Source organism: Ipomoea triloba, chromosome 10, assembly GCF_003576645.1.
Source record: "Ipomoea triloba cultivar NCNSP0323 chromosome 10, ASM357664v1".
Classification (NCBI taxonomy): Eukaryota; Viridiplantae; Streptophyta; class Magnoliopsida; order Solanales; family Convolvulaceae; genus Ipomoea; species Ipomoea triloba.
The window spans coordinates 20,529,712-20,601,800 of NC_044925.1; the positions used below are offsets into that span (position 1 = coordinate 20,529,712).

The 72,089-nt window shown below is 32.3% G+C and overlaps 4 protein-coding genes across 7 annotated transcripts in view; 2 read left to right on the plus strand and 2 right to left on the minus strand.

Annotated features, from left to right (window-relative positions):
* Positions 1–9,155: 9,155 nt before the first annotated feature.
* On the plus strand, positions 9,156–13,166 carry LOC116032724 (transcription factor ICE1). The gene is made up of 4 exons (XM_031275427.1): positions 9,156–10,434; positions 11,269–11,505; positions 11,870–12,040; positions 12,767–13,166. The coding sequence occupies exons 1-4, from the start codon at positions 9,283–9,285 to the stop codon at positions 12,848–12,850; spliced, it is 1,644 nt and encodes a 547-aa protein (XP_031131287.1). The 5' UTR covers positions 9,156–9,282; the 3' UTR covers positions 12,851–13,166.
* A 7,852-nt stretch (positions 13,167–21,018) lies between these two features.
* LOC116032135 (auxin response factor 2A-like) lies at positions 21,019–26,592 on the minus strand. Of its 3 annotated transcripts, none has more exons than XR_004100736.1 (16): positions 26,275–26,592; positions 26,042–26,154; positions 25,723–25,818; positions 25,499–25,555; positions 25,252–25,407; positions 25,041–25,125; positions 24,663–24,753; positions 24,412–24,576; positions 24,169–24,288; positions 23,960–24,035; positions 23,705–23,876; positions 22,655–23,607; positions 22,357–22,547; positions 22,031–22,222; positions 21,641–21,817; positions 21,019–21,395 (listed from the first exon to the last, which is right to left on the minus strand). XR_004100736.1 is itself a non-coding variant. In XM_031274558.1 (15 exons), the coding sequence occupies exons 1-14, from the start codon at positions 26,384–26,386 to the stop codon at positions 22,054–22,056; spliced, it is 2,556 nt and encodes an 851-aa protein (XP_031130418.1). In that variant the 5' UTR covers positions 26,387–26,592; the 3' UTR covers positions 21,432–21,817; positions 22,031–22,053. The 3 variants fall into 3 exon arrangements, 1 of the variants encoding a protein (XP_031130418.1); XR_004100735.1 differs by lacking the exon at positions 21,019–21,395 and adding an exon at positions 21,418–21,551; XM_031274558.1 differs by lacking the exon at positions 21,019–21,395 and having other exon boundaries at positions 21,432–21,817.
* Positions 26,593–65,591: 38,999 nt separating this feature from the next.
* Positions 65,592–70,059, plus strand: LOC116032424 (pentatricopeptide repeat-containing protein At5g61990, mitochondrial). Of its 2 annotated transcripts, none has more exons than XM_031274964.1 (3): positions 65,592–68,958; positions 69,073–69,158; positions 69,424–70,059. In XM_031274964.1, exon 1 carries the CDS (start codon positions 65,690–65,692, stop codon positions 68,780–68,782), a length of 3,093 nt encoding a protein of 1,030 aa, XP_031130824.1. In that variant the 5' UTR covers positions 65,592–65,689; the 3' UTR covers positions 68,783–68,958; positions 69,073–69,158; positions 69,424–70,059. The 2 variants fall into 2 exon arrangements, with proteins under 2 accessions (XP_031130824.1, XP_031130825.1); XM_031274965.1 differs by having other exon boundaries at positions 69,775–70,059.
* A 783-nt stretch (positions 70,060–70,842) lies between these two features.
* The window catches only part of LOC116033489 (signal recognition particle subunit SRP68), a 6,144-nt gene continuing 4,897 nt past the window's right edge, over positions 70,843–72,089 (minus strand). The window contains exons 12-14 of the mRNA XM_031276235.1: positions 71,987–72,089; positions 71,575–71,724; positions 70,843–71,322 (exon numbers count right to left, since the gene is read on the minus strand). The exon at positions 71,987–72,089 is cut by the window's right edge and continues 27 nt beyond it. Of these exons, the coding sequence (XP_031132095.1) occupies positions 71,098–71,322; positions 71,575–71,724; positions 71,987–72,089 (478 nt within the window). The 3' untranslated portion in view covers positions 70,843–71,097. The remainder of the gene's footprint in view (positions 71,323–71,574; positions 71,725–71,986) is intronic.

Below are 72,089 nucleotides of genomic sequence, written 5' to 3' on the forward strand. Positions count from 1 at the left end.
ACTCTTATATTTGTAAAATTTCATAAGATCTCAGAATCTAATTTAAACCCACACATAGAAATACTTCAATGGATGGATGCAAATGTAACCGTAAAAGATGATATTAAAACTTATGAAATGATTAAAATTTCAATGGAGTGTGATAACAAATGTGATCATTTTGATGGATTTTTTTTAAAAAAAATAAAGTTCAAAATAAGAAAATTTTATCTAAAAAGTTATAAATAAATATTGATAATCCTTAGAAATTTTCAAAGAAGTAGAAATATACATTTCGCCCGCAGAACGATATACAAAATGACCGCACACGGTATAAAACTGAAAATGACGTGTTGATACAAATAAAGTTTTCTAGAAGTGATATAAACTCATATATATAAAATTATTAAAATTGCACTAGAATAAGATAGTAAATTCGATTGTCTTGATATATTTTTGATTATAAAGAATTAAATACCATTCTAAATAACAAATTTTATTAAAATAAATTAATTGTGTTAGTATTTAGTGATAGTATAAAATTATTAATATCCACCAAGAACACTAATTTAAGATGATGATTTGCAATCGTTATATCGTGGACCAGGGTCTATACCATGGACCCTAATCCATGATATAAATTGCCGATGATTTGTTTACTATGTAGAATTGTCAAAAAAAATTTGAAATCTACTTCGTATCCCCGACAAAAAGATTACGTTGAGTCCACTGTAATAGTACAAATCTAACAGATGCATTTAAATTACGTGTTTTGAAAATAATACAGAATATTATAAGAAAATGAGTAAATCTATAAATAATAATAAATGTGATTATCTTAACAAATTTATGATTTAAATATTAAAATATGGTTCCAAATTGAAAAAAAAAAATATACAAAATCTTATCATCAACAAACAATTGTAGAGCTTCTTTTTGGATGAAAGCGTGCAATTATCGTGTCTTAGATAAATTTAGCTCTAGAATTATTCTTAAAAAATCTCATTATATTGAAGATAGAGTTGATCACAATGTATAACAAATTGCACATGTTTAATGCATGAAAACACAAAATAATATTTGAAACTTGTCCAGAAAAAATAATTCAAGATGACAACTCTTATATTTGTAAAATTTCATAAGATCTCAGAATCTAATTTAAACCCACACATAGAAATACTTCAATGGATGGATGCAAATGTAACCGTAAAAGATGATATTAAAACTTATGAAATGATTAAAATTTCAATGGAGTGTGATAACAAATGTGATCATTTTGATGGATTTTTTTTAAAAAAAATAAAGTTCAAAATAAGAAAATTTTATCTAAAAAGTTATAAATAAATATTGATAATCCTTAGAAATTTTCAAAGAAGTAGAAATATACATTTCGCCCGCAGAACGATATACAAAATGACCGCACACGGTATAAAACTGAAAATGACGTGTTGATACAAATAAAGTTTTCTAGAAGTGATATAAACTCATATATATAAAATTATTAAAATTGCACTAGAATAAGATAGTAAATTCGATTGTCTTGATATATTTGTGATTATAAAGAATTAAATACCATTCTAAATAACAAATTTAATTAAAATAAATTAATTGTGTTAGTATTTAGTGATAGTATAAAATTATTAATATCCACCAAGAACACTAATTTAAGATGATGATTTGCAATCGTTATATCGTGGACCAGGGTCTATACCATGGACCCTAATCCATGATATAAATTGCCGATGATTTGTTTACTATGTAGAATTGTCAAAAAAAATTTGAAATCTACTTCGTATCCCCGACAAAAAGATTACGTTGAGTCCACTGTAATAGTACAAATCTAACAGATGCATTTAAATTACGTGTTTTGAAAATAATACAGAATATTATAAGAAAATGAGTAAATCTATAAATAATAATAAATGTGATTATCTTAACAAATTTATGATTTAAATATTAAAATATGGTTCCAAATTGAAAAAAAAAAATATACAAAATCTTATCATCAACAAACAATTGTAGAGCTTCTTTTTGGATGAAAGCGTGCAATTATCGTGTCTTAGATAAATTTAGCTCTAGAATTATTCTTAAAAAATCTCATTATATTGAAGATAGAGTTGATCACAATGTATAACAAATTGCACATGTTTAATGCATGAAAACACAAAATAATATTTGAAACTTGTCCAGAAAAAATAATTCAAGATGACAACTCTTATATTTGTAAAATTTCATAAGATCTCAGAATCTAATTTAAACCCACACATAGAAATACTTCAATGGATGGATGCAAATGTAACCGTAAAAGATGATATTAAAACTTATGAAATGATTAAAATTTCAATGGAGTGTGATAACAAATGTGATCATTTTGATGGATTTTTTTTAAAAAAAATAAAGTTCAAAATAAGAAAATTTTATCTAAAAAGTTATAAATAAATATTGATAATCCTTAGAAATTTTCAAAGAAGTAGAAATATACATTTCGCCCGCAGAACGATATACAAAATGACCGCACACGGTATAAAACTGAAAATGACGTGTTGATACAAATAAAGTTTTCTAGAAGTGATATAAACTCATATATATAAAATTATTAAAATTGCACTAGAATAAGATAGTAAATTCGATTGTCTTGATATATTTGTGATTATAAAGAATTAAATACCATTCTAAATAACAAATTTAATTAAAATAAATTAATTGTGTTAGTATTTAGTGATAGTATAAAATTATTAATATCCACCAAGAACACTAATTTAAGATGATGATTTGCAATCGTTATATCGTGGACCAGGGTCTATACCATGGACCCTAATCCATGATATAAATTGCCGATGATTTGTTTACTATGTAGAATTGTCAAAAAAAATTTGAAATCTACTTCGTATCCCCGACAAAAAGATTACGTTGAGTCCACTGTAATAGTACAAATCTAACAGATGCATTTAAATTACGTGTTTTGAAAATAATACAGAATATTATAAGAAAATGAGTAAATCTATAAATAATAATAAATGTGATTATCTTAACAAATTTATGATTTAAATATTAAAATATGGTTCCAAATTGAAAAAAAAAAATATACAAAATCTTATCATCAACAAACAATTGTAGAGCTTCTTTTTGGATGAAAGCGTGCAATTATCGTGTCTTAGATAAATTTAGCTCTAGAATTATTCTTAAAAAATCTCATTATATTGAAGATAGAGTTGATCACAATGTATAACAAATTGCACATGTTTAATGCATGAAAACACAAAATAATATTTGAAACTTGTCCAGAAAAAATAATTCAAGATGACAACTCTTATATTTGTAAAATTTCATAAGATCTCAGAATCTAATTTAAACCCACACATAGAAATACTTCAATGGATGGATGCAAATGTAACCGTAAAAGATGATATTAAAATTTATGAAATGATTAAAATTTCAATGGAGTGTGATAACAAATGTGATCATTTTGATGGATTTTTTTTAAAAAAAATAAAGTTCAAAATAAGAAAATTTTATCTAAAAAGTTATAAATAAATATTGATAATCCTTAGAAATTTTCAAAGAAGTAGAAATATACATTTCGCCCGCAGAACGATATACAAAATGACCGCACACGGTATAAAACTGAAAATGACGTGTTGATACAAATAAAGTTTTCTAGAAGTGATATAAACTCATATATATAAAATTATTAAAATTGCACTAGAATAAGATAGTAAATTCGATTGTCTTGATATATTTGTGATTATAAAGAATTAAATACCATTCTAAATAACAAATTTAATTAAAATAAATTAATTGTGTTAGTATTTAGTGATAGTATAAAATTATTAATATCCACCAAGAACACTAATTTAAGATGATGATTTGCAATCGTTATATCGTGGACCAGGGTCTATACCATGGACCCTAATCCATGATATAAATTGCCGATGATTTGTTTACTATGTAGAATTGTCAAAAAAAATTTGAAATCTACTTCGTATCCCCGACAAAAAGATTACGTTGAGTCCACTGTAATAGTACAAATCTAACAGATGCATTTAAATTACGTGTTTTGAAAATAATACAGAATATTATAAGAAAATGAGTAAATCTATAAATAATAATAAATGTGATTATCTTAACAAATTTATGATTTAAATATTAAAATATGGTTCCAAATTGAAAAAAAAAAATATACAAAATCTTATCATCAACAAACAATTGTAGAGCTTCTTTTTGGATGAAAGCGTGCAATTATCGTGTCTTAGATAAATTTAGCTCTAGAATTATTCTTAAAAAATCTCATTATATTGAAGATAGAGTTGATCACAATGTATAACAAATTGCACATGTTTAATGCATGAAAACACAAAATAATATTTGAAACTTGTCCAGAAAAAATAATTCAAGATGACAACTCTTATATTTGTAAAATTTCATAAGATCTCAGAATCTAATTTAAACCCACACATAGAAATACTTCAATGGATGGATGCAAATGTAACCGTAAAAGATGATATTAAAATTTATGAAATGATTAAAATTTCAATGGAGTGTGATAACAAATGTGATCATTTTGATGGATTTTTTTTTTAAATAAAGTTCTAAATAAGAAAATTTTATCTAAAAAGTTATAAATAAATATTGATAATCCTTAAAAATTTTCAAGGAAGTAGAAAGATACATTTCGCCCAAAGAATGATATACTAAATGACCGCACACGGTATAAAACTGACTATGACGTGTTGATACAAATAAAGTTTTCTAGAAGTGATATAAACTCATATATATATATATAATTATTAAAATTGAACTAGAATACGATAGTAAATTCGATTGTCTTGATATATTTTTGATTATAAAGAATTAAATACCATTCTAAATAACAAATTCTATTAAAATAAATTAATGATGTTAGTATTTAGTGATAGTATAAAATTATTAATATCCACCAAGAAAAATAATTTAAGATGATGATTTGCAATCGTTATATCGTGGAACAGGGTCTATACCGTGGACCCTGGTCCAAGATATAAATTGCCGATGATTTGTGTACTATGTAGAATTGTCAAAAAAAAATTTAATATCTACTTCGTATCCCCGACAAAAAGATTACGTTGAGTCCACTATAATAGTACAAATCTAACAGATGCATTTAAATTATGTGTTTTGAAAATAATACAGAATATTATAAGAAAATGAGTAAATCTATAAATAATAATAAATGTGATTATCTTAACAAATCTATGATTTAAATATTAAAATATGGTTCCAAATTGAAAAAAAAAATATACAAAATCTTATCATCAACAAACAATTGAAGAGCTTCTTTTTGGATTAAAGCGTGCAATTATCGTGTCTTAGATAAATTTAGCTCTAGAATTATTCTTAAAAAATCTCATTATATTGAAGATAGAGTTGATCACAATGTATAACAATCTCATTATATTGAAGATAGAGTTGATCACAATGTATAACAAATTGCACATGTTTAATGCATGAAAACACAAAATAATATTTGAAACTTGTCCAGAAAAAGCTTGAAAACACAAAATAATATTTGAAACTTGTCCAGAAAAATAATTCAAGATGACAACTCTTATATTTGTAAAATTTCATAAGATCTCAGAATCTAATTTAAACTCACACATAGAAATACTTCAATGGATGGATGCAAATGTAACCGTAAAAGATGATATTAAAACTTATGAAATGATTAAATTTGCAATGGAGTGTGATAACAAATGTGATCATTTTGATGGATTTTTTTTTTAAAGAAATAAAGTTCTAAATAAGAAAATTTTATCTAAAATGTTATAAATAAATATTGATAATCCTTAGAAATTTTCAAGGAAGTAGAAAGATACATTTCGCCCAAAGAATGATATACTAAATGACCTCACACGGTATAAAACTGTCTATGACGTGTTGATACAAATAAAGTTTTCTAGAAGTGATATAAACTTATATATATAAAATTATTAAAATTGCACTAGAATAAGATTGTAAATTCGATTGTCTTGATATATTTGTGATTATAAAGAATTAAATACCATTCTAAATAACAAATTTTATTAAAATAAATTAATGATGTTGGTATTTTGGGATTGTATAAAATTATTAATATCTACCAAGAAAAATAATTTAAGATGATGATTTGAAATCGTTATATCGTATGGTCCACACTGTGGACCTTAGTCCACGATATATATAAATTGCCGATGATTTCTGTACTATGTAGGATTGCCAAAAAAATTTTAAATTCTACTTCGTATTGCCGGTAAAAAGATTACGTTGAATCCACAATGATAGTAGAAATTTAATAGATGCATTTAAATTAAGTTATTTTTTATAATAATACAAAATATTACTCCGTATAAGAAAATCAGTAAATCAATCTATAAATAATAATAATAATAATAATAATAATAATCATAATAAATGTGATTATCTTAATAAATTTATGATTTAAATAATAATATATGGATACAAATCCCAAAAAAAATCTAAAATCTTATCATCAACAAATAATTGTAGACCTTCATTTTGGATGAAAGCGTGCAATTATCGTGTTTTAGATCACTTTAGCTCTAGAATTATTCTGAAAAAATCTCATTGAATATAAAGTTGATCACAATATATAACAAATTACACATGTTTAATGCTTGAAAACACAAAATAATATTTGAAACTTGTCCATAAAAATAATTCAAGATGACAACTCTTATATTTGTAAAATTGCAGAAAATCTCAAAATCTAATTTAAACCCACACATAGAAATACTTCAATGGATGGATGCAAATGTAACCGTAAAAGATGATGTTAAAACTTATGAAATGATTAAAATTGCAATGGAGTGTGATAACAAATGTGATCATTTTGATGGATTTTTTTTTTAAAGAAATAAAGTTCTAAATAAGAAAATTTTATCTAAAATGTTATAAATAAATATTGATAATCCTTAGAAATTTTCAAGGAAGTAGAAAGATACATTTCGCCCATAGAATGATATACTAAATGATTGCACACGGTATAAAACTGGTCATGACGTGTTGATACAAATAAAGTTTTCTTGAAGTGATGTAAACTCATATAAATTTATTAAAATTGCACTAGAATAAGATAGTAAATTTGGTTGTCTAGATATATTTGTGATTATAAAGATTTAAATACCATTCTAAATAACAAATTTTATTTTATTAAAATAAATTAATGATGTTGGATGGTATTTAGGGATAGTTTAAAATTATTAATATCCACCCAAAAAATAATTTAAAATGGTGATATGCAATCGTTATATCGTGGACCAGGATCCACACTGTGGACCGTTGTCCACCATTTAAATTGCCGATAATTTCTGTACTATGTAGGATTGGCAAAACAAATTTAAATTCTACTTTGTATCGCCAGCAAAAAGATTACGTTGAATCCATAATAATAATACAAATTTAATAGATGCATTTAGATTAAGTGTTTTGAAAATAATACAAAATATTATAAGAAAATGAGTAAATCTAATAATAATAATAATAATAATAATAATAATAATAATAATAAATGTGATTATCTTAATAAATTATGATTTAAATATTAAAATATGGTTTCAAATCCCAAAAAAAAAAATCTAAAAACTTATCATCAACAAATAATTGTAGTGTATCTTTTTGGATAAAAGCGTGCAATTATCGTGCCTTAGATCACTTTAGCTCTAGAATTATTCTTAAAAAGTCTCATTGAAGATAGAGTTGATCACAATATATAACAAATTACACATGTGTAATGCTTAAAACACAAAATAATATTTGAAACTTGTCCATAAAAATAATTCAAGATGACAACTCTTATATTTGTAAAATTGCAGAAAATCTCAAAATCTAATTTAAACCCACACATAGAAATACTTCAATGGATGGATGCAAATGTAACCGTAAAAGATGATATTAGAACTTATGAAATGATTAAAATTGCAATTGAGTGATCATTTTGATTGATTTTTTTAAAATAAATAAATAAATAAAGTTCTAAATAAAGAAAATTTCATCTAAAAAGCTATAAATAAATATTGATAATCCTTAAAAATTTTCAAGGAAGTAGGAAGCTACTTTTTCGCCCACAGAATGATATACTAAATGACCGCGCACGGTATAAAACTGGCCATGACGTGTTGATACAAATAAAGTTTTCTAGAAGTGATATAAGCTCATATAAAATTATTAAAATTGCACTAGAATAAAATAGTAAATTTGATTGTCTTGATATATTTGTGATTATAAAGAATTAAATACCATTCTAAATAACAAATTTTATTAAAATAAATTAATGATGTTGGTATTTAGGGATAGTATAAAATTATTAATATCCACCCAAAAAGATAATTTAAGATGATGATTTGCAATCGTTATATTGTGGACCAGGTCCATACTGTGGACCTACCCTGGTCCATGATATAAATTGTAGATAATTTGTTTAATATGTAAGATTGTCAAAATAATTTTAAATTCTACTTCATATCGCCGGTAAAAAGATTATGTTGAATTTACAATGATAGTACAAATTTAATAGATGCATTTAAATTAAGTGTTTTAAAAATAATACAAAAGATTATAAGAAAATGAGTAAATCTATAAATAATAATAATAATAAATGTGATTATCTTAATAAATTTATAATTTAAATAATAAAATATAGTTCCAAATTCCAAAAAAAAAATCCTAAAAGCTTATCATCAACAAATAATTGTAGAGCTTCTTTTGGATGAAAACGTGCAATTATCGTGTATTATGTATTCTCAGCTATATAATTATGTGCATTATGAACATGAATTCTTTATTTTATGAAGTCAGATTCTGTATATTGGATCAGGGTCCACAATGCACTGTGGACCCTGATTCACGATATAAATTGCCGATGATTTGTGTATTAATAAATTTATGATTTTTTTTTTCAAAAAAATTTATGATTTAAAATAGTAAAATACTAAAGAAAAATACTTCAATCCAAAAAGTGAGCAACAGCATAGGATGACAGGGCTTCTGGAGTGAGAAAAAGATTATAATATATATATATTGGCAGTTTTTACTCTGATTATACAAATCCTTTTTCCAATATAAGCAGTAACATTTGAATGTTTTCACTTTTTGAGTGTAACATTGGCAAGTATAAAGCCATATGATAACACAAAAAGGCATTTCCCTTTGCACCCCCACCCCCTTCTCTCTTGCTTTCTGCACCCCTCTAGCCCCACTCTGCTCTTCTTCTCGTTGATTTCGCCATTACAGAGAGAAAAAAGAAAGAATCTTGGCGAAGAAAGAAAGGAAATGTTATCAAGAGTGACAAGCATGGTTTGGATGGATGGGAAAGAGGAAGACCAAACAGGTTCTTGGGCACACAACAACAATGGCGGCGCCGGCGCCGGCGGAGGAGGATTAGCGGCCAAGGAGGAAATGGAGATGGCAACAATCAAGTCCATGCTGGAAGCTGAGGAAGTGGAGTGGTACATGGCTAATAATCACCATGGCCACAACAATGGTGCACCCATGCAAGGCCATGGGGGCATCTCTTTCTCTACAAATTTCTCTGAGCCTGACAACAATCTGATCTTGCACCCTGTGGATTCCTCTTCCTCTTGCTCTCCTTCCTCTGCTTCTGTGTTCAATGCTCTTGACCCTTCTCAGGTGCACTATTTTTTGCCCCACAAGGCTGCCATGATGAGCCATCCCTTGGATCAGGGTGGGTTTGATTTGGGGTGTGAGAGTGGGTTTCTTGAAACTCAAGCCCTGAGTGGTTTGAGTAGAGGGGGAGGGGTTTTGGGTGGTGGGTTTGGTGATTTGAGCTGTCAGAACTTCTTGGGGGCTCCCAACTTGAGCTCTGTTCCTCAATTTGGTTCTACCCATTTGCTGCAACTTCCACACAATGGTGGAGGAGGGGGGTTTGGTCCACTAGGGTTTGGAGAGGGATGTGTTAACTTGAATGTGAATGAGAATGAGAATGAGAATGCTTTGTTTCTTAATAGGTCCAAGTTGTTAAAGCCACTTGATAATTTTGCTTCAATTGGGGCACAGCCTACTCTCTTTCAAAAGAGGGCTGCTCTTAGGAAGAATCTTGGAAATTCTAGTGGAAATTTAGCACTTTTGGGTGGTGAAATTGGCCACACTGATAGCAGCTTTGATAAGAAGAGTGAAGTGAATGAGAGGAAGAGGAAAGGGAGCAATGGGGGAGATGAATTGGAGGATGTGAGCATTGATGGCTCCAATTTGAACTATGACTCAGATGAGCTTGTTGAAAACAGTGGCAAAGTTGATGAAAGTGTTAAGAATGGTGTAATTAGCTCCTCCAATGCCACTGGGGGTGACCAAAAGGGGAAGAAGAAAGGGCTTCCAGCCAAGAACTTGATGGCCGAAAGGAGGCGTAGGAAGAAGCTCAACGACAGGCTTTACATGTTGAGGTCTGTTGTTCCAAAGATTAGTAAGGTAAACAAAATTCTTTGCAGCAAGTTCTCGTGAATTTTAACATGTTTTAGCACTTCACATTCATCAGTCCTTTTGCTTCCCTTTCGTTTTTGAATTTTTCTAAAACTTTTTTGCTTGCTTGCTTGTGTAATTTGATTTTATGAATTACTCGACTGTGCTATTCAAAAGATATGCTAATTAATTAAAAAACCATTGATAGCATTAAATACACTCACATGGAGTTTATGAAATTATGTTCAAAAGCATCTTTAAAATTCTGGACCACAGACAGGGAGATAGACACTGCTATGCTTTGAAAGCTACTACTACAACAGTGAGCCCCATTAGTTATCCTCTTCAGTCTTCAATGACATGCTGTAATGTCGAATTTGCTTCTTCTTTTTTTTTTTTTTTTTTTTTAAATAATCTTTTGCATTGCTTTTTTTACTTTATTACTACTCCGTATTATATATTGCTCAAGAAACGCCTAGTCTTTTGTGCAAAATTTAGTACCATAATTAGTCATTACTCTGAATTTTCATTAGAACAGAGTGATTAAAACTTCAAATCCTAGAAAGGCATTTTAAAATCTTTTGAATGGTTGGGTTTGTGAACTACCAATATCACTAGTGACTTGCATCTTGGTTCAAAACTATTGCTAAATTTCTAAAACCCAATGGCCTTGCTTTGAGAAAACATTAAAGAAAGATAATCTGGTTTGTTCTGTCATGAATTTTTCTTCATGAGGGCTTGATATTTGTGGTTTTTTTAATGCAATTCGAAGTGATGCAGATCAATTCGTGACTTTGGTACCATAATGGTTATGAGTTTAATTGTAATTCTTGCGTTTTGCAGATGGACAGAGCTTCGATTTTAGGGGATGCAATTGAATACTTGAAGGAACTTCTGCAGAAAATCAATGACCTCCACAATGAACTTGAGTCTACTCCTCCTTGCTCCGCATTAACCCCTAATTCAAGTTTCTACCCGTTGACACCAACTGCATCTGCCCTACCCTGCCGTATCAAAGAAGAAATCAGTCCAACTGCATTTGCAAGCCCGCTGTCTAGTCCAACTGGGCAGCCTGCAAGGGTAATATGATTCTTATACCTAAAAAGAATTTCTGATTTTGGCACTCATCATAAAAACAAAGAAGAATATATCTGGTCATCTGGTGTCATATTCACTTTCTATGGTATTAAGTATGATGAAATTGGGGGTAACCACAGCCAAGTTGGTTAAGGATAAAAACTTGTAATCACAAGATCACAAGTTCGAATCCCAACCTTTTTGGTTTGAACCAATGACAGCTATAGCCAACCTAGGCTGGTTTACCTCCTTGTGGTCCTTTGCTGACTAGGGTCACGAGGCGGGGTTTACCCAGCACACACCCTCGGGTAGTGGCTGCAAGTTTCCCTCGCCACCCCAAGTATGATGACATTATGTGTATTTGTAGGTTGAAGTAAGGGTTAGAGAAGGAAGAGCGGTGAATATCCATATGTTTTGTAGCCGCAAACCCGGCCTATTACTTTCAACAATGAAGGCTCTTGACAACCTTGGTATAGACATCCAACAGGCTGTTATCAGCTGCTTCAACGGGTTTGCCTTGGATATTTTCCGAGCAGAGGTAATTTATATTATTTCCACCCGAGAGAAAGAAACTGCTGCACACTAGCATGTGTATGAAAAGCTCACACACACTGAAATCAATCCCCTTGCCCTGCAAGCTTTCACATGCGTTCACATTTCACAATACATATACAACTGTCCACATGCACATATGTAGGAGAAAGCTAGGACTGAAATTTTCACTTTTCTTGTTTTAAGTGACCATCTTTTGTGAAACATTATTGTCGCCCCCACCTCCTCCCAAACTCCCTTTTTGAGTAAGAATGTTAGATGTCCTGTTTTGTCCTCTATTCAGAGACAGTGGTGCTGCTTGAATACTTTGTTGGAACAATCAAGTGTCACGATTTCTGAATGTGTGCCAGTTCTTTTTCTTCTTTTAAAACGTCGGGGGTAACCCCAGCCAAGATGGCTAAGGATACAAACTTGTAACCACAAGCTCATGAATTCAAATCCCAGCCCTCTTGGTTTGAGCTAGTCAGTCAGCCAAGATGACTAAGGATACAAACGTGTAACCACAAGCTCACAAGTTTGAATCCCAGCCCTCTTAGTTTGAGCCAATCAGTTATGGACAACCTACCATGGCTAGTGTCCTTTGCCTGCCAGGGTCACAAGGCGGGGTTTACCCAGAAATGACCATGTTCAGCCTTTTAAGATGTCTGTTATACTTTTCTGCATTCTGATTTCTGAAACTAATTTGGGATTTGGGATTCTATAATGCTCCCAGCAATGCAAGGAAGGCCAAGACATCCATCCAGATCAAATCAAAGCTGTACTTATGGATTCTGCTAGCTTCAACGGGATGATCTAAGCTTCTTATGAGTGGCCAACGGAATATGTCCTGCTTAAGGTCATGGAGTTCAATGTTGTTACTCGGATCAACTTTGCAGTCGTCTGCACTAGCTTAGCAGATAAATGTCGTCTCGTAAGTCATAAACTTTGGAATTTCAATATTTCAGCTTAGTTTAGCATTAAGCATGGCTTTGTTTTGTATTTTGCCCCCGGAAGAAACACCGTTATTTTGCTTTGTAGTTCTGCAAACTGAATGCAGAGATTTTACCATTCCAACCTGGTTTCAAGTTTGCTCTCTTATCATTCTATATATATATTATGGTTATTTGACTATAGAGAAGTTTAGAGTTCAATCACCCTCTCTCTTGTGTTCAAAGTTCATTTCGGCTGCTTTTTTAGATAAAAGTGTGTTTAGTTCATCCCAACAATAAAACATAACTAGCTTGGTTGGTGTGAATGGTTGTGAACTCTTGTCCCTTAAGAGAGGTCGAGAGTTGGAACCCCTTCTCGTATGGAAAAGCTAATATGGATATCCCTTTGTCCCTTGATTGGACCAAGCTTGATGCAAACGGAGCCTGTTTAGGACACTTCGTGGTCTGACAAAAAAAAATGTTTATCCCTTACTTTTGAAGAATGAAATAAAAACTGAAGAACAAAAAATAAACAAAAGGGAAAAGTGCAATTTTCTATAGGATTCGTCCCTAAGTTATGGCCTAATTGTAGGATTCGTCCCTAAGTTTTGTACGCAACCACTTTTCGTCCTTAAGTTCTAAGTTATGTTCTAATTTTCGTCATTTTTCTAACAGAGGTGTTAAGTGACTTGTTTAATATAAGGGTAATTCTGTCCAAACACATTTAGTTCTCCCAGGTTCATTACTTTACCATTTTTTTCCCGTATTTCAAACATGCAAAATTTACATACTGTGATGATATTGCTTTTGTGGTTGAAAATGATGATAAAAATTGTCTTTGAGATGCTCTTGCTTGTAAGTACACAAAATTAAAATTTTAAAACAACATTCAGGACTTTCAATAACTAGAATATTGATTTCATTCAATATATTGAAATGTTGATATTTTTTAACACAAAAGACTTTCATAACAAAATTGATTCACAAAAATCATTTCAAAATGTACATATTAACTCCTTGTAGTAAACATTGGTTGCATTACGAAAAAAAGATTTTTCAAGATCTAAGCAGCAGTGGATTGGTCTTCAACATTAGCACCAAAAAAATATTTTTCAACATTTTTCAATGACATTATCATATGGAACAAGTCATGCAACAGCAGTAGGGGATTGAAGTTCAACATTAGCAACTTCAGCAGTAAGTGGTTCACTTTCAGCAGCTATATCAGCAAGACAGCAACAAGGTGTTGAACTTCAACTTCAGTAGCAGTAGGGGGTTCAACATCATTTTGCCTCTATTGAGAAAGTGTAATAAATGAGAAAATGAAATAGCCGATATAGAAAACATAATGTAAAGACAAATACAAGTGTAATTACTTGGTTTTTGCAACTAAGCTTGTTATGGCCATATTGTCCATAAATTGAACACTTCTTTTTCTGACCCTTTCTTGATAACTTGCCAACTAGCTTATCACCGACAACAGATTCATTCTCAATAGGATATCTCTTCCTTAGTGTTTTTGGTATACTTGTTTGCACTTTATTCTTGGGTGGCAATAGAAGTTTTTTGCCGCTGATACAATCTGCTGCTAATCGCTAATTGTCAAACAAGACCATTACCATATTCGTTTGCTTACTTTTGTTATCTTACTATTATATCCAAATCATTTAGTAATTATAAACTTATTACCCTTTTTCATTCCTTACTTTTGAAGAATGAAATAAAAATTGAAAAACAAAAAATAAAAAATAAACAAAAGGGAAAAGTGCAATTTTCGTCCCTAAGTTATGGCCTAATTGTAGAATTTGTCCCTAAATTCTGTACGTAACCACTTTTCGTCCCTAAGTTCTAAGTTATGTTCCAATTTTTGTCCTTTTTCTAACAGAGGTGTTAAGTGACTGTTTAATATAAGGGCAATTCTGTCCAAACACATTTAGTTCTCCTAGGTTCATTACTTTATCATTTTTTTTTTCGTATTTCAAACATGCAAAATTTACATACTGTGATGATATTGCTTTTGTGGTTGAAATTGATGTTAAAAATTGTCTTTGAGATGCTCTTGCTTGTAAGTACACAAAATTAAAATTTTAAAATAACAACATTCAAGACTTTCAATAACTAGAATATTGATTTCATTCAATATATTGAAATGTTGATAGTTTTCAACACAAAATACTTTTAAAAAAAAACTGATTCACAAAAATCATTTCAAAACATCCATATTAACTCCTTGTATTAAACATTGGTTGCATTACCAAAAAAAAAAAAAAAGATTTTTCAAGATCTAAGCAGCAGTGGATTGGTCTTTCAACATTAGCACCAAAAAAATATTTTTCAGGACTTTTCAATGACATTATCATATGGAACAAGCTATGCAACAACAGTAGGGGATTGGAGTTCAACATTAGCAACTTCAGCAGCAAGTGGTTCACTTTCAGCAACTATATCAGCAACAGGGTGTTGAACTTCAACTTTAGTAGCAGTAGGGGGTTCAACATCATTTTGCCTCTATTGAGAAAGTGTAATAAATGAGAATGAAATAGTCGATATAGAAAACATAATGTAAAGACAAATACAAGTGTAATTACTCGGTTTTTGCAGGTAAGCTTGTTAAGGCCATTGACAACACTTGTGTGCATAGAGTGAATTGTCAAATTAATGTGAATGTGTGTAAGGATAAAACGAAGAGTCTATGACTCCCCGAGTGTCGGTCTCGAAGGAACGACGTGGAGGTGTGTCATGTGTTGGTATGTTCAATTGATTGATTCATGTGATGGATTGAGTGTGGTTGGTGTGGTGAATGATGATTCAAAAGGTGCAGAGGTTCATATAGTTGTGCAAAGTGAAAGATAAAACAAATATGAGTAAATAAATGTAGGAAAGTAAGGGATTGGATAGTGTTCATCTATGTTGCATCCTAGTGTGTCTAAAGCAATGAATAAACGAAGCAATGATGTTGACTATTCAGGAGTGTGTCTTCTTAGTCCTCTTCCACCTCTGTGTACTAGGACTTCTTAGATTTAAGAGTGCCTTTAAACAACCAAAGTCCTAAGAGACATTTTATCGAACACCTTAGCTATACACTTTCCTACTATTCTTAAGAATTCCATAGGATCTATGATTGTCACAAAGCTTTCAATCTCAACTCTAATCAAAGACGTGAAAGAGTCAAGAGCTCAATCTCTCATCTAGATTGACCAAATCCAAACAAGATATCATCAAAACAACAATCAATAGACAAGAATAGAAATTCCAACAAACAAAGCAACTTGATCCAAAATAAGACATAAGATCATCACACTAGCAACATTTCTTCACACAATCCAAACCCTAGAGTAAACTAGCCACACATATTCAAGAATTTAAGAACAATAGCTAATTTAATCCAAGAACAAGATAATAAAAATAGATTAAAGTGTAATAGAGATCACCTAGTAGGAGTGTTTCTTCAATCCAAGCTTTTGTCTTCCTTTACAAGGTGAAATTGCTAAGCTAAACTATTCTAAAAACTAAGAAATGAAAAAGGGAATTTTCTAAGATTAAAAGGAGAGAGGAACTCCCCAAAATTGGAAAAAGGAAGGAACTCCTCTGAAATTCTATCAAGGGACCTTAAATAGTCTCCGAAATTTTGCCCTAGAAACATTTCCGCGCATTGCTCCATCCACGCTAGCACCACGCGTGGTTGCGTGCGTGGTTGGCTACTGGAATGTTGCAATGCCACCAACCACGCGTGTAGGCCTCATTCCGGGTCCTTTGGGGCTCCAGACTTGCTTGGTTTGCTTGTTTAGCTCGTTACTTATTCCTAATAGCTCCCGGGACCTCTATACTGTCTCTATTCATGCCAAAGGTAGCTTTGTGTGCGGTTAACGAATTTAAACGCTATAAAGCACCCTAGTTATACTCAAATAATGGGTGTCTTAGGAGCTTATTAGCCATATTTTCCACAAATTGGACACTTCTTTTTCTGAACCTTTCTTGATAACTTGCCAACTAGCTTATCAGCGACAACAGATTCATTTTCAATAGGATATATCTTCCTTAGTGTTTTTGGTATACATGTTTGCACTTTATACTTGGGTGGCAATAGAGGTTTTTGGCCGCTGATACTATCTGCTGCTAACCACTAATTTTCAAATAAGACCATTATCATATTTGTTTGCTTACTTTTATTATCTAACTATTATATCCAAAGCATTTAGTAATTATAAACTTATTACCCTTTTCATCCCTTACTTTTGAAGAATGAAATAAAAACTAAAGAACAAAAAAATAAAAAATAAACAAAAGGGAAAAGTGCAATTTTCGTCCCTAAGTTATTGCGTAATTGTAGGATTCATCCTTAAGTTCTGTACGTAACCACTTTTCGTCCCTAAGTTCTAAGTTATGTTCTAATTTTGGTCTTTTTTCTAACACAGGTGTTAAGTGATTGTTTAATATAAGGGCAATTTTGTCCAAACACATTTAGTTCTCCTAGGTTCATTACTTTACCATTTTTCCCCGTATTTCAAACATGCAAAATTTACATACTGTGATGATATTGCTTTTGTGGTTGAAAATGATGTTAAAAATTGTCTTTGAGATGCTCTTGCTTGTAAGTACACAAAATTAAAATTTTAAAACAACAACATTCAAGACTTTCAATAACTAGAATATTGATTTCATTCAATATATTGAAATGTTGATAGTTTTCAACACAATAGACTTTCAAAACAATACTGATTCACAAAAATCATTCCAAAACTTACATATTAACTCCTTGTATTAAACATTGGTTGCATTACCAAAAAAAAAAGATTTTTCAAGATCTAAGCAGCAGTGGATTGGTCATTCAACATTAGCACCAAAAAAATATTTTTCAGCATTTTCTAATGACATTATCATATGGAACAAGCCATGCAATAACAGTAGGGGATTGGAGTTCAACATTAGCAACTTCAGCAGCAAGTGGTTCACTTTCAACAGCTATATCAGCAACAGGGTGTTGAACTTCAACTTCAGTAGCAGTAGGGGGTTCAACATCATTTTTCCTCTATTGAGAAAGTGTAATAAATGAGAATGAAATTGTTGATATAGAAAACATAATGTAAAGACAAATACAAGTGTAATTACTTGGTTTTTACAGCTAAGCTTGTTATGGCCATATTGTTCACAGATTGAACACTTCTTTTTCTGACCCTTTCTTGATAACTTGTCAAGTAGCTTATCACCCACAACAGATTCATTCTCAATAGGATATCTCTTCCGTAGTGTTTTTGGTATACCTGTTTGCACTTTATACTTGGGTGGCAATAGAGGTTTTTGGCCAGTTTTTGTATAAATCCGAGGGATGAATTGGCATTATTGCTGGTTTATAACTCCTCATATTTGCTTCCACACTATAGCAATGGTGAACATAATCTTCAGGTACTTCCCCTTTTATTCTAATTGCTGCAATGGCATGATTATAAGGGATTCTATTAAGATCTCACCTCCTACAACTGCAACGTCTTTGACTCAAATTTACCTTTTAAGTCTTAAAAAAAGCCAGAAATGTCTTCAGCTTGGTAGTTGTCATCATTTGCTTTGTACGCTATCAAATCACCAGTTTGCGCCTTGTTTTGTTCAAGAATTTTTATGATTTTAGGACATATTTTCATTACACTTCCCTTCATTTTATTCTTCTGCATTCTTGACATTAGGTCAATTCTCAAACTCTCACACATTGTTAGTATGTACTTATCCCTTGCATGGCGAATTGAGCTGTTAAATGACTCACACAAATTATTTAGCAACATGTCAGACTTGAGATAATCAGAAAAATAGGGAAAATTATTGTAATTTGTGGCCCTCCATAATATGTCAATTATCAATGTCACTCCTGAATTATTAGTGGTGTAAATGTTGCCTCTCAATTTTCAAAACAGTACATATATTGCCCCTTTCGTATCGTATGGGAAGGGCAATATATGTACCATTTTAAAAATTGAGGGGCAACATTTACACTACTAATAATTCAGGAGTGACATTAATAATTGACATATTATGGAGAAGCATAAATTACAAATTTCCCCAGAAAAATATGCCCTGTAAAAGTGGCTTGGTTCCCTATCTAACATCCATTCGGCAACCTTTGGATTTAATAATCTCAGACCTTCTAAGTGCTTTTGAAAATCACTTTATGTAGTTGATCTACAAGCAACCCAAAAAACATGCTTCATGACTTGACCACCATATCCATCCTTGTTGAAATTAGCATGTAGATGTCTCACACAATGCCTATGTTCTATATATGGAAATAACTCTTCAAAAGTAGGTACTAATCCCTTTTGTTTATCAAAAATAAAGGTTCATCCAGTGAGATTTTGATAAATATGAAGATCACCATCTAATAACTCAAGAAACCACTTTCAAGTTTCTTTAAACTCACATTCAACGACAACAAATGCAATTGGGTACATGTTATTAGCATCTACCCCAAATGCACTTAATAATTGTCTTCCCTTGTGATTTCATTTCAAATGGCATCCATCTACACCAATTAAGAGCCTACATCCATTTAAAACCCCTTTTTTACATGCACCATAACATATATACAGCCTTTTGAATCTACTCCTACCCTCAATTGAATAAGTTTTGTCCAAAATCAACTTCACAGTAGTGCCAGGGTTAGTTTTCATAAGTTCTTCACAGTAATTAGGCAGCAAAGTATACTGATGAATTTGAGAACCAGTTACTAGTAACTTTGTCTTTTGTTTGGCCCTAAATGATTGAAATTTTGAAATGTTACATTTAAACTTTTTCTTCACATGGTTTTGGAATTGAACACTACCCCATTCCTCATTTAATTTGAATTCATCCTTATAATATTTGGCAAGAAATCCAGATTTTATCAACCGGTTGTCATGTTGTTTACCACAACTATGATTTGACCTATATGTTTTAATGTTAAAAGGACAATTTTTATTGCTCCTAGAACCAAATATAACCCAGTCATAATTTGCATCCCTACACTTTGCTCTAACACTCCTAGGCTCATTCTTCACAAAGTACACATCTTTTTTTCTCAATGCTTCACACCTTTCAACTGCCCACTTAAACTCCTTGTTATCTTTAAAAACCATCCCTTCTTGAAATTTAAAATCATCCCAGTTGAATTTTGATTCACTGAAAACTAAACTAAAATTACACCCTTCCACATCAGAATTTGAACTAATACTCCTTAATTCATCTTCAGAATCAACACAATTTATTTCATTTAGTTGCAGCACCAACAACATTACTATGTTGATCTTCACTAGAAAACTGAGAATCATCAAATCACCATCTAATGATGTTGATTTTTCATTCTTAGAATTACAGTTATCCCCTTCACCACTATGTTCTTCATGTGAATCTAACAAACCAAAAGTCATTTTACATTAAATAAGTACACCACCACTAATCAACATTAAATAATGAAAGCAAACAAAGGATAACAAAAATACTGTATTGATTTTATTCATTTGTGATTTTGTGGATCCAATTTTTTTTTTTTATTACATAAACTAATTCATAAAAAATTTAGGACCCTATTTTCTCATGGAAGGCAAGTTTTGACAGTTTACCTAGGAACCACTGCCATTTAGACAAATACGGAGTAATAAGAACTGACATTTAACACAACAAGCAAACAAACAAAAATTAAGCCCTAAACAACAAAAGGAATTAACGAAAACTTTTGGAATTGCTTAAACCTTGGGTAATAAACAAGTGCTAAGAACTTACACGGTGGAGTTTCCCTCTAGCTAAGTAATCGCTGACTACTCATCGAGAAACTTTTGGAATGCTTCGTCAAGATAGAGCTTCAATTTTGTGTGTTTGAGATATGAAAAAGTGGTAGCGTGCAGGGGAAGGTTGTGTGAGTGGATTAATAGGAGGAAGATTACTTAACACCACTGTTAGGAAAAAAAAAAAAAACGAAAATTACAATATAACTTAGAACTTAGGGACGAAAAGTGATTACGTACAGAACTTAGGGACGAATCCTACAATTAGGGCAATTAGGCCATAACTTAGGAGCGAAAATTGCACTTTTCCCTAAACAAAAAACCATTGTCCATGCATTAAATATAAAACACACACAAAAATGATTTCAACACCACATCATCTATTGTCCTTTTGTTTCACTTTTTAAAATAAAGGACTAAATTGAACAAAGTTAAGGTAGAAAAACTAAATTGAACAAAACACTATTACAATTTAATATCTATTTATCGCCTCCATTAGGCTCGAACCCACTCCTTTCCATGTGGAGGTGCAATCAAGTACCACTATACCACAAAGTCTTTTGGCAACTCTTTGGTTACTTTGATCCTTTAAAAAAATGTATTTTGATACATTCTTCCACAAGAATCAGCATCCGTTCAATCAGTTAAGGAGCAATACAGTGTGAATGTAAATGGGACTTGTAAGGAACTGCGATTCCAATAGACATAAATCAAGACCAAAATACTCCCATAAATATTAAATTGCATCAATAACATGATGGATGTATAAACTATAATGCCGGTCCGTAACTGTTGACATTTCAACTCCCAAAAACACTTTGAACATGAACTCTACAAAAAACAACTGCAGAGGCATTCGAGTAATCGTATTAACTTTTCTTACTTACAGAACTACTATGTACAAAAATGTGAAACATTCAAAAGCAATGTTACCTCATTAATGGCAATATACATACATACTATGTATAGAATATGGAACCATAAGTTGGCTTCCAAGGGGTCCAAAATTGCAAAAATATAAGAAGCTGCAATGATACATGCATCTCACAGCATTCAAGCATCCCCAAAAAATCAAACAACCTGAAATCTTCTCCTGGCAGCATTATCAACCTGTCATGTATGATACACATTACACAGCCAATGAGATTCAGTAGCAACCAACACGTAGATAAAAGGTTCGGATTTAAACTCAAATTCCTTGAGTATGTTCATTAAGATGAAAGCCCACCGAGAGGAGGAAAAGACTTGTGAGCATGCAAATATATGTGAGCATACATATGTGTATAATTATTCCCTCTAGTGCTTTACAAACAAAATACCTACCTAGATCTGAGGAGAAATCAACATTACTCAGCACTGGACACTGGAGGAGGCAGCAAACCCTTCACTTCCATAGTGTCCAATCCTGCAATCAATGATGTATCCTCATCCTTTGAATTCAGAGTTCCTGGCTTCATATGCTGCACCTCCTCTTTTGTGTAGAGATGAATCTTATGAACCATAGCACAAAATTCTCTGTTTTTAGTGGGAAGGAGAGGCAACAGTAAGTAAATGACACAAAATGTGCTATTCAAATTACAATGACAACATATGGGAAAAGTAGATAATCTTTCTTTATATATTTAGTGAAGATATGAGAATGTCCTTACTGCCACGGATCATCTCCCACAAGCATCATGTCACCCTCACCATCAGTATACACAACCATCCAATTGCTGTTCCGTGCCTTAAGTTCACCATTAAAATCAAACAGATTGTCCAGTTCAGCAATCAATTCATCATAGTTGTTGTACTTGGCAAGATATACGGACCTACCAAGGGCAGTGCCCTGTTTATGAACCTGAATATAAAGATGCATGTGCAAAAGCAAAGTCATGCACAAGAAGTTCATAAAAGAAACACGGAAAAAATAAAAATAAAAAAGCTTTTAAAAATATTTTTTAGAACCTTGGTGCAACTCCTTGTTGAACCACTGCAGACCTTGCCCGCCCTTCCTCTACCATCAACATGAAAGGTTTGAAGTTCTTTTTCCTTCTCATTGCCTGTAACTCTATTTATCACTTTAGAGTCCTTTGATTGCTCAGACCTTTGTTCAGATTCAGTTGCAGGTGACTGATGAGAGGATATACCCAAATCACTATGGACTATTGACTCAGTCATTGGATTTTCACTTAACATAGGACCCATTGAAGAAGAATTGCTAATCAGAGGTATGCCAAATAGTTTGCAGTTCCCCTTTTTTGGTTCAAATGCCTCATGCTGTTGTACTGATACTGGTTTTGGCATCAGTTCTCTAGAATGAGCAGGTATTTGCAGATAAGAAGTTGGAGGCATAAACCAGTTCCCCTGCTGACTTTCAAGTCTATGACCAGGTAGCATTGAATACTCACTTAAGCCACCACGCCTAGAGTCTCCTGGTGCCTGATAAGGTGTATCAGAACCCTGTCCATGAGGTTTTCTGCTTGAATCCATCAAATTAAGTGATAGACCAGAGGCAGAGGGTACAGCAGGCCATGGTTTTCCAAGTAAGTTAAACTCCCCCTCCTGATATTTAGTTTGTTGCTTCACCAAACTAGCAGGAACTGGCATTTGATCCCCTGACTGTAAAGAAAGGCCATGGGACGAATTAATGTACATCCCAAAACCTGATGATAGAAGAGCTGTAAATGATGACTCTGGCCTCCCTAAAGACAAACGTTTATTTGAACTACAGCGGTGTGATGCATAAAGATCATCAAGCTTCTCATCATTCACAGATGGTGGACATGGTGTTGGCTTCTCAGATGATTCTGACTCCTTACTTTCTGCAAAGGCACCTCTCAAGGTCGATAATTCTTGACCTTGCAAGACCCTTGAAAACCCACTGGCAGGAGAGGGGTCTATAGATAGTTTGGATGAACCTACAGCAAAGAAAAAAGTATATGAGGCTCCAATAGCTTGAAACCAACAGAATGGAAATGGCAAAAATGAGAAATATAAATTAAAAGCACTAACAACCTTCTCTTGTAAGAACAGATGAATCAGGTGAAGATGGAAAAGCATTCAATCGAGGCCTTTTTGTTCTTGGTACAGGAAGTGGATTAAGTGCAGATGGACAAAGAGAGGGCTCTATTTGCCAAGGTGAAACTCGGTCCGGCCTAGGAATGGTGGAAGTTTCATCCCACCGCACCTTAAAGTAGCCATACAGAATGACCATTTTAGAAGCAGAAATAAAAAGCAGCTAGTAACTCACCAGAAGACGCAAGATATTACCTTGAGGCATCTCCATTTCGATTCCGGCCACCTTTGGTGATCACAATCTTCAATTCCAACGATAGTTCCAGTAAACCTAAAAAGATTGTAAAGTTATCCCCCATATAACACTCAGAAATGAATTAATGATACTCATATTAAATTCTTAGACACATTTGAACCTAATGTGTCTAATGTGTGCAATGCTAAGTTGCTAACATCATACGTACTTCTGCTCCGGAGCTTCTTCCCCTTCAAACCTCATTTTGAACCTCATTCCAATGGAATAGTTGTTTTTCACAGACTCCATATATTGGTCATGTGGAATAATAAATTCTGCGGGGCTTGTCCTGCATAAATAAAATCACCAGTAAGTGCACACATTGTTTCAATCTGAAAGGCAAGATGCTTCTCTTTTCAACTCCTTTTTTAAATCATTTTCTGGACACAAGAAAAAGACTTTTAGTCCCTACCTAGGTTTGTAATACACCGTAAACATGGTTTTAGTCTGAATGGCATGCCATGCTGTTGCCAGCACACCAAGATGCATACTGTGACTGGATATAACAGATGATGGAATGTTATTCTGATGCCTCATCGTGCGTCTAACCCCAACAAGAAGCTCCCCATTCTCACCTCTAGAAATCGAAAAGGATAAGAGTCATGAAAAAAATTCTAAAAATATCTTTAAAAATAAATAATAAAAATATTTAAAATAACCAACCTTAAAAATATGAAGGCATCACCAGCAACAAGCCTTTTTGAACTAACAAAGACACTCCAACCACTTTGAAGGAGGTGCCTCCGTGGTTGTCCTGAATTAGGATAGCAGCATAAGTATCATTTACAAGAAAAAGCAGCCCAAAAAAAAGGCCCTTCTAGTAGGTTTGGGGTTGACATGGACAAAAGTTCGATGGTGTGCTGATACTAGTATCTAAATCTTTTTAACCAATTTGATCAGAAATTATTGTCATATTGAATTAGCTGCAATTACAAATAGTTGCGTACTCATATAAAAGATTTTAAAGCAAGTGGCAACAATAACTACAACAAATTCCACAAAGTAGGCACAAGACTATTTAGACCATAGATGCAATCATACCCCGAAATATATGCCTGAAGCGCCACTCACTTCCATGCAGATCCCTGGCCACCAGCTCCTGGCTTGGAGGCTGCCGTGACATGTCCTGTCATATAGATCAAAGATCACTTACCATCAAGCACTAGTTTCTAATAGACATCTGACAACAAACATAATATAATACAGAAATCATACATATACAAAGATTGTGCAAGAAAGGAATCTTTCTAACCAATGGTGGGAGACACTCATCAGCATGCCGTCTCAGCACTGAAAATCCTCCATGGGTGCTGGTATCTGAGGCTGTAAGCGTCTTACAAAAGGAATGTACTTGAACATGTGGCGGTGAAGGTGGCACGGTTTCCTTCTTAATTGCATTCTCATCTTGCTGCCATTGAATAACACCAATTAATATAAATCTTTCCCAACATTCAAATTCACAAATTGAGCCATCTCCCCTTCACAGTTATAAAACTTACATTTTCTTCCGGCATCAATGTTACTTGTGCATAAACCTCATCAGTATCTGCTTCAGCCTAAGCATTCACATAGAGAAGAAAATCGCATATGATTTGACATAATAAAATGCAGTTCGGACTAGTGGTGTGTGTCAAAAGAAAAATCTCAAGAAACAATAATTTTTTTTAAGCCAAATATTTTTTAAAAAAAATGTTAAAAGAATACCAACAGATCAGTATCTAACCTTCAACAGGACATTAACCACGCGGCAAAGGATCTTCCAAGGAAGCTTATAGATTGGCATCTGCTGCTCTGCCACTTGATTAGTTGATGCTTCAACCTACCAAACAAACACATAGAAGTTTCCGCACTCGTGAGTCGTGTCTACTTACTTAAACCAGCGTCATTAAAAAAAATCATTTAACCCAAATTGGAAATCCCAAGTTGGAAGGCAACGAAACGGAGCCATAGAATTTACATGTATGAGTAGAAGCAAAATCAGGAAGAAATCCTTATCCCATCTTAGCTCGAAAACATGCTTAACGAGTTGTGTAGAAACAAACCTGCTCGATATGACCTTGCGGGAAATAGAACACCAGCTCCTGCTCACGTGGCACTGTCACCAGCGGCCCGGCACAAGCCCGCCATAGCTCCGTGTACAACGCTCTCTCAACATCTAAAACCCCCAAAAACAAAACACAAACACACAAATTTAACTCACCACCTACCAATCTACAAACAGTTAAACAAATGAAAAATTCTACTAGAGAAAAACAACAAAAGCTGCTAGGCTCACCTTTACCGGCTCCGGAGACACTCCGACCACCGTCAGGAGCCGGCGCACACGAGCCACAACTCGACTCAGCGTAACCCCTGCCCGCGGCCGCCGAAGCCTCTGTAGTAGCCATTTCCGAACCTTCGAGGAGCTTCGCAAGATACGGATCTCACATCCCCCACGCGATTCTCCAAAAACAGATGTTCAGTCAGACACAACACCAAAATCACCTCAATCAACTGGAAATTCTCTAGATTCCAAAGCTTTCTCACTCTAGTTTCTCTCTCTACATCAGCTCTGTGTGTGTGTGTGCGCAGAGGATGGGCTAGTAGCGTTATGACACAGAACAGAGGAGAGAAGGGTCAATATAGACAATTGGTATGCTGCCACATTGCACACTCCCACAGTCCCACTCCGGACTCACATTATCATACTTTTTTTATTTTATTTTTTTTTTATCCCACAATACTAAAATATTAAATTTTTTTTTGAGTACACTAAAATATTAATCTTATCATCAAAATTATTATTCTACGGAGTAATATTTAACTTTTTTTCATTTGAGTAATTTTATGAAAATTTTTAAGGTATATATGAATTTTGTTTAGTAAAATTAAAATAACTTTATATTAGTTTAGAAGGGGGTGAATTGGATCTCGTGAGTGCATATGACGACATTGTGCTACTCGTAATTTACTTTCGCAGTGAGTTTAGAAGCGGGATTTTGTGGGCTTAAGACCAGTTCGATGAAACTGACTGGGATCACTTTACTCGTGATTAATTTTGTGGGCTTAAGACCAGTTTGATGGAACTGACTGGGATCACTTTACTCGTGATTTTGTAAAGTGACTGGGATCACTTTACTCGTGATTTACTTTCACAGTAACTTACAATGTAGTATCTGTACGGGGTTTTGTGGGCTTAAAACTTTCTCAACCTACTAAAGAACAAAGAGTGAACAGTTGCCTCCACTGAGGCTCGAACCCACTCCCATCATCCATGTGGGAGTGTAAACCGGGACACCGGGTGCCACTAGACCACAAGGTCTTTAAAAAATTTAGAATGAGATTAATTGGTCCATTCGGAGCGTATCAAGATGACGAGGAGAAAACATTAGATTCATGCCCCTTAGTGAGCGATGAGGTGTACCTCAATGACATGGTGCACGTCACGAGTGTCCGACGAGTGGAGGAGGCAACATAGCTCTTGTCTCTCCTGGGGTCCCCCTCCCTTTCCGATTTAAAAAAAAAAAATGATACGTCCATATTATAATGTGGATTACTAATAAATGTTTATTTTTAGTATACTGAAAGCTTATACCTAAAAATAAACCTTTAAAAAATTAACATTTAATATACTATAAATTAAACATTATGTTAATGGTGTACCATATAATGATTCTCAATTGGTATGGTATCTAAAATTCAGATCTATTTACACTTATATCGAGTAATAATTGTTAATAGTAGCTACCAATCCATCCCCGTATGTTACCCAAAAGCATACAACCCATGTTGGTTAGATGGGAGTAGATATCATAGGACAAATAAAAATTTTCATACCTATATGTGTCACTATTCTAAGTCAAAAAGAAAAGAAGAGTACACAAATTAAACTTGTCTAAATATATCATATGGAAAATGAAAGTAATGTATAAGTAGTGCAAATTTGGAATAACTTCAACCTCTTTTATTATTGCAATTAAATTCTAATTCCTTTAAAAGTTTTTTTTAGTACTATTAACTCTGTTAGAATGTATATGGACGTAAATGTCCTCACTGGGGTTTAAACTTGTGATTTCATGTGTCCATACATACAACATAAATAAATGCCCCTATTGGAATACCTATGATCTTTCATTTGGGAGAGTCACAATTCTTTTAAAAGTTTATTTCACTTTTAATTTATCAACCACAGAGACATTGTTTCTTTTCACTCTCAACTTTGATTTGTTTCGATTTTAGTTTTCAACTTTAAAAATTATAAAAGTGAAATAAATCTTAATGGATGACTAACAAATGAAAGTGTAACTATAATCAAACATCTAAATAAATTTCATTATCTAATTAAGCTTCTTGCAAAGAGTGGTAGTATTAGAGCAATTGAAATGGTAAGAACTAAGAAGCATTATAATTACATTGCTCTCATATAATATTTATTTTTTAATTAATATTTATATGTATACGATGATGTTTGTACTAAATAATGTGAGGTCATATTCCTAAACCAAACGCCCCTTAGAGCATCCTTAATAGTAGGGTTCTTTTGTGACTTTTGAGAATTTTTGTAAGTGTGATTAGGAAAGAAAATATGGAGGAAGATAAAAAATAAAAATAAAAATAAAAAAACATTAAAGCTGATTTAAAAAATAAAAATAAAAGTTGTTAGGCGTCCGCCCCTGTGACACGCCTAGCGTGCACTTCTTGTGACTGTCGGACACGCCTAGCGTGCACTTCGAACATTAAAGATGTGGGTCCCACTTTCTAAAATCCGGTTTTCGCGACAAACATTAAAGATGTGGGTCCCACTTTCTAAAATCTTCTTGTGCCTGTCATGCACGGTTTTCGCAACGAACATTAAAGATGTGGGTCCCACTTTCTAAAATAAACACAGCTCTTGCATATGGAACTCTCCCAGAAACACAAAGAGTCAACAGTTGCCTCCACTAAAACTTAAACACACTCCCATCATCCATGTGGGAGTGTAAATCGAGATACCGGGTGCCACTAGACCACAAAGTCTTTGGTAATCCACAAATGTGGATGCTCTAGTACAAATGTAATGTATTTGCCATTCATTTTAAAATTGTACCGGGTACAAGAAATCATACTTTTAATTTATATATATATATATATATATATATATATATAGAAAATGCGACTTTTTTCATCTGAATTATATGTTTATAGTATTTTTTTTTTCAATTGAATTATTTACGTATTTACACTAACGCCTCAATTATGATAAAAGTGACGACTTTTTCCACTTTATGGTAAATGTACACTTTTACGTTTAAAACTAAGGGAAAAATAAATTTTTAATTTATTTTTCTTCTCCAACAAATTATTAATTATATGTAGAAATCAGAATAAATACAAAAAATAACAAATTTCATTTGCAAATATTATAATTATAATTTTATGTCAATACTAGTAACAAAATTAAGACTTAAACACAACTAATTTATTAAAGTATTAATGAATTCTTTGTGTTTAAGTCTTAATTTTGTTACTAGCTTTAGCTTGAAATTATAATTATAACATTTTCAAATAGAATATATTCATTTTCGCATTTATTATGAGAAAAGGAAAAATTAATGAAATACTTATTTTACTCTTATTTTAAGGGTAAAAATATACTTTTAACAGAAAAGAGAAAGTCACCTTTAAAATAATTAAAGAAATCAATATAATTAAAGAAATCAATATAGATGCATGAATAATTCAGTAGAAAAAAAATCATTATAAATATATAATTTAGAAGAAATTCCCTTCATATAATTTTGAAAGCGTTACGTTTTAATCAAGAATAGCCGGTGGCGGGGGCTATGTTTGGGGACAAGTGGATAACCACGAGTAATGACTAATAAATTGTTTTTGAAAATAAAAAATTGCGAAAAAAAAATAAATTGAAGATTGACTGCATCGTGCTGTCGGATTCTCATTCGCTTACTTTAATAACTGACGGCGTTAGCCTTTAACGTTAATTAAAGCTGTTCGGTTTTCACAGGAAACAAAGAAGTGGTCCTGTCGTGATATTTACCGGCATAGGTACGATTACGTATGCACACCTCACTCGCGGTAGCAGTGCCGTAAGCAACTTCCTCACATATCATGTACACTGTACAGTATAATTAAATGCTTATTGTGCATGAAATGAAACATGCTTGAATTATACATAAAGTATAAATAAAATTAATTTATTAGCTAATCTTGACTTATTTGATTAATATTAATTGTTTGACTTGATTAAACAGGCAATATTAATGTTTAATTAATTAATTTTTTGTAACAGTTTATTGCTCCAAAGCATTAAAATCAAAAAGCTGCTCAAAGCAGATTTTTTTGACCAGTTTTTTGAGAAAATAAATTACGGAGTATAACTTTAAAGGTCATTTTGCACGTAATCAGCTATCAATTAACAGTTAATTTACTAAAATATTTTTTTATAACCAGGCAACCAACTAATGTTATACGTTAGTCAAACCCTCTAACAACTATCAGCTAACAACTATTTGTCAAACACCTCATAATTAACACATTTATGAGTAAAGTACAAATATATTAGGTATAGTTTCGGATTATGATGAAAAATATTATAACTAATCGCATATCATCATTTGCTCTTAAAACACTTACATCTCGTTTGGTTCGCAAGAAATATTTGAAGATGAATGGAATTAAAATTCCATTAAAAAAAAATTACCAGGAAGATTGATTCCATGTAAAAACAAAATTACTATGAATATTGATTTCATTGTTTGATTGGGTTATTACTTGTAATAAATAATGAATATAAAGACCAATATACGCCTACACAACAACAACAACAACGAAAATGAAATTTCTATGATAGCATACATACCAAGTGAGTGAAGAATTATTTTTTTTTTTGAAAAACAAAATATCAATGTTTGACAGAGAAAACTTTCTCCTCAAATGTGAAGAATTTTATTTCCTTTAGAAGATTAATTCCATGAATCAAACAAGAAAACGAATAATTTTTTCTCAAATTTTATGAAATTGACTTCCTTAAAAAATATTTTCCATCCAATCAAATATGCTCATTGATTAATTTATGTTGATAAAAAATAATGTATCAACGTATCTTGCATGTTTCAAGGTGTCATAGAAGTAATTAATAATTTTCATAATTTAATTGTAATTACCCAAATATTTTATGAAATGCAAAGAGTCAGAATTTACCAACTTTTTGATAAACTCCCCCGCCAACGCACCATTACTCCATGTCAACATTTTCTAACCAAAACTAATTTGAGTGCATTGCTATTAAATACTTGGCAGGTAGCTCTAGTTACCTACATACTATTGACCATGTACTACTAAGAAATTCAATAAACATTACAAGTGGTGATTAACATCACTGTCATATTGTTTCAAAAAAAAAAAAAACATCACTGTCATATTGTGTTTTGTATAAATTAAACACGCAAGAGTAATATGGAGTAAATTATATTGAATATTATCAACACTAGTGGTAATAGTATTATGCCATACGCTATTATATTATATACAATACAATATGGTGACGGTATTGTTTAGTATAGTAAATGACAAATATATTAGACTTAGTTAAGGTATTTAAATTCAAGAGGCGTGGTGTGCATGGAAGCAATTCAAGTTGAAGATGTGGATTAAGAGCCGACCTTAGGGTTGGCCTAAGAAGATTGGCTACATTTGGAGGTTGGGTTGACTGGGCATGAGTTTGAAGGATGTACTTGGGAGACCCAAGGTCAACCAAAGGTTGCCCAAGGAGGTGAATGTCATGTATATTCTCAATCTCGAAGTTGGTTATGATATCTCAGGGTTAATCGGTAGGGTTGGCTATGACATAGGAAGCAACCATAGGACCTCAATGTCTAGAAGCACAGTTGTTTGACAATGTGTTAGTCTTACCTAAGGCACCTTGATATGCACGAAGGTTAGTAAAGGGCTTGTATAAATAATCATGTCCATAGTGTAGGACATGCTTTGTCTAGTTCTAGCACTTCCATTGTAATAGTCAAGCATTTCAATAGCAAAACGATATTCCTTTAAACATTGTCTTCTTCTTCTTCTGTTTTTTTTTTGGTGGTACGTCTGCGGCAGGAGCTCACGCCCTGCCTAAGTGATCCTCCGAGTCATCGCCCCACTAGCATCGTTCGCCTAGAGAAGTGTGCCAATGGCATCCGAGGGGTCCTCTAGAATCGTAGTGCCCATCCCAAATTTTGTTCAAGATTCGCCAATCTGTCTGCACATTTATTCCCTTCTCGAAAACACATGCAAAAGCATGCTTGTTCCAATTGAGTGACCAGCCGCCTGCACTCGCTAAGGAGTGGATCCTCCCCTTTAAAACTATCTGGATCGATAACCATGGATGAAATAGCAGCTTCCGAATGCATCCCGATGATTACACTATTGTTATTCCTCCCAATAAGGAGACAAGAGTCCCTTGCTGAGCCCCCAAAGTTCAGCCCGAAAGCTAGTAGTGGTACCAATCTTGACAACAAACCCCACCACACAGTCAATTTAGACCTCAATTCAATTTGTCTTTTCTTTCATATTCTATAGATCCTTAATCTTCTTATGGGTCAATCAATTTAGACCTCAAGTCAAATTTCTCTATTAATAAAAAAAAATTAATATCACACATAAAAATATTGTATACTAATTTTAAAAAATTGGCATGATATTTTACTAATATGTTGTATTTTATGTATATTTTAAAAATGTATTATATATTCACATGGTTTTCGATAAAATATTTTCATATATATATGTGTGTGTGTGTGGTGGGGGGGGGGAGTTATTAGGCTAAGGATTGCTGGGCAACAGGGGCGTCGAAAGGTGGTTGTCAAAGCGACTCTAACAATGTGGTTTACTAGATCAATCACCCTAATTTCAACTCTGATGGTGGTGGTCCCTTGATGAATCTCATTAACGAATGCAGGATATGGATGAAGAAGAGTTCAAATGTGGTGTGTTGCCAAGTTCTCCGCGAACAAAATCAAGTGGCTTGGGTTGCTAGGAACTATAACAATAAGCTGGAACCTTCGTTGTTGCACTCCTGCCCTCCCGGTGATCTAGCTATATGTCCTTAGAGATAAGTCTGGGGTGCTAAGTGCTCGGGGTGATTAATCTTCTTGCTGACTTGTGGGCTTTGACAATATATATATATATATATATATATATATATATATATATATATATATATATATATATATATATATATTTATTATGTATGCATTGTTATGAGTATGATGTTGGTTTTCTTATGAATTTTGACTAGTTATTGTGTTTGTGGGCATTGAACTTGTTATATACTAGTTATGACATTTTATGAATTTATAAGTATTAATGTACTAGTTAATAGATTTGGATGATTATAGGTTCATATGTAATTTTGGAAATTGTGGGTTGTGATTTGTGAACTTGATTATGCACTTAAGGTTGAGCAAAAAAAAAAGAAAAAAAAAAGCCATTTATAGGCTCAATTTCTAATCTCACGTAGTAAATTTAGGCATATTTACCACTCACCCGACTAACTCATCCCAGTGGGGGCGTTGGCTCATTGTGCTTCAGTAGGTTGAGAAAGTATGTATGAACAGATATTACATTGTAACAGAGTCAATAGTATTCAAAAAAAAAAAAAAAAACTCATTCCCACACCTACTGGACATTTATTAATTCTAAGAAAGAAAAAGAACTAAAAATTTATTTTAGAGTGAATTCCATTTTTTGTCCTAGTGTTATAGTCTTATCCATTTTTTATCCTAGTGTTATAGCCTTATAGTGGCGTTTCTAATTTTAGTCCACCTTAATTAATTTTGTCACATTGTGACCACTGCTATTTAAAGTGTTCCACTTTTAGTCCACCGTTAGTATTTATGTTAGTTGACCGTGTAATCCAGGGTCGTCTTTCTGTCAAGATTTCGATTTTGACCTCACCTCTTTTAAGATTTCGTTTTCGATCTCGATGTGTCGAAAAACCAACAAGAAAAACCACGTCAGCGCCGCCGACGCGGAGTCCCAAACCGAATTACGAAACATCTAAAAAAAACCAGTGTCGTTCTCCTTAGCTTGATGAGCAGACTCCCAGAGGGCGAGAGCATTGACAACATAAGCAGAGGCAGCCACGACGATCGGCGACACGACCAGGTCCATCTTCGACTTCTTGAACAGCTTCGCCAAGACCTTTTTATAATCTTCACTCAAATCGAATCAATATTGTGTCTGTATTTAGGGATCCGACTTGCACCTCACCAATCCTAGGAGAACCGAATTTCCTTGCCGATCTTAGATCAGATCGGAAGTTCTCATCAAGTCGGAGATTTCAATGGTGACGTGGAAGAGAGACTCGTCGGCGGGGGAGACGGTCGAGAGAGGAGCCAGAGTCCAGACGGTGGTGTCCTGACGAACAGCAGCGGCGGAGATGGCGAAGGAAGAGGGGTTTGAGGCGGGTCATGGATGAGGAGGTGCGACAGGGGAGGAATTGAGTGAGGCAGGGCGCATGGGAACGGAGGTGAGGAGGAGTAATTGGTGTAATAGAAGAATAGTAGCTTGCAAAGTCGCAAGTAGAGTGGATTACACGTAGAAAGACGAAAATGCCCCTGAATTACACTGTCAACTAACAGAAATATTAACGGTGGACTAAAACTGAAACACTTGAAATAACAGTGGTCGCATTGTAGCAAAATTAATTAAGGTGAACTAAATTAATTGAAAACGTCTCTATAACAATAGGACCAAAAATGAAATTCACTCTTTATTTTATCATCCTTAAAAATCCTACCCAACACAAATATAATTAATTGTAGTGTGTGAAATTTTAGTTTACCCATTAAACAATTTTACACGAGTTTTTATGTACTACTTAATATAATAAGGACATATTGTATGTGGGGTGGGGGGGTTTGGTGTTCCCCTTTGGGACAACATGAGAAGAAATCTTGTGGGGCCACGCAAAGACTACCCCTCTTCCCTTGGCATTAGGAAGATTCCTTAAACTCCCCTCCTAAATTTCCGGCCAAATGCTCATTTACGGCTTAAAATCATACGGAGTATATACCGCCATATTAGAGATTTAGAGTGATGATAAATTTTGATTATTAAATTTAAGAAATATGAAAACAAAAAGAAAAAAGAAAAACTTCTAACTTATATTTATGACATTCTTTTTAGCTTTTTGAAAGGAATATTTATGATATTCAAGTACCAAAAAAAAAAAAAATTAGTCATATTATACAAGAATTAGCTCTAATAAGTGGTAGCAATGTAGCATAAATTGGTCATAGTTTACAAGAATTAGCTCTAATATAAGTGGTAGCATCGACCTAACTCAGTAAGAGACATTTAATTTGATGAATGATATGATATTACAATAATGTAGATAGAAAAGACATTATTTTTCAATTGAGCACGTGTTAAATTGTTAAGGAAAATGTAACAGCTAATGACAAACAATAAATAAAGAAAAAACACATGAAACCGACCACCTACTGCCATAGCATATTTGAGTTATTTTCCTTAAGTGACTTATACATCACCAATTATCAATCTTTATTTGCAGCATTTTGTTTAATTTATTAATAATTCAAACGTTTATATACATGTAAAAAAAACATATAGGAAAAAAAAATACAATACAAAATAACACATCAATATATATTAATATATACACTATAGGGAAAATGATCAAATAAGCACATAAACTTTAACTGAAAAGTCAATTAGATCCCTGAATTTTTAAAAAGCGCAATTACACCCTTTAACATGTTATATCGGGACAATGAAGTCCAATAGCTGGTAATTGACCAGCTATTACAGGTCATTCCCATTCTGGCATTTAAGAGACCTGCGACTGCCAAACCGTCGTCGGTCGCCTTCTCCGGCGAAAGGCGACCACAAACTATTCGCATTCTCCATGGCCCTTCGCCGGAGAAGGCGACCAGCGACGGCGATCGTTAGAATTCGCCTGAGATGATGTCGGAATGGGAATGACTTGAAATAGCAAGTCAATTACCCGCTATTGAACTTCATTGCCTCGATATAACATGTTAAAGGGTATAATTGCACTTTTTAAAAGTTTAGGGACCTAATTGACTTTTCAGCTAAAGTTTATGGGTTTATTTGACCATTTTCCCTACACACTATGAAAGTTATGATACCAAATACACTTCACTCAACAAATTTATAATACAACTTTTATAGTGCAATGTATACAAAGAATAATTATGAAAAAAATGGGTCTGCGCAGACAACTCAATTGGTTCCTACTATACGTGTTATATAGTAGGTAAGAGCGGACCCAATGTGGTGGGTTCGTTGTGTGTACTAAGCATTGGTCCTTACCTAATAGGTCACTTAGTTACCGTAATTTATCCATCTATTATTCTATCAAGGCAAGGTGTGGAAACCTTGGTGGTGAGAAAATTGCGTGTTTTATAGACAAATGATGAGAAAATGAATATAATAATTAGGGTACCTATCACAATTTTCCCCTATAAGGCTTTAAGGATATTGCTACAGAGTTTGTATAGGTCAATGTTGGTTACATGATAAAAGAATTATCCCAACAACAATTCAGATAATCTTGCAATTACTAGTATACTATATATCAATTCATTATATCACGTATCAAACTCTGTTACAATGTAGTATCTTGAAACTCAAAGAGTGAACAGTTAACTCCACTGAGGCTCGAACCCACTCTCATCATCCATGTGAGAGTGTAAACAGGGACACCGGGTACCACTAGACCACAAAGTCTTTAGCAAGTAACTTGATAATTGTTAATACATAATACATAATATGATAGTTGTAGGTACAGAAACTGTCAACTGTATGTACAGAATGTGTCAATTACATATACAAAATTTAAAAGTTATTTTTAAACCATGATCTACCATGCAAGGTAGACCCCTAGCCCATAGTATAAATTGTCATACTACATACCCTTAGGGCCATTTGGTTCGTTGGAAATTTTTTTCCCAGAGAACTAAAATTTCTAAAATATGAGGAAAATTAAATTATGTTGTGTTTGACTCATTGAAAATATTTTTCAATAGAATTTTAATTCCGCAAACATGAAGACAAAATTTTCTTAGCTTATCTTTAATATCTTTTTTTTTTTTCACAATCATTGACAACAAAGTTTAACCTAGCAAGACTATAATTAGAAACTGCATAAAAAGTAGTATTAAAAACGAAAAATTAATTTTAAAATACTAAAGAAAATAAATAAAAAAGAAAGAGTTAGTTTGATCAATTAATAGTAAACATGATATGTAAAATGAAATAGGAGGAGTAATATTTATTATATTATTATAATAAAATATGTAAATATGATATTACAATTTATAATATTTTAATTTATAAATTAAAACTACTTTTATTATCATTATTATTGTGTAAAAGCATGTTGGTCTTATTAGAACTCTATCTTTTTTTTTTCTTTTTTTTTTGAAACAAGACTCTATCTTCTAGTCACACTATAATTCTTCTCTATATATGTATATTCATTATATTATTCCCTAATACTCTTTGCATTCCTATAAATAGTCCCTTCATATATATTGTATTATTCAAGTATTCAATAACAATTCATTCTTCTTGAATTATTGTCTTCTCAGATTTATTGTTCTCATCTAGAACATTCTCGTGTTCATCTTCTTTTATTAAGACTCCGGATGGATATTCCATAATAGTCAATTCTGTGGCTCAAAATTGAGTATGCCAGGATAGATGCATTTAATTATTTTGTCCATGCTCATCTTGTATCTATCCAATGAGGTTATGGTCGTTGATGTGGTTCATACCGTGTCGTCTCAGACACGTTTTTTGAGTCTCCTTAGTCAACTGCAATTTTTGTGCTAGGAAAACTTCACAACGAGTGAGTATCTTGGTAAAGTCAATGTTTTAATTGGACTACTTGCCAAAGCTAATTGACCAAATGGATTAGAAGAACAAAATCTTTATCTATTCAAGGGCTTCCGACATGAGTATCCCGCAATGATTTAATTTCATCATTGACTACCAAGTAACCTGATTATAAAGAATGCATGTCGAGTCTCAATTTTTATATCTAGATTCTCTTTTTCCTCACTCTTTTATATATATATATATATATATATATATATATATATATATATATATATAAAATTCCTGGTCCAAATCCTAATACTGCCTCCCTTCTCTCTCTAAAACCAAACGCCTTTCTCTGCTGCTCAGCTTCGGCTTCCACCGCCGACCTCCGGCTGGAGCTCTAATGGAGCTTTGAGCCGGCGGTTTTGGTCACCTTCAACTTTTGCTCTCGCTCTTCTTCCACCCCGATCACCGTCGCAGCTCCGTCCGCCTCCGATCACCGCCACAGATCTTCCTCTTCCGTTTTCTCTCCCTTTGAATAAAATAATAGTAGGTAGATATTGGGCTTTGTGTTGGTAGTCTTGACCTCCAACCCTATTTTGAGTTTACCCACTTTTTATTTTCTTTATTATTGTGTTTTCCTCTCGTTACTTTCACGAGCATTTTTCCTCTCGTTGCTTTCACGAGCTTTTCATTTTCATTAGCATAAATCGTTTAGTTTAGTTTCGGCAAGTGTTGATCTTATCCTGGGCAACGAGCAAAAAAGAATGATGACGAAGACCCAGATCTTTGATGAAGCTTTAAGCTCCCTGAAGAAACATAGCTTCCTAGCTATGAAACAGTCTGCGATACAAGTTTTCTATAGCATAGTTAAAAAAGTTGTTTCTATGTCTGACTGTAAGGAATGGTTTACCATTTCATTGATCGTTGATGTAAACGTTTTATGTTATGAATTAATGAAATAGCTACGTTTACCTTTCAAATATATATATATATATATAGACTCTGTTTGGCAGAGCTTATAGCTTATTTTATGCTACTAATAAGCTATAAGCTCTGTTTGGTAATGTTCCTAAAATAAGCTAGCAGCTTAGAGCTTATTTTTGAACGCTACCTTAGGTAGCGTTTCAAAATAAGCTAGTACCTTCCTAACTTTTTTTCCATCTTTAACCTTATTATTTTAAAGAAATGACATCATTTACACTTCCCAATTAAAACCCTTTTGGCTAAACCTTTTTAAATTTTTTTTCTTCAATATGTAAAGTGGAGCCTTGAGGCTTCTTTCCCCACTTATCCCATCGATGTGGGATAAGTGGGGATTTCCCCTTTCCTTTTTATTTTTTATTTTTAATTTTTTTTTAATTTTTCAATTTAAAAACATTATTATTATTATTAAATATATGTATATCTTTTTGGTCATTTTACATGTTAAACGCTAATCTAAACAGCTAATTTTACCAAACATCTTTTTACAAACCGCTATTACATTCCGCTAGTCAAACCTGCTAATACAATCCGCTGTTTGATAACCACTAACACAACCCGTTAACGCTGATCGCTAACCGCTGATAACCAAACAAGCCTTTTATATGTATTCAAATATATGCTTTTACTTTATATTTTATTAAAATATATTGATTTCACTATTTTATTTTTAAATATATAAACAAACCTATTTAAATTTAAACTATTTAAATTGTATGAAGATGTCATTTTTAGTCTTTTTACATTTATCAGCTTATCAAAAAGCTAATTTTACCAAACACTTTTAAGCATAACAACTTTTCAGATTTCATGTTCGAGTTTATAGCTTTTCAGTTTTCGGCTACTTTTCAGTTAGGTTTGCCAAACATAGCCTTATCAGCTTATCAAAAAGCTAATTTTACCAAACACTTTTAAGCATAACAACTAGCTTAACAGCTCTTCAGATTTCAGCTTCGAGCTTATAGCTTTACAATTTTCAGCTACTTTTCAGCTTTCAGTTACCTATTCAGCTAGGTTTGCCAAACATAGCCATATATATATATATATATATATATATATATATATAGATAGGATGAGGCAATGAGCTTGTTCATTCGTCTTACATAATCTGCATTTGTATATATCTATAACAATTACCGTAAATAGAAGACAAGAAGAAAATATATACTACACAGTAATATTAGGTTGTTAATTCAGTTCAAACTAAATACCTACAACATGTACAAAATACAACGTTGACTTTTGGGTGATGAGAAAATACCCTAATAACTATTTGAGGGTGTATACAGGATAAATCTTATTGATAGCAGTGTTACAAAAAATTTTGTCTAGGCGCCGATTAATCCCCGGGCGCTAGCGTCTGTCGACCGCCTAGGCCGCTTAGGCACTGACCGCCTAAGCCTCCTAAGCGCCGACTAGATCTCCTAGGCACCGACTAGGCTACTTAGTCGGTCGATTAACTATTGTTCTTTTATTTATAATCGGTTATTTCACTCAAAACAACATCATTTTGAGTGAAATAACCATAAATTGTACACTCTAAATATTTTTTAGGTTAATATTTAATATTTTAGTATTAACTGTTAAAGTATTATATAATTTATAATTATTAATCTTTAAAAAATTTAAAATACTTAAACAAGTTTTTAAAAAATAAAAAATAAAATAAAATATACACGGGCGCCTAGGCGCCGATTAATCCCCGCATAGGCGTCTTAGGCGCTAGGCATTCCCCGAGCGCCCGATGAGCACTTAGCGATTTTTTCAACCGTTGATAGTAACAATGAGTGTGCTGGTCCTCCATAACTGTTGCTCCTTAATGAGGCGGTGCTCTAATAAGTGAATTGGCTCTGCGTTTAGTGCTCAACTCTTGACCATTACTTTTTTTATTGTCTTAATTGCTTTGACTAATTCGGGCTAGATCAATAGTGCTCTGGATTGAATCCAGTAACATATCTACTTATCCTGTCACTCGCCTCGTGACTCTAGCGGTAAATGATCACAAGGTAATAAATTAACTTAAATTGTTCATAGCTAATCTACTCAAACCAAGAAAAATATAGGGTAAGTTAATTTGAAGGAGAAGGGTAATAAACTAGAAGCAGATAAGAATAAGCATCAATCTCTCCGCAAAACCAGCCTTCATCTCTCCTACATTTGCCTTTCGTCCCTTTCAAAGATAAAGAGAGATAACTACTCCTTTATGTGCTGTCTAAGAAAAGACAGTGAAATTAAAGTGTGAAATCAATTACTTATCTTGTTTGAATGCTTCAGGCAAAAGCTTTTACACACTTATAAATTTCAGATTTCATCCCCTCTTAATTCTCGATTTTGACTTTATTTTAAGGAAAAATTCTCCTTATAATGTTGACCCAACGTTAACTAATAAGAGAATTTCTCAACTAACTAGTATTATTATTATTTTATTTAGTGATCGTTATCCTTTTATCTCGTAATAATTTTTTTTAAAAAAATAATTAAAGTCCTAACATTATCATCTTTCAATTTCAGTTCGATCAAGAATTGACATTTAATTAACTTGACATTGAATTCAATAACACCATAAATATCTTTGCTGGGCCATTATTAAAATATATGATTTTTCTGATTTTTTTTGTCTGACCACGAAGTACTATGAGCAAGTTCTAATTGTATGGGATACCTTTAAGTCATACTGGCCAGATTGATTTCTTAGTTTTTCTATATCAGAGGGGTTTGAACTCCCGACATCTTTTAAGGGATGAGAGTGCACGGCCACTCACGTCAATCAAATAGGTTATTTTTCTAACTTTTTAAATGCTGTGAACTGTGAAGTTAACCCTATTATTAATTTACTATTAATGGAGTTTTAGTTAAGTTTATAAATAAAAAAATGTTTATATATTTTTATTAGGTCACACTTGTGTGAGACCGTACCGTCTCATGAATCCTTATTCGTGAGAAACAACATGCAAATGTCATACTTATATGTGCAAATGTCATACTTATATGTTCATATATAATACTAATCAAGAATACAATTTTTGTTACTTATAAGAGAAAAAGTAATACATTTTTTATAATAAGGAATGTTGACAAGTGCCCCTTACTTATTAGGGAAAATATAATACTTTTGAAGAAAAATGTAATACTTTTAAATAGAAATGTAAAAGTATTGTATTTCCCTTAAAAGTATTACATTTACCCTTATAAAGTTACGAAAATTTTATTTCTGATTAGTATTACATTTAAACATATAAGTATGACATTTGTGTATATAAGTATTACATTTGCACATTGACCCGACTCAATCCGACCCGTCTCACGGTGAGACGATTTCACACAATTTTTTGTCATTTTTATTTAGTTTAAAGGAACCCAAAGTCTTTTAAAAAATGTAAGATTTCTAAATTTAGTTGTTATTTTAATTTTTATCACATCAATAGAAATCTTAACTCAATTTCTTAAATTCTTAAGAATATCACATCACATACAAACATTATCCTTAAAAAAAAATTAAGAAATTAAAGTGAAATGTGGGTCAAACATACCCTTTTTATAAATTTTTTTTAAAAATAAAATAATTGATAGATAATATATTATAATCTTAACTAATTAACAAATATTTTCAAGATGATTGATGAATGTGACAATCACAACAAATAAAACGTCATTAATTTGAAAGTAAATTTAGATGTATAAAGTGTCTCGATTATTACATTGTTAACTGTTAACTTTCGATTTGTAAGTTTAAATCAATAAAATATATTACATTTAATTGTTTTCGATCATTGACTTTAGGTATAAAGCCGTCTTAAATCTCTGAGCCAGTTGTTCCACCTAATAGAAGTGTCTATAATTCAGCGAGGGAATTAGTCACTGTGTCCGACAGTGCAAATCTTGGACTACACCAAAAGAAGAATTGATTAATTTTAAATTTATGGACTAAAAATGGAAAGATATAATAATTAGTGGACCAAATCTAGAATTTACTCTAAAATCAATTCCGTCGCTACCAGTCCCCAACCCCGTTTGCGTGCCAACCATTACGGACTTCAAAACGGGATTCCATTCCAACTTATAGTGGACCTCAAACTCCCTCTAAACTCCACATTTATACATCAAGAAAAGAATGAGAAAGTGAAAACAAGAAAGAGATGTCACTTCAATGAAACGTGGACCAATAGGTTCCTGCCAACGCATATTAAATTATTATGATGATAATTGTCACCGTACCGTAATGGGAACCATTTTCCATTTAACTGTGGAACAAAAAAAATCTCATAATACATGTTTGGTGGGGAGGAATTGGTAATTTATTTCCTATTTAATTTTAAGAAGTAAAATATTTTAGAGTTTAGTTGAGAGATATTACAATTATATGCAATTATAATTTTTTAAATTTGAGAAATTGTAAATCTTAACTCCTTTAGGAATTGGTAATTCCATAATATGAAAAGAAAGTTTGGAGTGTGGCAACCACGTAAAATTATTGTATGGACCATAACAAAAAATACATTTTTAATATACTAAAAGTACATTATTCATGTACGGAATGTAGATTATACAAAATAATATATTTTCAGTATTCAAATAATGTACTTTTTTCATGAATACAATGTACATTTTTAATATACTAAAAATATATTAATTAGTTGTGTACTAAATGTACATTATTTAATAGTATGGTCCATATAATAATGATTAGGGAACCGCATTACCCTCCCTAATAATTATACACCCATCCTAGGAATTACAATTACAATGACAATTTAGTTTTTATAGTACTTATTCATTCTAATTTTTATATATACCAAATACTATAATTGAAATTTTCAATAATTCTATTTATGCTTACCAAACAATAGGATTTGAATTCATATTTTATTTTCAACTTATTCATTTATTAAAATTATAATTCTTTTTCTTCCTAATTTCTTCATTCGAATGATCTTTTATTTCAAGGGAGAAAAAAAAAAAAAAGAAATAATCAAGAAAGCAATAAACAATGGTGATAATACCTTAACTTTAATATTCATAATAAGATAACAAAAAGTTCTTATTTTATAAAGTGTATTAACACGTGTGCTGAGTTAATTTGGACTTCCTACTTTTTGGGACAAAGTGTATATTTGTGCCCAATGCCCACCAATAACCTTCTCACATCAAACAGACAAATTATTGCGTTGACTGTGGGTTTGTGAACCACGGTCCAACGTTATTTGGATGTTAAAAAATAAAAAAAAATAAAATTTCACACGCGAATTAGAATAATGAATATTCTGGATAAGATAATGTATTTCATGAATTAGAATAATGTACTTTATGTGTTAGAATAATAAAAATTTTGAGGTAAAATAATGTATATTTTATTGGTTAGAATAATATATTTTTTGAGTTAAAATAATGTATAATGTACTTTATGTGTTAGAATAATGAAATTCTGGGGATAAGATAATGTATTTTATGAGTTAGAATAATGTACTTTGTGTTTTTGGATGGTGGTCCACAAAATTTTGTGGACCATAATACACGCAATAATGATTGCATCAAATAAGCTATGGAATTGGTTTTTTTTTTTTTTAAATAACAGAATTAGCTTAATTTAATAATAATAAAAATTTTACAATGTTGAATTATAAGAATAACGATTATTATAAATAAAAAAGACATTTAAAGTGACATTACTTTTTGGATATTAGTTAAAATATTAATTGTTTGGTATTATAAAGTTTCTTATGATAATAATGATCTTTTGTTCTAATTCAATTTTTGTTAGTTTAATTTGTCCAAATATTGTCAATGTCAATGTGAATATGATTGAGTTGAAATTTAAGATTGGGTGTCTAAATTAAGATCTTGTTGTTTGAATTTCATTTGGTCCATATTTCCTTCTTTTACATCTATATATATATATATATATATATATATATAATTCAGTTTTCGTGCAGTAGGGTATTTCCCGTGCGGTGGCTTTATAATGCACTTTTTTATTATTTTTTGATATACTTTTTCTCATATACAATGTAGAAATTTTGTACTTTTACCTAAATTTATTTTATAATTTTACCCTTAAAAATAACAAAACTAGCTTGTTTCCTCTATTAATTACTAAGAATTTAACATATTTATATTGAAAAATTAATAACTTTTGCTATTGTATAGTTATGATTGATCCACCATTTCTTTTTAATTTACACATAGTAGAAAAAAAAACATTTAAAAAGTTATTATATTGAAAGAGGTGAATATTTAAAGTAAGATGTGAAGAATGAGTAGTCATTTTTGAAATAAAAGTAGATAACTTTAATATCTAATTAAGTAGGTTCATGCATACATTAATTAAACCATTTCCTAAATACAGCACATGATTACGTGTCAGAAAATTTGTGATCATTTGGCTTATTATGGCCAACTATGTATTCATCATTTGATCATTGCTTCATAGACTATTAACAAAAAGAAAATTTACATTGGATTAAAAGGGTTGACTATTCCACACAATAAACATTAATTATTCAAATTAAGAAATAATTTTATTGTCAATTCATTGTTATTAGTTTTTTTTTTTTAGGTTGTAACCCTGATGCGACTGGGTTTGACTTATACCATAATTTATCATCTTTAAATTGACAACAAATTCTTTTTTTTTTTTCTAAATAAAATTTGCTTTTATTCTCACACTTATTGTATCATTATCGTCTTTAATTTGACAACAAATTTCTTTCATGGACTTAAATCCATTTATTCATACTCAAATTGGATATTATGTTGGAAATGATGAAAATATCTTTAACAAATTTTAGATTTTTACATATTTTAAACGGATGGTGACCGACGCGATGAATTTTGGCACTAAAACAATAGTCGTGGATGAAAAAATGGTACTTAAACAATAATTGTGGGACCAGAATTGATAGAAATTAAACATGTGAACCAAAATTGTTATTTTGCAGGACTAAAATTGGTATTTGCTCTTGATAATATTATCACATTTGGTCATTCATTTTATCTAATTGATTTTAGATTTTGAGACAATGCAGTTATTTCATAATTTTAATATCTTATTCCAGGTTAAAAGAGGTTCATAAATGACATAATAAATGATATATCATAGAAAATTTGTTTTTCATTAAAAAAGAAGTATATCAAGTTGTAGTTTATTATTATACTCCGTATTGTTTATGAACTTTTTCAACAACAAGAGAAGACTAAGATTGTAAATTATCACCTTCAAAAAAAAAAGATTGTAAATTATCAATTGTTTTTTTAGAAATTAACATTAATTTAATAAAATTTGCCCCAATAATCGTGAATTAACAGTTGAATTATTATTTTTTTAAATTAATAAAAAATATGTAAAATTACATAAATTGTGATCAAATAGTCCTAATAGTATCATTAAGAGAGAGAATGGTCCTGTTTGGTAAATGACTGTTGGTTGATCGGGTTAGAAGGTATGATTAGTTGATAACATTGGCTGATTGTAGAAAGTTGTTTAGTAAAATTAGCTGTTAGCTGATAGCTGTTTGGTATAATTTCTTTTCTCAAAAAGCTAATTGAAAAGGCCGCTTTGAGTAGCCTTTTAATTTTAGTATTTTGGAGTTACAAAAAGCTTATTAACTAAACAACTAATAGTGGTCAAATAAGTTAAAATTGACTGATAGGCTGATTATTTACCAAACAGGACCAATGCTTGGGCTAAGCAAGCAAAGATTTAAAACTAGCTAATAGACTTTTAAAACTCTACTAGAATAAACATTATAGCGTTACTAATTACTAAAATTATTTTTAAAAAATCACTCAAATCCGAAGGCATTCCCACTCTTCCGAAGGCATTCACTTAAGTATAGATATTGACGTGAGGTTTGGTCGGAGGAAATTACAATTCCATTCCACTTAATTCTCACCTAAATTCGAAGGCAAGTAAATTTTTTCGTTTGGTTGGAGGGAATTGTGGAATTGCAATTCCCTCACAGCGCATTTGGTTGGAAAGAATTATAATTGCATTCCAACTTAATTCCACCTAATTCCAAATGCAACAAAATTCCTTCGTTTGGTGGGAGGGAATTGCAATTCCCTCATTTTCATGGAATTAGAATCCCATGGCTCCCCTGTGATTTTAATTCCATAGATTTTAGGAAGAAAAAAAAGATAGCCCAAAACAAAATTACCCTCCCTTTTTTAACCTAAAATTGATACATGACATTCCATTTTAAATTATAGCGTGTATTATTCTTCGACCTCCCTTTGTGTATGTCCATTTAATTTAAATCTTTATATGCAACAACTATTTAAAATTTACATTCTTTATATGCAACAACTCTAACAATTTGTGAATTAATTTGTTAATTATAAATAATAATAATAATAATAATAATAATAATAATAATAATAACAACAACAACAACAACAACAACGACATTTTGACTTTATACTAGCTGCTTATTCCGTCACAATTCTCATATATACCAAACATTGGAATTGAAATTCACAGTAATTTTATTCCTGCAAACCAAACACTGGAATTTAAACTCTCATTTTATTCCCGCATTATTCTTTTTCCATAGAACTGCAATTTCTTTTCTCACCTAATTCCTTCTCTCTAACCAAACGCCCTGTCATTTTCATGAAATTAGAATCTCATGCCTCCCTTGTATTTCAATTCCATAGATTTTAGGAAGAAAACAAAAAGAACTTTGAGACAAAATTACCCCTCTCTTTTTTTTAACCTAAAATTGATGTTTGACATCTCTATTTTGATTATAGTGTGTCTTCTTCTTCTACTCTCAACACAAAACATCAATTCGTAGGTCCATCACAATCAAATATATATGTTTTCTCAAAACTCCCTTATCTATTTTATTGCTTTTGTTATACAATTTTAGAGTTTATTTACCGCGTGTTACATAAATTTTCAAAAGCAAAATTTGAATTTAATAATAATAATAATAATAATAATAATAATAATAATAATAATAATAATAATAATATTAAGTAGGAGCATTTTGGACTTTATACTATTCATTCCCTTTCAATTCCCATGTATACCAAACATTAGAATTGAAATTTTGAGTAATTTCATTCCAGCAAACCAAACATTGAAATTTAAATTACCACTTATTCCCATATTATTCATCTCCCATAGAATTACAATTCTTTTCCCACTTAATTTTCTCCCTCCAACCAAACGCCTTGGGAAGGGTTTACTTGTGATGATGAAAATTTTATTTTTGGAAATTTAATTAATTTTTGCATGAACAAGATTGCTCCAAGTCTTTTTATATGTATCTTTGTTTGTTACGAGATATAAGGTTCAAATTGACCACTAAACGTAACTTGAAAGTGTAATTAGGCCACTGAATTAAAAAAGTATAATTAAGTCACTAAACACTCCAAATGTATTCAATTTCACGAAATAGCAGGTTACCATCGATTTCATCATGTTACATGCTTACGTGAATGGTGAGTTGGCATTTTAAAATATTTTTAATAATAAATTATTAAAATAATTAAAAAAAAAAAACCGGCCGCAACCCCCTCTTAATATTAATAATACCCTTGCCACGGAAACCTGCAGATGAATCAAATTTAATTAATTAATTAATTAATTAATTTATTATTATTATTATTATTATTATTATTTACCGAAAGTCAACTTCTTTCGCAAAACAACTGAAAAAAAATCTTGAAGCCTGGAACGCAACGTCGCCAGTCAAGCTCGCCGAGGAGATCCACCCCCGCAGATCTTGATCACCACCTGCCCCCCTCGCCGTCGACGTCGTCGCTACTTCGCCTGGTAAACCAGAGTCGCCGCCCAAATGCCGTTAGTAGCCAGAGATCACCGCTACTATGTGCTGTAGGAAGGAGAGATAAATCTGACAATTGAGGACGAGGATACAACAGTTGCAGGCAATTGTTTAACGTAGTCGGCATCTACCCCAACTTTTTTTTTTTTACAATATTAAATTTTAAATTTTTTAATTTATATTTTTAAAAATTATTTTAAAATGTCAACTCATCGTCCACGTAAGTAGGTAACCTGATAAAATGGATGGTAACTTACTACCAGGTGAAATTGCATATATTTAGAGTGTTCAATGACCTAATTGCACTTTTTTTTTATTCAGTGGTCTAATTATACTTTCAGGTTACGTTTAGTGACCAATTTAAACCTTATTCCTTTATTATTTTACAAATACAATGGCGATTTGGTAACTCATGTATACCGAGAACAGAACAACGTAGTGGATCAATTAGTTAACCTCAAGGTTAAAGGTAGTCATGTAAGACAATTTCGAAGACCCGCCACTTAATGTGGAAAGAACTGTTCGGGATAATATAGCATGTTGTTAGATGGACCAAAGAGAGTCCTTGTGAGAAGATAATAGGTCTTTCTTCGAGTACCCTCTCTATTATTCAAAAAATACAAAGACAATTTCAACCCATAACATTCATTGGAGTACCAATTTTAAGAATATGTTTCGTTTTAACTAAAAATTTAAAGTAATAATTATATTATATATATATATATATATATATAGATTTTTATTCAAATGTGGCCGCGCCCTTACGTGCGGCCGTGCGGTTTACACCACTCAATGTTAAGAAATGCACCACTCAATATTACAAAATGCACCACTCAATAACATTGAGTGGTGTATTTCATATTTAAGAAACACACCACTCAATGTATTGAGTGGTGTATTTCGTAACATTGAGTGATGCATTTCTTAACATTGAGTGGTGTAAACCGCACGGCCGCACGTAAGGGCGCGGCCACACCTGAACATGACCCTATATATATATATATACATACATACGCGCGTACGTATGTATATTAATAATGATCAACAATAAACAATGATCTGATGGTTGGACATTGAGTTAATTTGTTTTATTTAATTTAAGAGTTAATTCTATTTTTGCCCTAGATTTATAGGTGTCAGTCCACTTTTAGTTATTTTTTATTAGAACAGCCACTTTTGGTCTTAATATTATTATGACATGATATTTTTTGTCCTTTATCAACAAAACAGTTTAAATATCGTTAAATACAATAACATTTTGGTCTTCAATTATTGATCTTTTCAAAAAAATAAACATAAAAACTATAGCGGTTCAACATACTTTGTATAAAAAAGATTGAAATGTCTTTGTATTTAACGATATTTCAACGATTTTGTTGATGGATGACTAAAAATAGTCATGTCACAATAATACTAGGATCAAATGAGGATGCTCTAATAAAAAATGGCTAAAAGTGGAGGCAATTTATATCATGTCACAATGCATTGTGCACCCCGTACCAAAATGTTAGGGGATGAGTTCTGTGTATTCTAGGCAATCATTCTGTGTATTCTAGGCAACCGTTCTGTGTATTCATGTTAGTAACACAAGTTGTGATGTGTTTGTGCATTCGAAAGTTTAGGAGGATGAGTTCTGTGTATTTTGTGTCAATATTCTGTGTATTATAGGCAACCGTTCTGTGTATTCATGTTAGTAAAACAGGTTGTGATGTGTTTGTGCATTCGAATGTTAGGAGGATGAGCTCTGTGTATTTTGTGTCAATATTCTGTGTATTCTAGGCAAACGTTCTGTGTATTCTAGGCAACCATTCTTGTATTCATGTTAGTAACATTCGAATGTTAAGAGGATGAGTTCTGTGTATTTTGTGTCAATATTCTGTGTATTCTAGGCAACTGTTCTGTGTATTCATGTTAGTAACACAAGTTGTGATGTGCTTGTGCATTTGAATGTTAGGATACCCAGAATATAAGCCAACGTATTATCTCTTGTGTTCCATGTTTTTCAAATTTCACAATGTTGTTTAAATATTCACCTTTTGTCGTGTGTGTTTTTGTGATCTGATGAACTTGTGTGTATTTTTTGTTCTTGCTTCTTCGTCACTGTTTTTGTTGTTGTTCAAATTACAGTTATATTTTAATTTAAAAAAACTGTAAAGTCCGTAATGTTACGGCTCGTTTCGGACCAGGGTCCACAATGCATTGTTGCATTGTGGACCCTGGTCCACGGTATAACGATCCATAAGTGAATTGCCACTTATAATCTAAGACCAAAAATGGAATTAACTCATAAATTTAATTTTCCTTTTAGACAAAAGAAGATATATTTCTCTCTTAGCTTTAAGTAGTTTAGGTTAATTCATTATCCATACGGAATTAACTCCCTTTCTTAAGAAATTGAAAACGAACCAAACTAATGAATCAACTAATTTTGCAAAGTTCAATTTAATTATTGGCCAACGTTTGCCGTTAATGCCTAGGGCTATAGGTAATGCCAAAAAAATTAATAATTAAGAACACTATAATTTTACATTAGAAAAAAAAACATTTAAATAGAGCAAAGAGGGTAAAAGAATTCTAAAAGCGGCAAGTCGTGTTAAGGATGCACCGTGGTTTAAGCAATCATTATACCATTGATCATGGTTCACCTTGTAAGTTAAACCATTGATATAAAATTCAATTTTAATACATTTAATGTTTATTTTTGTGTACTAAAAGATCATCAAATAATAAACATTCAATATACAAAAAGAATAAAAACAAACACATAGTATATTAAAAATGAACATTTATCTATGACACACGGTATAATTTGCCGTTGTAATCTTCGACTTGGCTACAATAAGTGAAACAATAGACCTATATTCAAATCTTTCTGATCATTATATTGTAAGATATACTACTAATATGCACTTTTTTTTAGCATAGTTAGTTACTTATTTTCATTGACAAAAAAAAAAGAAAATACTTATTTTCAATATGCTAAAGTACAGTTCAATTTTTTGAACATTTATGTTTGGTGTACTGTAAGTTTATTTTTAGTATACTAACTAAAAAAATAAAATTTCAATATATTAAAAATGAACATTTAGTAGTAGTCCTCAGTATAATTTATCCAAATCTCACATCTTTTATCTTCATTAGATGTATTAGAAAAAAAGTTGTTAATATGATGAGTCCTTTATAGAGCATTTGATTCAAATTATTTCACATAACTTGAGAAATATAAATATTATGATATTGAGTTAATTCTAGCAATGGTCTTCTGACTATGTTGATTTTTCAAAATTAGTCCCTGACTTTTAATTTAGACAATTTAGGTCCCTTGACTTTTAAATTCTTTCCAATGTTGGTCCTTTCGTCAAATTTTGGCTAAGTTGAGGTCAAATGAAGGGGTAAAATTGTCTGTTCACATGTTTAGTGCATGATTACTCGTATTTCTCATGTCTTATACGATGTATATATGAATATAATCTCAGTCGAAGTCTCAATCGAAGTCTCTTTGACTGAGATTATATTCATATATATAGCGTATAGGACAGGAGAAATACGAGTAATAATGCACTATATAGGTGAACGGACAATTTTACCCATTCATTTGACCTCAACTTAACCAAAATTTAACTAAAGGACCAACATTGGAAAGAATTTGAAAGTCAAGGGACTTAAATTGTCCAAATTCAAATTCAAGGACTAATTTTGAAAAATCAACATAGTCGGAGGACCATTGCTGGAATTAACTCTTATAATATTATACTCTTTTGTTTGATTTAAGGAAACGTGAGGCTATTGTGGGGAATGTAAGATTTTAAAATGAGTTAATACCACAAATGGTCCTCTGACTATTGAGCTAGTACTCCTTTTAGTTCTCGACTTTTAATTCGACTGGTCCTCTGACTTTCATTTTTAACCACAAATAGTCCTCTGTTAAAATTTCTGTTAAATATGTGTTAAATTTAGGGGTAATATCGTCAAATTGATAATATTATTATAATTACTTCTTTTTTAGAATTATATGACAACATAATTAATTTCAAACATTAATAAATATTAAGTTAATAAATATAAAAACAAAATGGTCGTGACAAATAACATAAATGAACAAATTAAATAAAAATTTATGATTAATGTTCGTAATTTGTACTTGATTAATTATATTAATTCAACGGTGGCAGCCTTCAGTTGTGTGACTTGTGTCCCAAATAAAATGTTTGATCGATTAATGAAGAGTGAAAACTAATAATCGACCATGTATGAACAACCATAAAAATGATGGGAGCAAGGATTTTGAAAAAAAATTCTTCCATTTTAATCTGTTGGTTAAATTAAAAACATATATATAGCTCTAATATTAAATCTTCATTTTGTACGCATAATTAAGAGAATAAGGTGTATTGTCTTTTTATTTAAGAGTATTTATATTTGTTAATTGTTTCAATTACATTTGTTGGTGATAAATTCTAAACATTTTTATTTTATAACCATTATATATCAATTTGACGATAATACCCCTAAATTTAACACCTACTTAACAGAAATTTTAATAAAGGACTATTTGTGGTCAAAAATAAAAGTCAGAGGATCATTTGTGGTCGAATTAAAAGTTGAGGACTAAAAAGAGTACTAGCCCAATAGTTAGAGGACCATTTGTGGTATTAACTCTTTTAAAATTTTATTTTTAGTTCATTTTTTATAACGTCAATGTGATGAATTACATTTTCCCTAAATTCTTAGGTTATGTAAGCTTCTCGAGAAATTTCATAGCCTTATTAAAATAATTTTAAATAAAATAAATAATTAAAATTAAAATTAAAATTTAAAAAAAAAAATGCCGGCCGGAGACGAATCGGATGTGTGTGTGTTTTTTTGTTTTGTTTTGTTTTTTTTTTCACGGAGTATAATTTTTAATTTTAGTTTTAATTAACTATTTTATTTATAATTATTTAAAATATTATTTTTAAAATTGGTAATCGGTACATCATGTAAAACAAGTCATTTTGGATGAAATTGCATGAATTTGTGTAGTTCAGTAACCCAATTGCATTGTTTTTGAGTTCGATGACCTAATTGCATTTTTCTGTGTAATTCAGTGGCCTATTTGGCCATTATTCCTTAATTTAGCAAAAGCTTTCTCAACTACTATTATTATATTATAATAATACAATAATATTTTAGTATTTATTTACTTATTCCGTTTCAATTTCCACCCATTTTATTCTTGCCTACCAAACAATGTAATTTAAATTCTTACCTCATTCTTTTCCCACCGGATTACAATTCCTTTTCCCTTAATTCCTTCCTTCGAACCAAACGCCTTTTTAGGGAATTAATAATCTTATAATTATCATATTGAAATAATAATAATAATAATAATAATAATAATAATAATAATAATAATAATAATAATAATAATAAAGATGCCTTTTGGTATTCTTTTACTAATTAAAATCTTAGGATAATTATTTCTTATTAGAAAAAGAATCACACAACCCTACTAATTTCAAGGAATTGCTATGATTTGCATTATTAATTGACCTACGTAGTATAGTTAGCTTATTAGTCAATTTTACTTTGTTTGATTACTATTAACTATTTGACTTGGTTAAATAACTAATATGAGGGTTTGATTAATTAGCTTTTTGTAGCATTTTATTGCTCCAAAACGCTAAAATTCAAAAAGCTGCTTCGATCAACTTTTTGAGAGAAAGTCATTTTGCGTACAATCAGCTATCAACTAACAGTTAATTTACCAAACATCTTTTTACAATCAGTTAATGTTATCAATTCTCACCAAAAAAAAAAAAACATAAAAAAAAAAAAACTAATGTTATCAACTAGTCAAACTTACTATCTAGCCCGATCAACTAACAGTTACGGAGTATTTACCAAACAACTCTTAAATTTTTCAAATCAAAACGTACATTAAAAATCACAATAACTTTCTTAAATTTTAAATTGTAAGTTATCTGACGATTACGGACGAATAGGAGAAGATAGTCCTTTAATTTCCCTCACCCTTTACACGTTGAGTCTCCAATACTATGAATTTGGCTAAGTCTAAAACGCAATAGTAGCTAATGATTCGAGGTTTTCTACTGGGTAGTTGACAAATAAGGAGAGAAGGGCAATAAAGCAGCAACCAATTTTTACCTAAACCTAGTAGATTGGAACAAAATATGTGACAGTGTAGATGAGAGTGGATAACCATAATGTTTCTAAATCATGGTGAAGCCCATGCATGACATGTGGAGTTTGCTGTGAATCAGAAAGTCTCTTCACCACATTCATTGAATCTCTCCCCATAAAACAAACCCCATTTCCCCATCATGCGTCTTCAATTCACTAATTTTTACCCCACACTTTTGGAACACAAATGTGTCTTTCACATTCTGCACTGTACGATTCCACAACATAAAAGTTATCTATCATAACCTATAGTACACAATAAGTTGTGGCAAAGGACAATTTTATTTCTTTTCCTTGTAAAGTTGTGGGTAATGGTAGCTAGCCATGGTTAGTTGATGCAAATTATTTGGACCGACATACTTGAGAGACCATTTCGATAATTTACTCCATATATTATCTATTTTAAACTTATAGAATTGCATCTAATTAAATGAGCCACATATCTACTACGTTTCATTTAGACTTGTTTAACATGTACTATGTTATCCTAAGTTGAGAGTTAGACCATTTCGGTTCCCTCTAACTTAAATTTTTAGCCATTTTTAATTTTTTTTTTCCTGAGTTAAGGTTGAAAACAAGACAAGGTGAAAATATTTGGAATTTATTAGTCCTTAAATTCAATCTCTAGATCATTTTCATTTTTTCATTATTTAGTACAATAATTCACACATTAAAGACATTATTGTTGTAATTTGGCATGGGCTTTTCGATTAGTTCAAATCTACCGACGATAGTTGTACGGTAACCGTAAATAGTTTGCACGCAAGAATTATATATATACGGAATAGAGAAGTAGAGAAGAAAGGATAACTCAAGATGTAAAAATTTCAAAATGGCTCATCTTTTTTTTTTTTTTTTTTTGGTGTAGCAAAATGGCTCATCTTATTAATCCTTCAAACATGTATATATAATTTACACTTGAATGGACTGAAAATTTTATTTAAGTTCCGCATGATATTGTCTTTTTCCAACAATTTAATTAATGTTCTAATAATCTCTTCGTAGCAATAAATAGAAAAGCATTTGCTGAGTGGTTCACATGATATACTTTTAACAAAAACTTGTCAATCTTTTTTATAATAATATTTTAGTAAATAGACGAGCATATTCTCAAGTCTTAACTCTGACCATATCTTTGTAAACACCTTGAGAACAAAGTACTACAACATAACATATTTTTAAAAAAATTAAATTAACTGCATAAAAAAATATCACAAATAACATCAAACACTAAACACTATATTGGGTTCAAATTTGAGACATCTCATTTGTGAGAGCTACAATTATGTCACTTGATCACAATGTCTATGACATAAAGAGGACTATTTGACCCTTATCTTTTCTTTTTTTTTTTTTAAAATGAAAAATCCAATCCAATCATTATTTTGTGGACCACAAATAAAAAGTACATTGCTTGAGTACTGAAAGTACATTATTTTATATATTTTCAAATACTTCGTGTAATGTACATTTAGTACACAAATAATATAATGTACTTTTAGTATATTAAAAACATACATTGTATTTAGGAAAAATACATTATTTAAATACTGAAAGTATATTATTTTGTATAATGTACATTCAGTACGTAAATAATTTAATTTTAGTATATTAAAAATGTACTTTTTATGGTCCAGATAAAAATTTGCCCCACATATTGTAGAAGATTCGCTTGTGAGAAATAAAAAATTATTGTTCACACAGTGCTGTGTGAACCATAAAAAAAACATTTTTAATATACAAAAATACATTATTTGTGTACTATATGTACATTATACAAAATAAATGATTTTTAGTACTCAAATAATGTATTTTTCTTGAATACATGGTACATTTTTAATATACAAAAAGTACATTATTTGATAGTATACAACATAATATATTTTTAGTACTCAAATAATGTACTTTATGTACACAAATAATATTTTTATTTATTTATTTATGATGCATTGGTGCACACGGTCCACACAATAATGATTGGTGAGAAGTATTAACATAATTGGACTTGCTATTAAAAGAAAAATGGTTCATGTATAGATGTACTCCCAAACTTTTTTTTTTGAGTTCTACTGACTTGGTTACAATGTAGTATCTGTTCATAGCTACTTTCTCAACCTACTGAAACACAAAGAGTCAACAGATGTCTTCACTGAGGCTCGAACCCACTCCCTTCCACATGGGAGTGTACTCCCAAACTTTACTTCCACTTGTGTTCAAATTTGATTGGAGGATGAAAAAAAGGAATGAATAAACATCATGACTCCCTATTAAATTGATCAATCAAACCATGCCAACTCATAGGAAGTAGAAAATGGGGTAGGAATTGGGACTACACGTAGAATTACTCCTACTTAGGTTAATTATGAAGATTTAAAAAATAGATCAGTTATTTGGTTATCGGTTTGTTATTAACCGTAACCAACCGATACTCACCCCTACTTAAGATCATATTCATATCAGAAAATATGAATAATGTAATGCACTATTTTTAGCATTAAGTTTCCACAATACCATCTTTTCTACATGCTCTCATCTTTTAACCATTTGGTATCAGAGCAGTTTTATCTAGTTATTATCATAAATACAACATAATAAAATTTTATTAAAAATTTGTATATACCATATCACATTCTTTAGTCATTTTTCTTGTAACTTGTGTTGGTTAGGATATTGATGACTCTAAGTGTTAAAGAACTTATTATCTCAAAGATCAGAGCATATTTAAAAAAAAAAAAAAAAACATACAACATAATATCCAAACAAGAAAATATTAATGTGTTGTATCTAAAACAATGAAATGTCTATCAATATACTTTTTTGTTTCTTTCAAAGTGACGGAACATAAATCGCATAGAAGGGTAAGGTGTAGTGAAACTTCTGGAAATGGATGGTCTTAATCGATAGTCAAGAATAGCGTAGGACATGGTGGAGATGGAGTAGTATTCTAGCTAAAATGGTGTAGTTTCCAAGTGTAAGAATAGAGAATTGCGATAAGGCCATCTAGGTGAAGTGAACCTTCTGAAATACATTTTTAGTATTATGTAATTCTTAGTATACATTTTTAACTATGTTTCAAACCGATATAAAAATGCTCATATAACTTACTCATTTTAAAACCAGCTGATCAATATATGAACTACAATAAAAGTTTAATTAGGGCAATGAAATTAGATGCTGAAATATGTTCACAAGCAATGTTCACTCCTAGAAGTTCCTGCAATTATATTTTTAAATACTAAAATATGTTCACAAGCAATGTTCACTCCCAGAATTTATCCCTGCGATTATATTTCTAAATACTAAAATATGTTCACAAGCAATGTTCACTTTGTATATTCAATGTTTTTTGTTGTTGGTCTTGCAATATCCTATGATAAACTATTATGATGTTATATTTGTAGTTTATTATCACAATACACAATCGTTTTGTACATTATTACAATAAAATAAGATTACAAATTAAAATGTAATTTTTAGACCGTGCATCGCACGGGTACAATACTAGTATCTAAAACAATGAAATGTCTATCAATATAATTTTTTGTTTCTTTTAAAAACATTTAACCTAAAATCTAAAATACGGTTATAAAGATATTATTGTGGACATTATGAGTATTCAATATGTAACAGTCATATTTATATCCATTATTAATGTTAGCCGTTACAAATGTAATTTTATGTATACTACTTCATATGTACTAATTGATGTTGGAATAATATATAGAAGATATGTTGTTGTTCATGTTTCTCTCTACTTTTATATTTATATTATATTGTTTATGTTCATCCAATTCTATCGGGGAAACACAACGAGCTAAAGGAAACTATTTACAACAAATACCTAATTACCTAAAAAATATTTATAAGATTATAATTGATTAATTTAATTGTAAATTGTATTATGTATATAATTTTAAAGAATTACAAGTTAAAACACAAAGCCACAACTCACAACTTCACAAGTCACAACTCACAAACTATCAAAGCAAACTTCCAAATCAATTCATCATTTCATCAAATCAATACAATACAAAATAACTTAATAAAGATATCATCAAATCATAGTCATTTCATCAAACTTCCAAATCAATTAATCAAGGTTTTATTCTCCATCTCCTTGTCTATATTGATCTATTACACGATTTCCATCATCTTCAAACTAAACAACAACATCAACTTCTTCTTCAGTTTTGGATTCAGAGTTATCTTCTTCAAGCTCCCTCAATCTACAACTCCGTTGTGATCTTAGTGCTTCATCCAGTTCCTCATCAAATTCCACTTCATCTTCAACCTCAACTTCATCATTATCAACAATCCAATCTTGTGCCAAACTTGCATCACTAGCAAGTAATAATTCAACATTTTCCTTTTGTTCATCAAGTTTGCATTAAATTGCACAAAGACTAGGTTGTTTAGGCGGTTATATTTCAATATTTTTTTGTATGTACCTAAAATAGTAAAATGCAAAACATATTACTTTAAAACTTAAAGTATCAATTATCAAGTATGTAGCTTCTAAATAAAATAACTAAGTAAACAAAAATTAACTAACCCCTTCAAATGTACTCTAATTCTTTTCACATCTCGAAGAACTTGAAGTAAGAGATAGAATCTTCATAGCAATTATTTTCAAATTTGGAGTTCCCCACACCAAAAGTTGACCACCACATTGCTACATCAAAGCAATAAAAATATTAAATATGTTATATGTATTAAAATTTTAAAATTTAAAACTAGTATGTAACTTATTTATCCTGATCATATTGCTCATCATTAGACTCACATCCTTTTACCGCAATTGATTTCCCAAACATGCCATCTTTGATCTTATACTTGGACAATCCATCCTTTAATATCTTGTTTTGCATTTCTATATCACCGAAGTTATATGTCTCAAGGAACTCAACGCTTCCAATAGAAACATCATCATCCAAATGAAGTAAAGGATCCTTATAATGGTAATAAGAATTCAACAAGAAAGCCATCAAATGGAGAGGATTGTCTAGCCTATTTTTCATCTTCTCTTCGATTATTCTAATAATAGGCTCATAGTTCTTTTTTTCAACTTCATTCAATGCCTTCTTCATGTCTTCTTTGGACTGCATAAGCTCACCATAAACAAATCACATTGAATGTTTCTTTTCCTGATCAACAATACGAAGCACCTTCACCAACGGTGCAAAAATCTTCAAGCATAATGCAACCCCTTGTCAAAATGCATGAATCGAGATAGTAAAATAGGAATGTTTCCCTTTAATTATTTTGGCAAACTTACATTCATTCCATTCATTGCTTGTAAACATAGCCCTTAATTCAATTTTCTTATCAGCTAAACTCTATAAAGTAAGTAATGCAGAAGCAAATCTAGTCACACCTGGCCTAACTATGTCATGCTTCTTTATAAAGGATCTCATTATTACCAATGTTTTATAGTGTGCAGAGATGAAGATAGTCAAACTCTTTGCTTGCTCAATAACTCTTCTAAATAGTGGTAAACCTGCAAGGCATTCAAGTATTAAAGATTTAAAGATTTGCTATATATTCTATTAAAGATTTAAAGATTTAAAGTTTTAAACATTTATAGTTTTACACTATTGGTTGCACATACCTGCAATGCTTTCAAGCATTAAATTAATGGAATGAGTTGCACAACAAGTCCAAAATATCAGTAGCTCTCATGTTTTTTTTTGAAGCATTATCTGTGACAATTTGAACAACATTCTCCTCTCTAACTTGTTGAATGCCATGCTCCGCATACTCAAATATAAACTGACAAGTGTGTGCCTCAATTGAACATTCTTTATAACATTAAAAAACTGTGCACAACCGTGAATTGACACACAAGTTCATGACGTTTCTTCTCTTCCTATCTGTCCATGCATCGTTCATAATTGAGAACTCATTTAGTTTCTACTCTGCTTCATGTACCTTTAAAGCTTCCTGGACTCGATCAACCTCTTTTTTCAAATACGTCATTTATATCTAATTAGTCCTTGAGCTCTTGGACCATATTGACCAATAGTTTCAACCATCAACTTGAAACTATCTCTCTCAAAAGCATGAAATGGAATAGTTGCTTCATAAGCCCATATGCATATGTAATCTTTCACCCGGTTACTCCTTGCCTTGTCAAATGCCTCAATTATCCATTGTTGCGCCTTGCCCTTTCATGAACTCAAAGAACATTCAGAATTGATTTGATTTGCAAACTTATCCATATGGCAATTGGACGTGGTGGCTTCACAAGTCCAAATTGTTGCAACTCATCAACATCTATAGTATTAGTATTACTCATAGCCTCACAGGCATCAATCTCTACATCCGCTCTGAGATTAACTTCTTTATGTCTCTTACTCTTCTTTTTGTTCTTTGTTATCATGAGAGTTTCCCTACATTCTAATTGATCTTCCTTTGAACTTGTGGGACATTTGCTAATATTTCCTTGTATGTTAGAAATATGATCTTTAATTCGATAAACTCCAACAAACATTACTTTCTTGCACAATAAATATATAATCTTTTCCATTGACTTATTCAGATCATGAATTACTCCATACTCCCAACCTATCACTAGTAAAAAACTGCACATCCGCTACTATTGTAAATTGTTTTTCGCAATTGTTATACAATAGTGGCGGATGGTATAGTCACTGAAAGTCATTGACTTTCCTCCATTGTTGTGGAACAGTGGCGGAAAGTTAGTCATCTGCTACTGTTCTTAGATAAAAACAATGGCGGATTATTTTTTTTTAAAAAAGGTATCCACTACTATTCCTAAGCTGGAACAGTGGCAGATTCCCATTTAAAAAAAAAAGATATCTAAAACAGTAGCATATATCAACTAGGCCACTGATTTGGTTGTTTTTTTAAGTAGAGCTCTACTTGTGGGTATCTTTCACATATATCATTGAGGAATTCTTGAAATTTTTTTACTGTTAGTATTCCAGAATTGTCCTTGTCTGCCTTCTGAAATATAACTGCAATATCCTCCTAGAAAAATTGCAACACAAACAAATCATTATTCAAAGACAAGTCCTACTAAATTTAATTTGCTTGTTATCCTCTCAATAATCGTGCCCAGCTAGAAGAACAAATATAGATTACATTTCGTATTCCTTCTGTTTCTTCATTTCCAAATCAAAGAAAATAAACATTGGGCAATATGGCCATCAACAACTATTCCTACTCTTCATTTCTTACGGTCTCTCATCCCAATCTCCTTTCAATTTCAAGAAACATAAGATTTTTTTTTTAAAGAGCGTAAGAACTTGATAACTCTATGATGCTATCGACATTTGCAGCTCAATAGCGATAATCCTCTCTACCATTCAGATTTATATATATCACTACTCTATGTTTTTCTATCTCTTATTATAGCCAAGAAAAATGTAGAAATGATTGTTTTTAGAAGTTTTAAGTTCATTTTGTGAGCATAAATATAATATGTGCAGTCCAACTATCAACTTAGGCTTTTAGTTGGATGGAGCACATGCTTTAATTTGGTATCAGAGCCATGCAAAAGGTCATGGGTTCGAATCTCCGCGTCACCCACATAAAGAGACTTCCGTGTTGCGCTCGGAAATCCACCGCACACGTTGAGGGGGCGTGTGAGCATAAATATAATATGTGCAGTCCAACTGGATGGAGCACATGCTTTAATTCATTTTACAAAGTATTTTTATATAATTACTAGGTCTATGAAAATGAGTAAAAGACAAACAAGTTATGCAGTATTTGTTGAAGAAAGAAGAAGAAATGTCTCCGGATGAGATGAATAAATGAAGCAAATTTTTTGTTGAAGAATGAAGAAGAAACGTGTACTGTGTACAGATAGAGATGAAGAAAGATGCAGAAATAAAGCAAAAATGTCAGAAAGTACAAAGGGCATAAAAGGAAATGGAGTTAACTTTTTCTAACTATCTTAAACTGCGTGCAAAATGAAAATGAGACACATATTCCGGGATAGAGGGAGTATATTTAAATCATGTAAGTCGACAAAAGCATATTGCACAAATCTTGTATACACATTCTTTAATTTAATTCACTTAACTACTTAAGTAAACAAAGTTCGAGCAAACATAGAATCATCTACAGCCAGTCTTAAGGAATGAGAAAAGTCTTCTGTAGATTACAGGATTCATGTTTATGAAGTGTAAAATTGTGTAATCAAAGAAGTTTTACAACTTGAATTAGAAAAATCTTCGGCATACTACACACTTCATAATCATAAATTGAAGCAGTCTCAAGTAGTCTTTCATATTTTGATTCTAAGAATTATGTCAACTGCAATAGAATAGATAAAGATCTTAGGCTTCTCATGAATAGGGATGATGTTTGAGATCCTTCTTGGCAATTTAATAGTTTTGGTTACATTAAAGACCTTGATTTCAGTACTATTCTGGTTGAACTAGTCTTCCATAAATTGAGTAGCAGCACCTTTGTTGTCTTTACTTATTAGAGAATTTATACGGCTCATTGAAGTTTCATGGGTAGCAAACCAATTAAAGCTACCAACTGGACCCCAACCGTCATCCACAAACTTTAGTAGGGTCATTTCTTTATCGACATCATACTTGTATTTATTACGTTCAGCAGAGGGATTATTCAGATATGCAATAGGATTGCAGTTTACACCAGCATCCAACAGCTCTCCTGTTTAATAAAAGCCGAAAACTAATAAGGATAATATGGTCAGGTAAAGAATAGGCAAACACTCCAATATAAAATGTAGCAAAAGGAAGATATATGAAATGTTACTATAGATAGGCAAAGATAGCCCTTATAGAGGCATTTCGTCAATCTAAAGAAAAATTACCAGGAATAAAGGGGAATAGGATAGAAATGGATGAAAATATCTTGTCTAAAACTATGGCATGCATCCTTAAAGTTATGATAGAGCATTTGCACAGGTTCTTTCTTGAAAATCAGTGGGGCCCTAGCACATGTTATTACTTATTAGTATGGAGTGTTGGTAGGAAACAAGTTTGATAATCCCTGAAAATGGAGGAAAATTAACACATGAAAGGTTTAAAAATTGGAGAAAATAAACCTATGAAAGGTTAATATTTTCTGGGAAAAACAAGAGGACAAAGGAGAACTTTTGGGTAGGTTGCAAGTACGAGTCAAGTTGCATTCTCTTCTTAAACCTTATTTACCGCCTCCGAAGGTGCTAGGAGCGTTGCGATCTAGGTTTCCCAAGATAACACATACTACGATTCTAACGTTTGAGCACTCTAACTTAGAACCCGGTGAACGACAATACTATATTCACAAAACTGTTGTATATTATGCCTATATATACAATTATACATCATAGTTTCAAGGGTTCGATTACTCACAATGACATTGAACACTATATATATTGATTTAACAAATGAAAAATTTAATTAATCACTTTGTTTGTTGAAACACTTGTTGAAATTCAGACTCCTTGAGTCTAAAGTCTAATATGTATAGGTAATTTTCAATTGGTGAAAGTAATTACTAGATTCATTGAAAGTTACCTAATCTTTTTAAGAGATAGTGCAGCAGATAGTTCTAATAGTAACGTAGACTCAATTGATTAAACATAAAGCAATAACGACACAAGCAATTGATAACCCAGTTCGGAAACTCAGTTCCTAGATTTGGGGGCATCACTCTGATAGCCCAACTCTTCAACAAGATGGAATATACCAGCGAATACACTTGTGTCTCACACGGTGACTCTAGAATTTCATCACAGCACCATTCTAGAGTTTAACCTTGAAGAGTTGACAAGAATGCGATCTCCCAATCTTCTTGAATTGAGGCTCCCCCTCAACAGCAGCACAATCTTGCATTTCAGAGTGAAAACTTACCCAATCGATCTTTTAGAGAAGTCGTGTCTTGAATCAAAGGTAAGCTTTGTCAAGATCTCCCTTAAGCTCACACAAAGTTTTACTTTGCAGATTGTTCTTTGTAAATTCGCTCAACACCTGCTGAATAAGAGTTGGCTCTTATTTAAACCTTTCAGAATCTTGAAGCGGTTGTAACTTCAGTAACCAACTCTGATCAACTTGTATGCTCTGGTTCAGATAACTTTTTAGAGTGTTGTCTTCTTATCCTTCAATGTCTTCATGAATCCTGAACTACTGACTGCCCTAGTACAAGTCCTATTCAACCTAGTACATAGTAAGACTTCTATAATTGAACTATCCTCTGCGCTACAAGTAATATTGGCATGAAACTTAGTACAACTAGGGAGGTTCATCTAGTAAACAACTGTTGTAGTAATCTTATTAACACTTGTTGTCTTTAGCATTTGCTGTCCATTGTCCTTGGCTTCTTTGTTTGTTATTGAATCATAGCTTTGTTTGAACAGTGGTGTGTACCGAAGCTTTGGTGAAATTACAAAATGCAAATAACATACTGAAATGGTACCATATGAAGATTGTCGTTGCTGTTCGTTGTCAGATGATTTGGATTTGAATGTGAGATTTACCTATGGAAGAGTATTGCACTTAGTGACTTAGAGATTTAGATTTTAAAATTGAAATTCGACTACTATTTTACCATTGAAATACTATCGATATAAATCTACAAAAATTGTAAATTGAATTTTTTTAAATGGCACAGTCCAATCATTCTGTTCCTGCAGATTGATTGCAGAAGATGCGCTTATGAGAAGCTGATTAATAATAGCCCATTACATTCTGTGGCCCATTCTAATAAAGAAGAATACATGACGGCCCAGAAAGTTATTGCAGCAATAAGATAAAATGGGCATCGGGCAAAACTCGGCCCATGTATACTCTTCTCTTCTCTTCTGTTTACGTTTCCGTTGCCAGTGACGGCAGAGAGAGAAGAAGAGAGGGGAATGGTGAAACCTTAGAATATAGGAAAATTCACATTTAAGAAGGAAATTCATAAGAAACAACAATGATGCATAGTTTGTTCTTTCGTGCAGTGCGTAAATCGAAGAGCGGGCGGTTGATAATCAACAAGGTTACTCTCAATTCAAGGCGGCGTTTTCTCTGCACTGCCACACAAAACGAAGTCGCAGCTGAAGATATCTCCAGGATTTTGGGGCTTAACAGCTGGGAGTTACTCTTAGATTCATCGGCGGTGCCGTCAAAACTCAATCCTGATGTGGTTTACTCGGTGATTCACAGAAACAGGTCGGTTGTACACCCTAAACGCCTGCTTTCCTTCTTTGATTGGTCGGCCCGCAAAATGAGTATTCCTCCCAGCATCAATTCTTTTGCGATCCTTACTGTGCTATTGTGTGATTCCAACTTAAATCCGCCTGCCTCTAGTTTATTGGAGAAGATGATTGAATGCCGATTTCCTGTTTCGGATATTTTGAGCTCATTGCTTAGGTGCTACGAAGAATGTAATAGGTCCAGTTCAAGTTCCCTAGTGTTTGAGTTGCTAATTATTGCTTTTAGGAACAAAGGCATGTTTGATGAAGCTGTTTCAGTGTTCTTGGGTGTAGATGTTGGGTTTTCGCCTAGTTTGTTGTGTTGTAACTCATTGTTGAATGAATTAATAAAGAGGAACAAAATGGAGATGTTTTGGAGTGTGTATAACGGAATGGTGGAGAGGAAGATTTCTCCAGATGTGTATACTTTCACTACTGTTATAAATGCTTATTGCAAGTCTGGGAATGTTAGAGATGCCAAAAAGGTGCTCTTTGAGATGGGAGAGAAGGGATGTAATCCGAATTTGGTTACTTACAATGTGGTAATCAGAGGGTTGTGCAGCACAAGGCTTGTTGATGAGGCTGTAGAATTGAAGAGGACTATGGCGGAGATTGGCCTGGCCCCAGATGGTTATACTTATTCCTCACTCATAGATGGGTTATGCAAGCAGAAGAGGTGCAGGGAAGCTAAGTTGGTTTTGGAGGAAATGTGGGATATGGGTCTAAATCCCAATCATTTTTCCTATACTCCACTGATTCATGGTTTCATGAGAGAGGGTGATGTAGAAGAAGCATTGAGAATTAAGGATGATATGGTTGCACGTGGAATCAAGTTGAACCTTGTGACCTATAATACTCTCTTGAATGGGCTCTGTAAAATTGGTCAGATGGAGAAAGCTACAAATCTTAAGGATGAAATGATTGCAATGGGCATATTCCCTGAGACTTGGTCATACAATCATTTGTTGGAGGGATACTGTCTACAGAATAACATGGAAAAGGCTTGTGAAATAGTGTTTGAGATGAACGAGAGAAAGTTGGTACCTTCTGCTTACACTTTTGGTTTCCTAATTAATGGATTTTGTAATACTGGAGATCGCCACCAAGCAATCCTTATTTTGGAGAAAATGATTGGGATGGGTATTAGAGCAAATTCTGTTATTTTGACACCTATTTTAAAAAGTTTTGTTCAGGATGGGAAATTTGAAGAAGCACAAAATTTCTTGGATGAAATGTGGCAGAAAGGTACCTCACCTGATGTTTTTTGCTATAATTGCATTATTATTGGTTTCTGCAAAGCAGGAAGAATGGAAGAAGCACAAATGTGTTTAACTAAAATGGAGAAGAGGGAATTAAGACCGAATGACTACACTTTTGGGGCTTTTATTTCTGGTTACAAGGAAAAAGGTGAAATGCAAATGGCAGAGAAGTATTTTTGTGAAATGCTAGATCGAGGTATAGCACCTAATGTTGTACTCTATACATATGTGATTGATGGACACTGCAAAATTGGGAATATAACAAAAGCACTTTCACAATTCAGATGCATGCTTGAACAAGGGCTCCTCCCAGATGTGAAACTATATACTGTACTTATAGATGGCCTCTCAAAGGCAGGAAAGTTTTCAGAAGCAATAAAGGTTTTTTCTGAACTCTATGATAGGGGTTTAAAACCTGACGTTTTTACTTACACCTCTATCATTAATAGTTTCTGCAAGCATGGTAATTTGGAAGAGGCTTTTCGACTTCATGATGAAATGTATGAGAATGGTATTCTTCCAAATATTGCCACATATAATGCCTTAATAGGTGGTCTTTGCAAGTCAGGTAACATTTTGAGAGCTAGGGAATTGTTTGATGGAATCTCTATAAAGGGCTTGGCACCAAATGGCATGACATATGCTACTATTATAGATGGTTACTGCAGATCTGGGAATCTAACTGAAGCATTTCATTTGTTGGAAGAAATGCAATCAAAGGGCATTCAACCAGATGCCTTTGTGTACAATGTGATTATCAATGGATGCTTTAAGGAAGAGGAATCAGAGAGGGCGTTAGTGATATTTCATGAAACGGTACAGAAGGGAATTGCTTCCACAAGTACTTTCAATGTGATGATTCATGGGTTTTGCAAATCAGGAAGATTGAATGATGCCCTTGGGTTGATGAACGACATGCTTGATAAAAAAATCCCACCTAATCATGCAACTTACAACATTTTGATTGATCACCTGTGCAATATGGGCAAGACGAATGAAGCAGAGGAACTTCTCCTAGAAATGCTAAGGCGGAATCTGATGCCAACGAATGCCACTTATAGGTCACTTATACTTGCCTATGGTAGAATAGGGGAAAGATCAAAGATGTTTTCACTGTTCGATGAAATGATGGCTAAGGGTATAGAGCCTGATGAATTAGTGCACAGTGCATTGGTTAATGCATTGTACAAAGATGGGAGTTTGCAGAAAGCCTTTAAGCTTTGGAATGAACTAGTGGAGAAAGGTGTATTAAGCGGACATGTGAATGAGACATTGGTAGAGTCCTTGTGTGAAAATGGGGATATTTCTGAACTATTGACATCACTTAATGAAATTGGAAAGCAAGGGTTTGTTCCTAGTGTTACTATGTGCAGCACTTTAGTCCATGGGTTGAATAAAGCAGGATATTCAGAAAAATTAGCTGAAACTTTGGAAACTATGGTAAGGTTTGCTTGGGTCCCTAAATCGATGACTTTGAGTGACTTGATCAGTCAATACCAGACAAATGAAAATGCAGAAAGTATTATCAACCCTATGAAGCAAGCAGAACCTGCCTGCCAGGTTCAAGCCTAGCTCATTAAAAGCAAAAGGAATGTATAATTTTGCTGCTAATCTTTTATGTTACTGCTTCTCCATTCAAAGGTGGATATGGTTTTCACCTTACCCCCCTATGTTCATGTTCATGTTCATGTTTACTACCAAACGAGAGGTGGTAAGGGCTATTGCCATTGGGATTCACCTTGTGAGAGGTAACCACAACATATTTGTTCAACTTAATTTAATGGAAACTTCCAACTTGCAAATTTATATGAGTGAGTTCCTCTGTTTTTCATTCTCCTCCTGCTACTTTGTTTACTTGGCAGGTCGAATGGTGATCTCAAGAATTTGGAAGCAGTCTAGAGGTTACACCTTCACTTCCCAAATCCTTTTGTGGTACCAAATTTACAAGGTAATTATCTTCTAGTGATTCCAATTTGATCATAAATGTATAATATTACTTTCAATAAGATCTCCAATAACATTTCCAGCCAATTTATAGTAGTTTCCCTTCATGTTTTTGGTTTGGTATGTATAAAGCACATACCCATATGCACAAACAATCAGAAATAGTTGAGGCTTCAAAAGACTTTAGAACTAATATTCTTATCCTCTGAACTTTATCAGTATAGTCGTTACTTCTGATTAATAAAGAAATATTCTCTGTGGGATATCAGATTATGGAGAAACTTGAGTAATTGGGGGTAGCAGACTAGCAGCTGGCCAGATGTTTTCAGATAGTCTGAGAGACTGAGACATCTTAAAGCATCAAGATTCCACTAGAACAGACACAAAATAAGGCAGATAAAGACTGTTTAATTAAATAATCAATTAAAAGCCAGTAATACAAGTTGAAAGTTGAAACTTATTTGGAGCAGTTTGTAGAGGAAAACTCATCCTGAAGATGTCAACCATAGTTGGAATTGCAGTGTCACGACGTGTATGTGCAATTGTTGGGGTTTCTTACTTTCGTGAGTGACCTATCTGACTGAAAGTTGGCGATTTACCTGTTGTGGATGATTTGGCAGGGAAGATGAGAGACATGGAATTGGCTGTACTCAAGACTATAAGAGCTCTTTTCTTAGTGGAATAAAGAAAAAGACTTAGAGGATGATTCAGCCTACCATGGCATATTTATCCTCCATTGGTGAAGCACTTCCTCAAATTCTGGGCGGGCTTTTCATCATTTTTATTGTCCATTGCAATTATTCAACTTGTAAAAGATGGCTCTTCCTTTGCAGGCAAAGTTTAGTATATGGTGTAAATAATATCAATATTGATATTTAAAAAGTAATAATTAACTTGCAATTACATAAGCTGTAGTAGGTTAAAATAGGGATGTCAACGGGGCGGGGTGGGGGCGGGGGGCATACCCCCATCCCCGCCCCCGACTTTTTCCCACCACCCCCGTCCCCATCCCCGCCGGGGAAGGGAAAAATCTCCCCTTCCCCACGGGGATTATGCGGGGACGGGGAATCCCCGACCCCATTTTAATTTATAAAAAAAATGAATAATACATATACTCATCTTCATCAGAATGAACTTCAGAGTTCGGATATCTAAATAGTAGTTTCCTTTAATGTTTTCCCCTTGGTGCATGGATTATGACTTTTCTATATATGCAGATTAGAGTAGATACACATATATGCACATATACATGTTCACAGTCAACTTCTTAAGCACATATGCATGCAATGTTAACTACATCACAACAAAGCGAAGCTAGACTACTAGAGACAACGAAAAAATAATGTAAAATAATGTATAATATATTATATATAAGTAGTTTAAGTACCGCACGAATGATGTACTCTTATATATATTATACAGCACTAAAATAAATAAATATATATATATATATATATATATATATATATATATATCGGGGGTGGGACGGGGCGGGGAGACTACTCTCCATCCCCGTCCCCGCCGGGGAATCAAATGTTCTCTCCATCCCCGTCCCCATTCTCCTATTTTTATCCCCATCCCCGTCCCCATCGGAGTGGATAGTCGGGTTCCCCTTCGGGTACGGGTACAATTGACATCTCTAGGTTAAATATATATATTTTTTGTAACAATTAAATATTACGGAGTAGTTAATTGTGATGTTTTGAGCCAACTGCAGATCCAATATTCAAACATAAAAGATGATATAGCCTTTAAACATAAAAGCTCTCCCTTTTGTCATGAGTTAGGAAAATTCAAATGTTCTGATCCTATAAAAAAGAAAGTGTCACAAGCGATCAATCCAAAATTTTGCCGCTGGAAATATGATATGGCAAACTGCAGTTCTGAAAAAAAGAGGGAAATCCAGGATATCATTCCAAATTAGAGACAGTAAAAATGGAAACTCAACCCCAAAATCTGCTAATGAAGCCTCCCTTCTTATCTTTTCGCATCCTACTGTCGAGCGCTGGAAAGTCTATGATATTATACGCCAGATCCAAGACAATCGGGTTGCGCGGTACTGCTTGGAAGGGAGGTGGAAAGACTTCAATGCGAGGTGCCACTTTTGTGTTGGAATCGCCAACAGCAGATTCGTATGAATCCAATTTCTCCATGAGAAATTTCTCTAGCTGAAACGCCCATAAAATCAGTGTAAGATCAATAGTAAAATACATCAGTTCATCACGACACATTCCTAATTACTATACCACAAAGTGCAAAAGCAAAAGCAACAAAAAGAATAATATACATCCAACTAGCAGGTATACTTGTTAACAAACATTCAGAGTGCTTCCAATTCAATCCATGAATAGTGAATTTTCATTCTTTCCAAGTGAAATATAAAGCAATAAAACCTATAGAGAAAAATGCTACAAGAATACCTTTTTATCATTTCCACTTAATGAAATATCTGATATCTTTTTTGAGAGATTTTCAGGAACCTTCTCCTCCTCCATAATTCCTCTTGCATGCTCTATACAACTGTTGGATCTACTCTCATTGGATAACACTTCCAGTTCATTGACTATGACCTGGTGGTATAAGGGAGGAAATATACAATAAATCATAAGTGAATTTCAAAAGAAGCCCCACATCAAGAACACCACTAATTAAAACAGTATCCTTCACTCTAAAGACAGATGCCATTTTCAGAAGACGTGTGGTGATAACAGATGTCTTTGATGTAATTTCAATGAGCAAGTAGCATTAGGTCTCTGCTAAATCAATGACATATCTAAGAAAATCAACTTTAAGCAACATTAAAATCAGTTTAACTGTATACAGTGCACATACCTGATCAGAAATATCCACACTGTGAAGTTTCTTCAGTGCGGCATCAGCTAAAGAACGAGCTCGAGAGAACAAGGCATAAGCTTCAGTCCGCTTTCCAGCAGAA

What these genes read in the sequence shown, in the direction of transcription:
- LOC116032424 (XM_031274964.1), top strand. Translation starts at nt 65,690, where the DNA reads ATGATGCATAGTTTGTTCTTTCGTGCAGTGCGTAAATCGAAGAGCGGG.
- LOC116032724 (XM_031275427.1), top strand. Translation starts at nt 9,283, where the DNA reads ATGTTATCAAGAGTGACAAGCATGGTTTGGATGGATGGGAAAGAGGAA. An exon ending in TTGTTCCAAAGATTAGTAAG is followed by an intron (nt 10,435 to 11,268) that starts GTAAACAAAATT and finishes TGCGTTTTGCAG; the next exon opens with ATGGACAGAGCTTCGATTTT. An exon ending in CAACTGGGCAGCCTGCAAGG is followed by an intron (nt 11,506 to 11,869) that starts GTAATATGATTC and finishes GTGTATTTGTAG; the next exon opens with GTTGAAGTAAGGGTTAGAGA.
- LOC116032135 (XM_031274558.1), bottom strand. Translation starts at nt 26,386, where the DNA reads ATGGCTACTACAGAGGCTTCGGCGGCCGCGGGCAGGGGTTACGCTGAG. An exon ending in ATGAGTGTCTCCCACCATTG is followed by an intron (nt 25,126 to 25,251) that starts GTTAGAAAGATT and finishes TCTATATGACAG; the next exon opens with GACATGTCACGGCAGCCTCC. An exon ending in GATGCCTTCATATTTTTAAG is followed by an intron (nt 24,577 to 24,662) that starts GTTGGTTATTTT and finishes TTCGATTTCTAG; the next exon opens with AGGTGAGAATGGGGAGCTTC.